At 38.6% G+C, this 72089-nt stretch overlaps 1 protein-coding gene across 2 annotated transcripts; it reads right to left on the reverse strand.

Annotated features, from left to right (window-relative positions):
* Positions 1 to 29154: 29154 nt before the first annotated feature.
* On the reverse strand, positions 29155 to 34394 carry LOC145104000 (helicase-like transcription factor CHR28). Of its 2 annotated transcripts, XM_079041284.1 has the most exons (9): positions 34223 to 34394; positions 33949 to 34043; positions 33718 to 33872; positions 33491 to 33634; positions 33061 to 33419; positions 32878 to 32949; positions 32685 to 32759; positions 30730 to 32601; positions 29155 to 29878 (listed from the first exon to the last, which is right to left on the reverse strand). In XM_079041284.1, exons 3-9 carry the CDS (start codon positions 33800 to 33802, stop codon positions 29768 to 29770), a joined length of 2718 nt encoding a protein of 905 aa, XP_078897410.1. In that variant the 5' UTR covers positions 33803 to 33872; positions 33949 to 34043; positions 34223 to 34394; the 3' UTR covers positions 29155 to 29767. The 2 variants fall into 2 exon arrangements, with proteins under 2 accessions (XP_078897410.1, XP_078897409.1); XM_079041283.1 differs by lacking the exon at positions 33949 to 34043.
* Positions 34395 to 72089: the final 37695 nt, after the last annotated feature.

The following is a 72089-nucleotide window of genomic DNA, read 5'->3' on the forward strand; positions in this document are numbered from 1 at the left end:
TCAAGACTAACAACCAAGCCAGTATATATATGTGATTATATTTACAGCTACATGGTTGGTTTGATTGGATTTGCATTTTGCACACAAAATACAAAATGCCATTTTGCAGTTATGGCCAAAAACCAGCAACCATTTTGTTATAACTGTTAGTATAGGGTCTTCGTTTTCCTCTTAAGAATGGTTCCTGTAATGAAAAAATTAGCAGCAAACGATGTGGCTGAGGCTCGAGTTGGACTCGATTCCCTTAAACAGATTCGCCGTCTGTTCCCAGGGTACAACAACCTTAGCAGTATTGTGTACTGCCGGATATGACGACTTGCCTGAAAGAATCGCCGGAAGCAGGAGTACAGAGAAGGAGGAAGAAGAAGAGTATTTTCATCCGTGTGTTTGAATGAGACGGCCAAGGTCTTCTTTTATAGTTGAATCTTGAAACGGAAACAAATGCCTAATTGATTGAGCGTTTAATGGCAATAAATGTCATTAATTACGCAATTAATGCATCTGTTACAAAATTCAAAAATAGGGACCAAAACTGTCAAGTTTAGCAAAAACGAGGGTAGCGCACGCCCGAGTTTTCGGAGCTGCATTCGTGTCCGCAGGTCGCGCCCATGCACGAGTTCGGTGTTTTTGGTCTACGGAACCAAGATTTGCACCCCCCCTGCGCGCGGGTAGGAATTGTAGCATAACCATAGACACAAGCTTGTAAGCCTTCCATGCAATGAAGCTTATAAACCTTGTTGAGTTTGGTCTCTCTACCAATGTGGGACTCATTCCCACATTCCTCTCTTTTGCTAAACTTATTCTCAAATACCCATCTTTGAGTATCGATATCTCATTCACTTATACTCTATTTTGGACATATAATATATCGTTTCGAAGTCCTCATGGAGGAGAACACAAACCCACTTAAAGTTCGTTATATATACAACATATGTATATATTTATATATGTCCAAAGTTAGTAAAAATATAAATATTTATACTAAATTTCCAACAATCCCCCACATGAATGGAGATCGATCTCTACACATCCAATTTCCAAACGAAATTTTCAACAGTTGAATCCTGCATAGGATAGGTAGGTATTACCCTTTGAACCCTCCCTTAAGAAGTTACACTTAATCTCCTAGCAGTTAGTAGATCTCGATGTCTTTGAACTAAGCTGCCATTTATGTAGACGACAATGTAAATCTCATAGGATTCTCCCTGATAAGGTCATATCCTCATAGACGTGTTCGTTTTGGTCATAAACACTAGCCTGGTTCTGCAAGAGCTTTAGGAATTGTGCCCCTATAATTCCCCTCAAAGCGACCCCACTTCTCTCTCACATAGGTGATTCCAATAATCATTAAAAACCATATGTTTAGCCTAATTTTATCACTACATATAGGAATGGACTAGGAAGTCATGTTAACTCCCCGCAGTGACATGCCTCACTCATACAGTTAGGTTATCCTTTTGAACCCAGATCTTGGGATCTCCAGTCTTCTGGGTAAGGTTTCCTTCGTATGAATTTATTCATTCATGGGCTTTAGTCCCATTCCTCTTGACGACTTATAAACTACATCTCTACTTAAGCCTTTTGTAAGCGGATCCGCAATGTTATCCTTTGACTTCACCCAGTCAACCGTGATAACCCCCGTAGAGATTAGTTGTCGTATCGTTTTATGTCTACGTCTAATGTGCCTTGATTTCCCATTATACATTGTACTTTGAGCTCTACCAATTGCTGATTGGTTATCACAATGTATACATATGGCCGTTACCGGCTTAGGCCATTCAGGAATGTCCTCTACGAATTGACGTAGCCACTCCGCCTCTTCAGCACAAATATCTAAGGCGATAAATTCAGATTCCATCGTGGATCTAGATATAACTGTTTGCTTGGATGATTTCCATGCTACAGCAGCACCTCCAAGTGTAAACACATATCCACTTGTAGATCTGGAATCTTTTATGTCAGATATCCAATTTGCATCTGTGTATCCTTCGATAACTGCTGGATGTCTGCCATAATGCAGTCCATATTCTCGCGTGTATCTCACATACCTCAGCAACCTAGTAATACTCTTCCAGTGTTCAGAACTGGGTTTACTAGTGTATCTACTTAGTCTGCTCACAGCATATGCTAAGTCAGGTCTGGTACAACTCATTAGATACATCAGACTGCCAATAATTCTTGAATATTCCACTTGATTAACACTATCACCTCTATTTTTACGTAGATGTTGACTAGTGTCAATTGGAGTTCTAGCTATGCTAGTGTCTCCCTTAGCAAATTTTTCAAGAATTTTATCCACATAATGTGTTTGACTTAAAATCAAACCACTTTGGGTTCTTGTGATCTTCACTCCAAGAATCACATCTACTAAACCCATATCTTTCATGTCGAACCTGGATTTCAACATATCCTTCGTGGATCTTATTATCTTGTCATCACTACCAATGATAAGCATATCATCGACATACAAACACAAGATGACATAACCATGAGTGGTGTTTTTCACATAGATACACTTATCACACTCATTGATTCTAAAGCCACTTTCCATCATGACTTGATCAAACTTTTGATGCCATTGTTTAGGAGCTTATTTTAATCCATATAGAGACTTAGCAAGTTTACAAACCTTGTTCTCTTGTCCCGAGGCAATGAAGCCCTCAGGTTGCTCCATATAAATTTCTTCTTCCAACTCCCCATTTAGGAAAGCCGTTTTTACATCCATTTGATGAACTTGCAAGTTTCTGATAGCTGCAATGGCAAGAACTAATCTAATGGATGTTATCCGCGTTACCGGCGAATAGGTATCAAAGTAGTCTAGACCTTCCTTTTGTCTATAACCTTTGATTACTAGTCTTGCCTTGTATTTATCAATACTGCCATCAGGTTTCATCTTTCTCTTAAAAATCCAACGGTAACCTAGTGGCTTGCTACCTGGAGGTAGATCCACTAGTTCCCATGTGTGATTTTGTAAGATAGATTCTACCTCATTTTTGATGGCTTCTTTCCATTGAGGTCCCTCAGAAGAAGTTACCGCCTCTTGGTAGGTTTTAGGTTCACTTTCCACCACATAGCTGAAGAAATCATCACCAAATGATTTTTCAACTCTAGCCCTCTTACTTCTTCTGGGTTCTATCTCTTCCTCCTCAGATTGAGCTTGTTCTTCCTCTCGAACAGCTTCGTTGTTTGGTAAAGATGGGATTTCAACTTCCTTGTTCAAACAGGGAAACACATCTTCAAAGAATGAAGCATTCCTTGATTCCATTATGGTATTCTTGTGTATTTCAGGATTCTTAGAATCATGCACAAGAAACCGATAAGCACTACTACTTTTTGCATACCCAATGAATACACAATCCACTGTTTTAGGCCCTAACTTTTGTACCTTAGGTGGTGGCACTACAACTTAAGCTAGGCACCCCCACACTCGTAAGTACTTATACGATGGCTTTCTTCCCATCCAAAGTTCATACGGTGTTTCATTCTTTTCTTTGTGAGGTATCTTATTTAAAAGATAGTTAGCCGACAAAATAGCTTCCCCCCACATTGACTGGTTTACACCCGAACTAATTATCATGGCATTGACCATTTCTTTCAAGGTACGGTTCTTTCTTTCAGCAATCCCATTGGATTGAGGTGAATAGGGTGATGTGAATTCATGACGAATTCCATTTTTAGCACAAAAATCAGCATATGGAGAAACATATTCCCCACCCCTATCACTTCTAACCACTTTAATTCTCTTGTTGAGTTGATTCTCAACTTCATTTTTGTACAAGACAAACTTGTCTATTGCTTCATCTTTACTCTTAAGTAAATATATGTAGCAATATTTCATGCTATCATCGATGAATGTAATGAAGTATTTGTTCCCACCTTGAGTAGGAATTGACTTTAGATCACACACATCAGTGTGAATTAAATCAAGAGGTTCGGTGTTTCTTTTGATTGTTTGGAAAGACAATCTAGTTTGTTTGGCTTCAACACATGTGGGGCATTTGTGATTTGAGTCAATATTAAGTTTTGGTATGTATTCTAGTTTAATTAATCGCTTAATTGAATTGTAATTTACATGTCCTAAGCGACCATGCCAAACATTTGAACACTCAAGCAAATAAGCAGAACTAGAACTTTCATTATTCATTTTGTTTGTCACCATTACATTCAATTTGAACATGCCATTCAAGGCATATCCTTTTCCCACAAACATACCATTCTTGGACAAAACAAACTTGTCCGACTCAAACACTAGCTTAAAACCAAATTGGTTCAACAAACCACCCGACACTAGATTCTTACGAAGTTCAGGAACATACAATACATCCTAAGCTTAGAATGACATCACCAACACCTTTGATATCCGCGGTAGCTGCATTTCCCATGTAGAGCTTTTCACCATCTTCAACTTCTTTGTAGGTGTTGAAAACACTCTTGTCATGACACACATGACGAGTGGCTCCCGTGTCAATCCACCACTCCTTTGAATTTGTATTCATGAGATTCACTTCAGAAACCATAGCCGTGAGATCAGTTATCATGGCCACCAACTCCATGTTATCATTCACCATGTTTGCTTGACGGTTTTCCCTCTTAGGTTGAGGGCACTCCGAAGCCTTGTGACCCGGTTGGCCACAGTTGTAGCACTTGAACTTCTTCTTGAAAGTTCCTGCCTTGGGGCCTAGGTTTTTGCCCTTTGCTTTCCCTTTGTGAGGTCCCTTGCCTTTGCTTTTGGAAGTTTGACCAGCTTCCACCATATGAACCTTAGAAGATTCACCTTCACTGCCTTTCTTCAAGGCCATTCTATTGTCTTCTTCAATGCGAAGACGCACCACCAGTTCCTCCACAGACATCTCCTTTCGCTTATGCTTAAGGTAATTTTTGAAGTCTATCCAACCAGGAGGGAGCTTTTCAACCATTGATGCAACTTGGAATAATTCATTAAGATCCATCCCTTCTGCATTGTTATCATGTATGATGACCTGAAGGTCTTGGACTTGACTCATAACAGATTTCGAGTCAACCATTTTGTATTCCAAGAACTTAGCAACAACATGCTTCTTAGTTCCAGCATCTTCTGTCTTATACTTCCTTTCCAAAGATTCCCATAGTTCTTTAGCAGTTGCAACTTTACAATAAACATTGTAAAGTGCATCAGCCAGGCCATTCAACACATAGTTGCGGCACAGAAATTCTGAATGCTTCCATGCATCCACTGCATTCACAGATTGAGCATCAGCCTGCCCCTCAGCAATTACAGGAGCAGTTTCTGTTAGGAATCGAGCCAGGTTCAAGGTGGTCAAGTAGAACAACATCTTCTGTTGCCACCTCTTGAAGTTCAGACCAGAAAATTTTTCAGGTCTCTCAGCATGATTAGCCATGATGTTTGGAACTGGTGTATTTGGGTTCACAGGAGGGTTAGCACCAGCAGCAGGAGTTCCAGTAGCAACGGGAGTTGCAGACATTCTGAAATAATCGTAACCACAGTTAAATAGATTACAGGAAAAAGTCGATACAAAATCGATTCAGAATAAAAGAAAAGGAAAAAACGAAATGGTTAGAACAAAGAATAATCTGTTTAAGACTGTTAGTATAGGGTCTTCGTTTTCCTCTTAAGAATGGTTCCTGTAATGAAAAGATTAGCAGCAAACGATGTGGCTGAGGCTCGAGTTGGACTCGATTCCCTTAAACAGATTCGCCGTCTGTTCCCAGGGTACAACAACCTTAGCAGTATTGTGTACTGCCGGATATGACGACTTGCCTGAAAGAATCGCCGGAAGCAGGAGTACAGAGAAGGAGGAAGAAGAAGAGTATTTTCATCCGTGTGTTTGAATGAGACGGCCAAGGTCTTCTTTTATAGTTGAATCTTGAAACGGAAACAAATGCCTAATTGATTGAGCGTTTAATGGCAATAAATGTCATTAATTACGCAATTAATGCATCTGTTACAAAATTCAAAAATAGGGACCAAAACTGTCAAGTTTAGCAAAAACGAGGGTAGCGCACGCCCGAGTTTTCGGAGCTGCATTCGTGTCCGCAGGTCGCGCCCATGCACGAGTTCGGTGTTTTTGGTCTACGGAACCAAGATTTGCACCCCCCCTGCGCGCGGGTAGGAATTGTAGCATAACCATAGACACAAGCTTGTAAGCCTTCCATGCAATGAAGCTTATAAACCTTGTTGAGTTTGGTCTCTCTACCAATGTGGGACTCATTCCCACATTCCTCTCTTTTGCTAAACTTATTCTCAAATACCCATCTTTGAGTATCGATATCTCATTCACTTATACTCTATTTTGGACATATAATATATCGTTTCGAAGTCCTCATGGAGGAGAACACAAACCCACTTAAAGTTCGTTATATATACAACATATGTATATATTTATATATGTCCAAAGTTAGTAAAAATATAAATATTTATACTAAATTTCCAACAATAACAAAAGCCAAAAGAGACAGATGATTTAGAAAGTTAGTCAATGAGTGCCCCCATAAACAGATATATGAGATCTTGTGCAGTTAAATGAGACATTGAGATTCCACTTCGATCTTCACCAAAAATTGAAGCATGCAATTTCGTCTTTCCTTCCTGTATATATAAACCATCACAAACTCACTCAAATCACGTCCACAACCATTAAGTACATGTGCATGTTTCTTCAGTTCAAACTAAATAATATTTTTTCCATTTATCTCCTCTCATGAATAAGAATAACAACTTCTCTTGGGATCCAAACTTTCATTATTTGTTGACTGTCTATCTAGTTCTGGGCATCAAGTATTTTGGGGGTATGAAAAATACTAGAACAATTATTTATACTATGGTAGCAGAAACTTAATGGATCAATCGCTTTAAAGAAAGAAAATAAATGGACCAATCATATTAATACCTGGAGTGCAAGAATCTTGTCCTCAACCGTCTCCTTGATTGTCATTCTCAACACACGAGTGTGTCCCATTCTACGAGCTCGGTAAATAGCTTCATTTTCAGTAGCTGGATTCCACCAAACATCTAAAACAATAATGTTGGGTGCATTTTGTGCACCTTTTTGCACGTCTTTTCGTCCCTTTTATGCATTCATTGGGTGTAGTTTACTTCATTTTATATGTATTTTATTATAAGTAATGTTAGTTTCTAGAACAACCTTAGTTGCACATTTTTATGATCTTTCCAGGTGATCCGGAGGTGGAAACGCGCTTTGGGAGGTGCCGGGAAGCACGGGTGAAGATGGCGGGATGATTGGATGCAAAACAAAGAAATTGTAAAAATCAAGTTTGCATTTGGAAGCAGATGCGGGCACGAGTTGTGTTGGATTTGCACTCAAAAAGTGGGCAGAGGTCGTGTTTGACCAAAAAGGAGTCTTTGACCATGCTGAACACGACTCATGTTGATTTAGCATGTTTTGACACGGGCCGTGTTGGTCTAGTTTTGCATTTTTTGAGCAACTTACTTTGGAAGAAGACCCGAGGATAGCATGCCAATTTCCACTCGATACGACCCGTGTTGATTTACTCTATTTTGACACGGGCCGTGTTCGACCCAAAAACTGCATTTTGATGGGTTTTTATTTTTTAACTTATCTCGGGATTTGGGAGACATAGCACACGGACGCTTCATATCAGAGCACATTTTGGTAAGGAGATTTTGAAGGTTTTTGCAAGGTTTCGATTGTAATCATTTGGAAACATTTGTCGTTAGATTTGTAAGTCTCGTTTGCGGATTATTTCATCTTTTCTAGACTTGTTGATTGTTCTAACCATGTGTGGCTAGAACCCTAGTTTCTCTAACTTCATGTTTTGACTTTTTAGTTGTGATTTCAATCATATGACTTGATGTTTGCTTTTAATTTCTATCTAGTGAATTTGATTTTCTTAATCGAATGTTTGATTCTAATTTTAATTCTTATTGGCCATTTGAATTAGGTTTGACACACCTAACAAATTGTACCCCCCTATCAGTGTTCTTTTGGAGTATATTGTACCCCTATCATTTGTAATTCGTATTGGCCATTTGAATTAGGTTTGACACACCTAACAAATTGTACCCCTATTATTGTTCTTTTCATGCACGGATGGTCAAAAATTGAAACTTCGATACATAATTGGTCCCTCAACTTAACTGTCCATCCAAAACATTCGTTAGTCTCACATGCCTTTAAAAGTTAGGGGCATTTTCGTCCTTTCAGTTATTTATTCCTTTTTAATTATTATATTTTAATTCTCACCCACACTCTACTTCTATGACTCTCTCTCTCTCTCTCTCTCTCTCTCTCTCTCTCTCGGAAATTTCGACATCCTCACCGGAACGCCGCCCTCCTTTCCAGAACACTATCGTTTTACGGAATGCCGGACAACCGCCCCCGTTGCTCTAACATCGTCGCCCTCGATTCGCCTTTTCCAGTAGCAGAACCTAACCCTCCCGTCGTTGTCGTCGTCGTCTTCTTCTCCGATAGTGCGACCCTTCAAAATCATCTTCTCCGTAGAATACCCTAACTTCATTTGGGAAAGCTCTGACAGTCGTGTCGGTAGTAGTAATAGAAGATATAGAAAGAGTGGCGGGAGGAAACCCTAGTGCCACAGTCCAGATCTATATCTCGATTCGTCTTCTCCGGCTATAGCCTTCTCGGTCCAGATATGTAGCCTGATATATCGTTCTGACGACGTTAGGGTGGAAGTGGCGTCGTTGACCGACGACGTTAGGGTGGAAGTGGCATCGTTGACCGGTAGTGATTGGCGTTAAAAACCCTAAACGTCGAAAGATGAAGGAAGGTTTCGGTGAAGGTGGGTTGGGTAGGTTACGACATCAGTGAATGTGGTTTGGGTAAGGGCGTCTCACGTGGTTTCTGGTGGTGGTTCCCAACGACAATGGTGGCGTCGGCTTTGGTTTCCGGCACTATCGGTGGTTTATGGTGACAGGGAGAGGACAGTGATGGTGGGGATTTTTATTTTTTATTTTTTAATTTTTAATTTTTAATTTTTAATTTTTAATAATTGAAGTGTTATGACAATTGAAAAATCTGAAAAATGTAAATTATAAGGGCATAAATGACTATGCCCTCACATGAGTAGCATGTGACAAACTTAACTAGATAAAGATAACGACAGTTAAGTCGAGGGAACAATTTTGCATCGAAGTCTCAAATTTGGACCATCCGTACATGAAAAAAAATTTGCGCAAAACTGTACTCTTTGGTAAACCGCATGGACCAATTTTGCAATTTACTCTAATATTTTAATACCTTTTCACATCCTTCGCTTCATATCCCAAGGCTTTACCAATTTCCATGAAACGTAACATTTCATTAATCTCACAAACACACACACACACCAAAAAAAAAAACTTGTTTTTCTTTATCAAGCTTGGGGTAAGTTTTAGTCTTATAAAAAAGAAGTGTTCCTTTTCTTTTAGTCTTACCTCTTGGACTTTAAACTTGGTCCACTCCCATCCTCCCCCTACATGGTTGCCTTTTATCCCTTCCTTCTTAATTCCAAAATTCAATTCTCATTATGTCGATCGTACATTAGGTTTGAATGAACCACCCATCAATACGAATATAATCAACAATCACCAATTACAGCTCTTAAACAATCATAGATAGTTTAGGATACATTTTCTCTGTCATGTTAGGTCATCCACGTCACTGAATGTCACTATCTTTTAATTGTGTCACATCAGTTTTGCAATTACATCTCATACCACTACAATAACAATACTCTTTCAAAAACGTCCCCACTTACACCTCAACAAATATTATATATATATATATATATATATATATATATATATATATATATATATATATATATATATATATATATATATATATATATATATATATATGTGACAACCCGAAAATTTTTGCTTTATAAGTCAAGCCAATCAACCTTAAGTCAGACTCACTCCTGCTATCTTCTAGCACTGTTTGGAGTCTGTTTGAGTGTTTTAAGCCCAATACATTCAAGGAATGAATGCTAGGAAGTATCTGCTAAAGCCACAGTACAAAGGGCAAGCCTTAAACTCATTCAAATGGAGTTTACGGCCAAGTTACCAAGATTTTACGGCCGTAAACTCAAGGTGGCCGTAAACTCAGCCCTATATATATAGGACTTAGCCATTTTCTTCACTTTTTCCTTCCTTGGCCGAAATCTCCTTCAAATGCTCTCAAGTATCATCGAGATTTCACTCCCGATCTTCATCAAAGGGCCTCCAAAGTGTGAGTACTCTTCCCCTTAACTAGTTGTATGCTATAAACACTTGATCTACACTTGAAATCAAGCCTTTCCCAAGAACATGAGGTGTTTACAGCCAAGACAATCTCCATTGGCCGTAAACCCTAGTGTGAAGTGCAAATGGACCTTAAACACTTCCTAAGGCTTGGATTTGAGGCTAGAACACTCCCTTGTGCTTTGTAAGACCTTGAAACATCACCAAACTCATCATCTATGTGAGTTTACGGCCCAAGAGTAAACACCCTTGGCCGTAAACTCCAATTATGGCCAAGTCTTGGACCTTAAACACTCCTAGACCTTTGCTAACCATTAGAACACATGAGCCTTTGAAACTCCTTACCTTTAAGACCCTAAATGAGACCATTTAGAGAGTTTACGGCCATAGGGTTTATGGTGTGGCCGTAAACACCTCAACACCCTCCAATAAGTTGGTCTTTCTCACCCTTGTGTAGAGCAAAAGTCCCTCAAGCTTCCATAGCCTTCAAACACACACTTATGCATGTTTGACCATGAGTTTACGACCGTAATCTCCCTTGGCCGTAAACACACGGCCGTGAACACCAAACCATGGCCATAAACATCCCTTTAGGTCAATCACATGTGATTCCACACTTCATTCCAAGTGTTTCCTAGTCCCGGAAGGTGTTTCCTTTCATATAGTTGCTTATAAACACTATATTCATGCCTTATATGTCATTTAGGACTTGTTGTGTCTCGGGACTTCACTCGTGGAACTTCTCATCCTTATGCGCATATTCGTTTGAATCACCCACATAAGGTGAGTTTATACCCCGTAATCAATCTTTTAAACTGTTTTAGATGCTTTTAAGGGGGGAATACAAGTTGAACACAATGATAATTGTGTAATTGTTTGTTATAAACATTTTCAAAAGATTACTTATGTCATTTATAAGTTGTCAAAACATTTCAAAAGCTCTTTTAAAGTTATGTTACTTTATAGTTTAACAAAACTCCGTTTTTAAAGTATTAGCATAACTTCGTAGAAAAATGAGTCTTTTCAACAACAGTACAAGTAAATTACTAGTAAACTATAAGGGGTATAGTTTAGGGGTTCAGTTCATACTAGATACTAGAGAATACTAAGATACTATAACGAGATGATACTAAGATACTATAACGAGATGATACTAAGATACTATAACAAGAGGATACTAAGATACTATAACGAACTTACTAAGATACTATAACATTAATGTGAGATACTACTTCGGGGCATAGTATAACTGCTATGGCTCGTTTTGTAACCAGAATCTCCTGGAGGGAGAGCGTGAATTTGCGTATAGATCTATACTGGATTGACTATCCTACACCTTGCTGCTCGCTACAGTGGGACTTGCAAGTCTACGGGTGCCAAATGTCATTTCTTCCGACGTCTTTCATCGTCGTGTTTTAGTCAGTTAGTATGATACAATAATATCACATTTTACCTTAATAAATCAAACATATTTTAAGGTAATCAGTACTGCAGAATGTCAGTTCGTAAGACAACTGAGTACTTATATTTTCCTAATACTTTCATTTTGTGACAGTTCCACTTGAAAGTTAATACAAACTATTTTCGAGTCAAGATAATTATAAACTAGGGAAAACTTACATCTTACAACCGACACACAGAACAGTCGAGTCTAGTACATTCATTAGAAGGGGGCCTATAATGCTAACTTTATGATTCCTTAGTGTATGCATTCAGGGATATATATTAATTGGATCCGATAGGTAGTAGGATGTGTGCCTTCCACTTCATTTCCTGTTCCTTGTTTGGTTGTGGGCTTAGAGCAGATACACCCAACCTACTATCTATCTGATCTTAGATATATATATGTTTTCGTATACACTAAATAATCATAAGGGGTACCAGGTATGGGCCAGGTCATAGGACACTAATTCAATGCACCGTTTTCTAGTACAAATCATACTTTTCGAATAAAGAACTTTTGGTATACAAAACTAGAAACTTAACCAGTAAAGGGTTTAATCCATTTTATTAAACCAGTCAAACTTAAAGGACCTTAGGTGGTTAATTCTATAATACCTTAGTTTATACACCAGTGTTATATATAATTAATATCCGATAGGTAGTTGGATGTGTGCTTTCCGCCTCATTCCCTGTTCCTTGTTTGGTTGTGGGCTTAGGGCAGATTCACACAGTTAACTATCTGTTCGATATTAGATTAGATATAACTAGTATAAACTAAGTGATCATAGAAGGAACTACTGTGGTTATCATTTTATAATAAGAAATAAGGGTTTTCTTAAAGGATCTTGTCATCAAATCTAAAGGAACTATTACAGTTAACTCCGTGAGTACCGAGTGAATACACAAGGGTTATATACAACGATGATCTAACAAACAATGGGATGTATGTCTTCCGCCTCATTTCCTGTTCCTTGTTTGGTTGTGGGCTTAGAGTAGATACACACAACCGATTGTTTGTTTACTCTGAGTTTTATATAACTTGTATTCATTTAATACTCACAGAAAGGACTGTAGAGTCATTTTTACTTATCTTTCAACAAAGCAGGAAATATAGGATTTCCTGGAGGAACAGGCAGACTTTTATAAACAGAACTTACTACAACTTTCTACAACTTTCTAGAACTTACTACAACTTTCTTACTACTCACTTACTACATCACTAAAATCTTATGAACTCACCAGCTTAAATGCTGATCTACGCTTTCAAAATAACTTGTATACTCAGGAGACCAGTAGACAGGTTCGCGCTCTGGGATTCAGAAGATGGAGCATTTCAGCTTCATGTCTTTTTGTTATTTGATGTGTATTCTATATTATGTGAATCATACTTTGTAAACACTTTCTTTCTAATGAAATGGTTGTTCATTACTTGCTTACTATGATGCATGACTTGTGATACTAAACATGACGTCCTCCGCCCCAGAAGGTTTCTTCGTTCCGGTTTTGGGGTGTGACAGATTGGTATCAGAGCATTGTTTATAGTGAACTAAGTATATCAACCGATAAAAGATATACAACTGTAAATACAATGGGGCCGAAGTGCTCTGGATAAGAATATATTTTAAATATATAATGATACCTTATAAAAGTATACATACTTGCTTATACATATATACATACTAGAACAAGTATCACAACAAGAACAGAACAGAAGAAGTTAGAGGTTGAACACTATGGTCAAACCTGGACAGTTATGTAATCATAGCTAGGATCAATATAGCCTGATCAACTATATTCATTCGAGATGTGACCGACATGTGTTTGGGAGTGATGTGGTGTTGCAACGGTCTTAAAACTTACCGAATACTAGTCAAGAGAATACTAGATCAAGTACATTAAGTTAGAATACTATAGGAGTATTCTATGATACTATAACGCGATAACAAGTTTAAAACATACCAAGTTCATTACATTAAAATACTATAGGAGTATTTTAGGCACTATACAAATAACTTACGTGATAACTTAAAAGACCCTTATGGATAGGTCTATAATCTTACAGTGTATACTCCCAAGGTTATATATAATTGAGATTTTATAGACTTAGAATTTGTGATCTACGCTTCACTACCTGTTCCTTGTTTGGTTGTGGTTTTGGAGTAGGATCACTTATTCGAATGTCTATTTAGTCTTAAATTATATACAAATTGTATACATTGTGCAATTATAGGAGGACTCTGTAAGGATCACCCCATAATGTTTCACCTAAATCTCATAGATTCTTTTAGTCACTTCCATTCTCGCACGACAAACCCAGATAGATGTAACCACTTCCTCATAGTAGACAACAGAAGAGTCAGGAGGAACGAGAGCAAGTTCATGAGAAGCTTTCAAATAAGGATCAACCGAAGTAACCCACAACGTCTTATGTGTCACACTAATAAATAATAATCTTGTTAACTTAATGAGCGAGTGGAAACACTGCTCACATTATATGTTAAGATTATTTTCTTACATGCAGCTGGTAACAGTTATTCAGGTAACAGATATTCATTCGAGGATAGCTATTCCAAATTCATAAAGTTTATTCGGTATAGACTCATTTATGAATTATTTTAGAACCCTGTGGAAGTCAGGACCCAATACACCCAGAACTAGGATAACCTTGTCTTTTCATCTTTCGGCTTGTGTCCATTGCTTTAGACTCATTCCATCTCATCTTTGTATTCTTTAAGCAAAAATGCCTCCTCAAAGATCAAACAGACGTGTTACTCCGATAACTCCAACTCCACCTCCGCAATTCAATCCTGCTGATCTTCAAGCAGCGATATCCTCCACAGTGCCAACTGCTCTAGCTCACTTCGGTGAAGGTGGTACCCTCGGATCTGGTAGTGGTACCCACCTAACCAACCCCGGAGCTACTCACGAACACCCTAGGGAGTGTTCGTATAAAGACTTCATGAGCTGCAAACCAAATTCCTTCGATGGGAATGGTGGAGTCATCGCTTTGATGCGATGGTTCGAGAAAACAGATTCGGTCTTCGAAATCTGTTCGTGCCCTGAAGGGAGCAAAGTGAAGTTTGCTGCCTGCACCTTCTTTGACAGAGCCCTGACATGGTGGAACAGCCATGTTAAGTCACTGAACCTATCAGTGGCTAACTCAATAGGTTGGGAGAACCTAAAAGAGTTAATGCGGGAAGAATATTGCCCGTTAGGCGAAATTCAAAAGCTGGAACAAGAACTGTGGGAGCTCACTATGGTCGGATCAGACATAGTGGCCTACACCGACCGGTTCAGTGACCTAGCAGCACTATGCCCCGGGATGGTTACCCCGGAGAGCAAGAAGATAGAAAGATACATCTGGGGTCTATCTGCCCCGATCCAAGGAGATGTATTGTCTTCTAACCCAACCACATTCGATAGTGCCAAACGCCTGGCTCAGCGACTCATCAACCATGGAGTCTGCCATGGTGTGGAAGTCCCCATTCCCGAGCCATCGAGGGAAGAGGATTGTGGCCAAAAGTCGGGGAACAAGAGGAAAAAGAAACGAACAACACAAGACACCCTGTAGGAGGAACAGACGAGTACTATGTACACCGCCACAACACCTGCTACTCCAGCACCTGCCAGTCGATATGCTGGAACCCTCCCGAAGTGTGGAATGTGCAACTATCACCACACATGAGTATGTCGGGAAATGCAGTGTCTGAACTACCACAGAAAGGGACACACAGTCCGTTTCTACAGGGCACCGGCACAACCGATCTCCCAAGTCCCCGGAGTTGAAGAAAACCAAGCCTGCTATGGCTGTGGTGAGGATGGAAACTACCAGGAGGACTGGCCGATAACAAAGAACTCAGGCACGGACGAACGCATTCTGATGATCACCGCAGGAGAATCGACCTCGGAGTCGCCATCGAGCAGCGGTACGTTTTCGACTTAGTTATTATTTTAAAAATTAATTTATATTTATATAAGATTAAAACTTGGGGATAACACTTAAAAGTAATTATAATAACTCACTTATTGGAAATAAGTCACAGCATTCAAAAGAACTAAGAGGTCCGTTCTGAGAAGCTATGATGGCTAGTATGTACGTTAAGGGTTGTGCATAGCTAAGATTTTGCAGACTTAGAGTGAGTGATTCCGCCTTAATTCCTGTTCCTTGTTTGGTTGTGGATTTGAGGCAGAGTTACTCAGTCGACCATCTTATTCATCTTAATTATTCATAACTTGTATATTCCAAGCGATCGTAGTGGTACCAAGGAGGATCTTAGTTTAAGCATCAATACTAGTTAACAATGCACTTTCGCGGTATGTACGCGCACATCGCGGTACACGAAGAAGTGTTAACATCAAGAGGAAAACAGATAGAGAGAACACTATAATGAGAAGCAATACATACTACACACTATACACTAGAGAACATACTACATACTAGACAAAGAGTACATTTTAGAACGCACTAGGGAAGTACATCATCGTATAACGAACGTTTCTTTCAAATCGGCCAAACTTTGTTCAGTAAAGAGTCCGTTGCTATCATTCGTCATGATTTGGCGTGTTCATCACCATACTAAGTTCATATGTTTCTATCGCCTCGACCGTCTAGTTTACGAAACCTTCGTCATTCGTAATGACAGTCCGACCTAAAACTCAGTTTTGTCTTTCGTATTCTAAACCCCGAAGTACTCGTGCGAAGAGTACTTTGTCCTCCGAAGCCTTGCCGTCATACGTCCACAAACCTTTCTGAAATACCACTCGTCCAGCAGACCAAGTTCAAGCACAGAGGCTAAAGGACGAATACAGCCCACCTGTCACTATTTAGGGTATACGCGAGGGTGGTATATAATTATTATTATGCAGATCTAGTATGTGTGTTTTCCGACCTATCTCCTGTTCCTTGTTTGGTTGTGGACATGGGGCAGAGTCGCACATTTGACCGTCTTACTAATCCTAATTATATACGACTTGTATACACAAAGTAATGATAGATAGACCGAATATGAATCCTATCATGAACAGTAGGGCAAAGTTGCCAGGTCTTCGAGTAGGTATTCTGCCAATCAGAGGAGCGCAAGCCCAGTAGTACTGCTAAGAAAGCTAATTTCGGGACGAAATTCCATCTAACGGGGGGATGATGTGACAACCCGAAAATTTTTGCTTTATAAGTCAAGCCAATCAACCTTAAGTCAGACTCACTCCTGCTATCTTCTAGCACTGTTTGGAGTCTGTTTGAGTGTTTTAAGCCCAATACATTCAAGGAATGAATGCTAGGAAGTATCTGCTAAAGCCACAGTACAAAGGGCAAGCCTTAAACTCATTCAAAAGGAGTTTACGGCCAAGTTACCAAGAGTTTACGGCCGTAAACTCAAGGTGGCCGTAAACTCACCCCTATATATATAGGACTTAGCCATTTTCTTCACTTTTTCCTTCCTTGGTCGAAATCTCCTTCAAATGCTCTCAAGTATCATCGAGATTTCACTCCCGATCTTCATCAAAGGGCCTCCAAAGTGTGAGTACTCTTCCCCTTAACTAGTTGAATGCTAGGAACACTTGATCTACACTTGAAATCAAGCCTTTCCCAAGAACATGAGGTGTTTACGGCCAAGACAATCTCCCTTGGCCGTAAACCCTAGTGTGAAGTGCAAATGGACCTTAAACACTTCCTAAGGCTTGGATTTGAGGCTAGAACACTCCCTTGTGCTTTGTAAGACCTTGAAACATCACCAAACTATCATCTATGTGAGTTTACGGCCCAAGAGTAAACACCCTTGGTCGTAAACTCCAATTATGGCCAAGTCTTGGAGCTTAAACACTCCTAGGCCTTTGCTAACCATTAGATTTTAGTCTAATATTTACCGTGACTAATTATTAGTCTTATTATTATTATTATTATTATTATTATATAAGCGTTTAAACAATACTTTCCAACCACTATGTACAGACAGGGGCCAGACATAAAACACTGGAGGGCAGGACCATTTTGGCATATAGCACTTCTGAAATCCAACAACCCTATGTGGCCCTTTAAACCAGATTCCCCGTACCGCGAGTAGTTAAAAATATATTATAACGACACTTATATAACTCATAATAATAGCTCAAATAATTATTACAGGATCCTAATAACGTTACTATGTTTAAATAAAAGCTATATTAAAAATTAGGTTGGCGTATCTTACCTACGAGGGGGTTTGGCTAGAAGTCGGGCTCTGCAGGGGTAGGACTTTCGAGCCGAAATCTCTTCTTCTCGGAGCCGTTGAGCGCTCCGGGGCTTTCTTCTAGCTCTAGGGGAGTTTTTGGGAGGTTTAGAGAGAGTGTAGAGAGAAGAAAGAATGGGAAATGTGTGAACAAAATGAGGGTGGGAGAGGTTCTATTTATCGGGTGAAATATGGATGAACTTGGTGCCACATGTCACCATCTGGTGGCAAGACTTGGGGAGAAAGCAATGACCAAGATTCTGCCACATCACCCATTTTCGCACAGCACACTTCCAACTTCTAAAAACCGTAACTTTCGCATACGAGCTCCGTTTTTGACGTTATTTATATCGGTGCATAGGTAAAAATAAGATCTACAACTTTCCTTTTGACTCCGTCGGCTAATTCTCGACCGATCCTAAATTTAACAGTAGAAGGTGACTACACTGTTAAATGTCTGCGTAAAATTCATAACTTCTACATACGGACTCCGTTTTCGTCTGTCTTTTTGTCGTTGAGTTCCTATTAATGAGATCTTCAATTCTCATTTAGTTCGCGTTGGCCAAAAACCGCTCGATCTAAAATTCGAGTTTCGGGTCGTGCACTGCTAGGCCAAATCTTAGAAAAATCATAACTTCCTCATACGAAGTTAGATTTGGGCGTTCTTTTTATGCACGTTCTCGGTTTAACGTATACTACAACTTTTGTTTAGATCAGAAAGGCCAAAAAGTCCTCTATCGTAAATTAACTATTTACGTCGATAGTGTCGTGTCGGTTTTATCGCGAAACTTCGACGGGCCATAACTTCTTCGTTATAACTCGGATTTCGACATTCATTATATGTACGGAACCCTTGTGACATATTATAAAACTTGGTTAAGATTACTCCTTCTAAATAATCTTCCATCAAAAACTCATTTTTGATGCTCATTGTCTCTAAATTGACTAGCCCGGATCTACGGACGTTACACATCATATCTGGCCTCCACCCCAGCCTCCATCACCTCCAAACCCTATTATAGAAACCCTAATCGGCCATAAGTTATCTTGAGCTAGTTCTTGCCATTTTTGAGTGTTTTTGTGCATTGTGAAGCTTGTGGAAGAAGTAGAAGTTTGAAGACTCAAAGGGGAAGGAGTAGATCCAGGAGCTACACTTCATTTACTGCATTTTCTGGTAATCAAGCTTCCAACTTGATCTTTCTTCTCTTAGATCTAGTTAACTCCATATTATGAAAGCTTTGGGTCAAGAACCTTGTTCCTTGGGGTTAGGACGTCCCAAGTGACTCATATCTCAGATCTAGGATCCAGGAAGGGTTCCATGGCATAAAGGTGCAAACTTTATGACCATGGAAGCCCCATGCAAGCATATGAGCAAGTTTATAGTCTTTTTAGCCCTAGAAGACCATGCATGGAAGGAAAGTTTGAAGCTTTATGTGTCCAACACATGCTAAGACCTTAGATTTGGGTTTATATGCGTGGATTTGAGATTATATGGCCTTTTGGACAAGATTCATGTATTATAAGAATTAGGGTTTTGTCTAAACCCTTTTAGAGGAACTATGAATGGGTAAAGTTGGAAACCTTACCCTTAGAAAGGCCTTTCCAGTGAACAAACGAACTAAGGAACATAGATCTGAATGGTAGGATCTTAATCCATTGAGATGACTCAATCAGACATGGGAACTCGCCAAGTCCAGGGAAGGACTCGACGAGTTGAAGCGGGTTGTCCCGATTCTCATGACAGCAAGAACTCGACGAGTCTGTTAAGGGACTCGATGAGTTGACTCGGTTGATTACGGGTTTAAGCATTCAGGAACTCGTCGAGTTGGGAGATAACTCGTTGAGTTGGGAGATAACTCGACGAGTTGGGTTGACTGGGAGTTGACCTTGACTTTGACTTTGACTTTAACCAGGGGTAAAATGGTCATTTTACCCTAAGAGAGGATTAGCAGATTCTGATTAAGTGTCATTATGGAATTGATAGCCGGAGAGTCGCCGGAGCAGCAGACCGGGATTCCTCGCTTGAGTTTTCAGCAGTCAGTCTTACGAGGTGAGTTTCCTTCAGTAGGAACGGGTCTACGGCACCAAGGCCGGCCCACATAAGTGATATGTAGTAGCTCAGAGTAGGCGGGGCCCGATGCTTATATGTAGTACTTAAGTATGGGCGGGGCCCGAAGCTTATAGTAGTTTAGAGTGGGCGGGGCCCGATGCTTGTAGTATTATTTGAGTATAGATATGTAGTTGATTGGTATATGTACTTGTTGTCTGTGTGATACTTGTATGCATGTTAGACAGCGGAGTGTGGGCGGGGCCCGAATCTCCTAGACAGCGGAGTGTGGGCGGGGCCCGAATCTCCTAGACAGCAGAGTGTGGGCAGGGCCCAAATCTCCTAGACAGCGGAGTGTGGGCGGGGCCCGAATCTCCTAGACAGCGGAGTGTGGGCGGGGCCCGAATCTCCTAGACAACGGAGTGTGGGCGGGGACCGAATCTCCTAGACAGCAGAATGTGAGCGGGGCCTGAATCTCCATGAGAGTGGGCGGGGCCCGTATCTCCTAGTTGCATGATATTTGTATGGTATGTGGTAGTTTGGGAACTCACTAAGCTTCGTGCTTACAGTTTTCAGTTTTGGTTTCAGGTATTTCCACTAGCAAGGGGAATGACTCGGGATGATCGCATGGTACACACCACAGTTTCAGCCTGGGATTGTTTTAGACTCTGATATTTTCATATGATTTGATATAGTATTTTGACACGATGTTTTAAGATACATGATTATGGTTTTCTTTATGATGATGGATGACGTATGGTTATTATAAATGATTTTTAAAACGAAATTTTTGGCCTATTTTTTTGGGGTGTTTCAAGTTGGTATCAAAGCCTTGGTTTAAGGGATTCAGGCACGCTCTCGGGTGTGTCTGAACTCAAACTAAGGAATTGGTATGAAATTTTTTAAAAGAAAATCATTTCTATAAAAGAACTTTGAGAAAAAGAAAAGAATTTTGAAAAGAGAAAAGAACCTTGAAAAAAAGAGAAAAGGGTGTGGTGCATGCAATTAGCCGAGCTCAAGTAAGTACTCTCAAATTACCCATACAAGTTTATTTATGTTATGATTATAAGCTTTATGAGAACAACATGCTAGTTTAGGACTAAGGATCTAGGAAGGATGCCTTATGTGCTTGTTATATGTATCTCAGTTTTATGAACTGCATGCTAGTACAGATTAGTCAGGGATAGCCTGAGAGAGATATACGTGATTATGTTTACTCAATGCTCGAATGTTATTTGCTTTGTGCTTTTAGGAGTTCTAGTTATCTTTTACTAACTAGTAAAGAAATATGCTAAGTTACATATTGCGAGGACTAAATAATTTCAGAAGGTTAGGTTTAGCCTTATTTCACAACTCTCGTCTGAGTCTAACCGTTGTAGGGTAGAACCTCTCATTCGAAGAATTATCTAGTCTTAGTGATATGTAATAGTATTTGCGACCTAGTTAGGGGGAAATAGCAGGGACTTCTTATGCAGCTGATGGCAGAGAGTGGGTTGGTGATCACCCTAGGGCAAGCCTAGGAAGAGTTTAGTATGAGATCAGTTGTAGTAGTAGAAGGGACTTGGTGGAGTCAAGGCAGTTCTTGAGGAAAGTACAGATAGATGTGGAAGGTAGTATGGGCCCGTACTACTAAAAGCAGAGGATCCGTACTCGAATCAAGGAAGGCTGATATGAATCCAGGAAACTTGTGGTACGTTAGATCCCTCGAGATTTGATGAGTATACTGACGTTTATTATGGTGTATTTTCAGTATGGTGGTTCTACGTCCTAGGCCGACGGGCACTTCAGGTGAGGGATCAGGATCGGGTTCTGGATTCGAGCAAATGGATGAGCAGACGAGAGAGTTTCTTTCGTCTGAGGTTACACGCAGCATCCTAGATGAGCAGACGAGAGAGTTTCTTTCCACCACCATCACAACATCTGATCTGATTTGCTTTCATTGCAATCAGAGGGGACACAAGAAGTCCCAGTTTCCGAGTCTAGCATCAGTAGGACAGGTGGTGGCACCCGCTCCTACCACTATGAGGATTACAAACGGCCGCCAGGGCCGGGCAGAGGCGCCAGCGGCGAAGAGCAGAGCCTTCCCGTTGACAGCAGAGGAGGCACGTGCAGCCCCTGATGTGGTTACGGGTATGTATCTTCTCCATTATATCTTTATTATTTCTGATTATTACTCATGTTTGTGTGTTTGTCTATAGGATCGTTCTTAGTGAACGACATATCAGCTATGGTACTGTTTGATTCGGGGGCGACCCGATCTTTTGTGTCGCTCGCACTTAACAAGCGATTTAGTAGAGCTCCAGGGGAGCTGGATTGCCCACTTGATGTAGAGATAGCCGATGATAGGACCGTCAGGGTTGCGAGGGTTCATAGAGGATGTACGCTAGAGTTATTCGATCAACAATTTTCAGTGGATCTAGTTCCTATTCCCCAACATGGGAATAAGGTCATAATGGGTATGGATTGGTTGAGCTCCAATGGGCAGTGATTGATTGTGAGCAGCAGCTAGTGAGGGTTCGTACTCCTAGCGGGGGAGAGCTAGTGATTCAGGGCAAGAGGCCACAGCACGGACCGATCTTATGTTCAGCAGCGATGGCGAGGCGTCACCTCCAGCAGGGTTGCGCAAGATACGTCGCCTATGTCATGGATACCCGGGATAAGGGTAAGGCAACCGTTGATGATGTATCGGTAGTGCGAGAGTACCCAGACGTATTCCTGAAGGATTTACCTGGGGTACCTCCGGAGATACAGGTTGAGTTTAGGATTGACCTAGTCCCTGGTGCGGCTCTGATAGCCAAGGCACCATATCGGTTGGCTCCTCCTGAGATGCAGGAGTTGTATACGCAGCTGCAAGAGCTGCTAGACAAGGGTTTTATTAGGCCGAGTAGTTCACCATGGGGATCCCCGATCCTGTTTGTGAAGAAGAAGGACGGGTCACATCGCATGTGTATCGATTACCGGGAGCTGAACAAGGTAACGGTGAATAACCGTTACCCACTTCCGAGGATAGACGATTTTTTTGATCAGCTGCAGGGAGCATCTTGGTTCTCCAAGATTGATTTACGGCCAGGATATCACCAGATGCGAGTCAGGGATAATGATATGCAAAAGACAGCTTTTAGGACTCGCTATGGTCATTATGAGTTTGTGGTGATGTCGTTTGGGCTCAACAATGCTCCAGTCGCGTTCATGGACCTCATGAACCGTGTATGCAAACCGATGCTGGATCGGTTTGTAATACTTTTCATTGATGACATCTTGGTTTACTCCAAGACTCAGGAGCAGCATGAGGAGCACCTGAGGGAGGTGTTAGAGACACTGAGGAGGGAGAGACTATATGCGAAGTTCTCCAAGTGTGAGTTCTGATTGCGCGAGGTGCAGTTCCTTGGGCATCTTGTCAAACAGAAGGGCATTCTGGTCGATCCGGCCAAGATAGAGGCCATGATGCAGTGGGAGATTCTGAGGTCTCCAACCGAGATTCGGAGTTTCTTGGGTCTGGCAGGGTATTACAAGAGATTTATTCAGGACTTCTCCAAGATAGCAGTTCCGTTGAACCGACTGACCAAGAAGTCGGTAGTTTTTCGTTGGGAACCTGAGCAGCAGGCAGCCTTTGAGACGCTCAGGCAGCGATTATGCGAGGCACCGATTCTCACTCTGCCAGAGGGTGTAGATGACTTCGTATTTTACTGTGATGCTTCGATCACAGGCATGGGAGCAGTGTTGATGCAGCAGGGTCATGCAATATCTTATGCCTCGAGACAGCTGAAGCCTCACGAGGCTAACTATCCGATGCACGATCTAGAGCTGGGGGCAGTGGTGTTCGCCCTCAAGATTTGGCGGCATTACCTTTATGGAGTCCGATGTACCATTTACACGGATCACAAGAGTTTGAGGTACCTCATGGATCAGCCAAATCTGAACATGAGGCAGCGTCGGTGGTTAGATGTGGTGAAGGACTATGATTGTGAGATCCTTTACCACCCGGGCAAAGCCAACGTAGTGGCCGATGCCCTGAGCTGCAAGGCAGTAGCGGCCCCGATCCGAGACATCTGTTTGAGGATGAAAGTGATTACTCCGTTACTGGAGCAGATTCGAGAGGCGCATGTTGAGGGCCTGAATGAAAAGCGTCAGAAGTGTGAGCGGATTGTAGGCCGGGTGGCCTCATTTGACTATGACAGCCGAGGGTTGTTGACCCTGCATGGGAGGGTCTGGGTTTCGTACTGGGGCGGAGTACGGAAGGTTCTGATGGATGAGGCCCATAAGTCGAGGTTCTCCATCCATCCCGGGGCAACGAAGATGTACATAGATCTTCGACTCAATTATTGGTGGCCCTGCATGAAGCATGATGTAGCTTGGTACATAGATAGATGCCTTACTTGCAGGAAGGTCAAGGCAGAGCACCAGAGACCGCACGGCAAGATGCAGCCGTTGGACATTCCTGTGTGGAAGTGGTAGGATATCATTATGGACTTCATCACTAAGCTTCCCAGGACTGCACATGGGGTTTATGCAATCTGGGTCATCGTGGATCGGTTGACCAAGAGCGCCCATTTCATACCGATCCAGGAGAGCATCTCGGCCGAGAAGTTAGCCGAGATTTATGTTCGAGAGGTAGTGGCACGTCATGGAGTGCCTGTCTCGGTGGTGTCAGACCGAGATGTCCGTTTTACTTCCAGATTTTGGAAGCGGTTTCACGAGGAGATGGGTACTCGTCTCCACTTCAACACCGCTTTCCACCCCTAGACAGACGGGCAGAGCGAGAGGACGATTCAGACTCTCGAGGACATGCTACGCGCATGCGTGTTAGATTTTGGTGGCAGTTGTGATACGTATCTTCCGTTAGCGGAATTTTCGTATAACAACAGTTACCATGCCAGCATAGACCGACCTCCCTTTGAGATGCTCTATGGGAGGAAGTGCAGGACCACAATTTTTTGGGGTGAGATCGGTCAGAGAGTTATGGGGAGTACGGAGGTGGTACTCAAAACCACAGAGCGGATCCAGCAAGTCCGAAGCAGGCTCCAGACTGCTCAGAGTCGGCAAAAAGGCTACGCCGACAAGCGGCGTTTAGACTTGGAGTTCCAGGTGGGCGATATGGTCCTCCTGAAGGTGTCGCCCTGGAAGGGTGTTATCAAGTTTCGGAAGCAGGGCAAGCCGGGCCCCAGGTTCATAGGTCTGTTTAGGGTGTTGGATCGGGTGGGTCGGGTTGCTTACCGGTTAGATCTTCCAGCAGAGCTCAGCCAGATCCACAACACTTTCCATGTTTCTGAGTTGCGGAAGTGCTTAGTGCATGATTCAGCAATGGTACCCCTTGAGGATATTCAGGTTGATGACAGCCTGAACTACATCGAGAGACAAGTGGCGATTCTAGATCGCAAGACGAAGGAGTTGAGGAACAAGAGGGTGGAGTTAGTGAAGGTGCAGCGGCAGCACCGCAAGGGTTCAGAGTGGACATGGGAGCCCGAGGAGGAGATGAGGGAGCACTACCCAGAGTTGTTTTCAGGCGCAGTAGACTTCGAGGACGAAGTCTAACACAAGTGGGGGAGAATTGTAACGCCCCGTTATTGGTACGTATTTAATCTATTTAAGTATTCATTTTGTAAGAGCTACTCGACGAGTGGTAGCCCTAACTCGTCGAGTAGATGCCAGCTTGATCACAGGGTTTAAGTGGTCTACTCGACGAGTCCGAGCTTGGACTCGGCGAGTAGGTCCATCAGGAGGAAACCCTAATTTTCAGGGTTTGCACCCTATTTAAGCATCATACATGTCCTCTACCCCAGCCTCCATCACCTCCAAACCCTATTATCGATACCCTAATCCGCCATAAGTGATCTTGAGCTAGTTCTTGCCATTTTTGAGTGTTTTTGTGCATTGTGAAGCTTGTGGAAGAAGTAGAAGTTTGAAGACTCAAAGAGGAAGGAGTAGATCCAGGAGCTACACTTCATTTACTGCATTTTCTGGTAATCAAGATTCCAACTTGATCTTTCTTCTCTTAGATCTAGTTAACTCCATATTATGAAAGCTTTGGGTCAAGAACCTTGTTCCTTGGGTTTGGACGTCCCAAGTTACTTATATCTCAGATCTAGGATCTAGGAAGGGTTCCATGGCATAAAGGTGCAAACTTTATGACCATGCAAGCATATGAGCAAGTTTATGGTCTTTTTAGCCCTAGAAGACCATGCATGGAAGGAAAGTTCGAAGCTTTATGTGTCCAACAGATGCTAAGACCTTAGATTTGGGTTTGTATGCGTGGATTTGAGATTATATGGCCTTTTGGACAAGATTCATGTATTATAAGAATTAGGGTTTTTTCTAAACCCTTTTAGAGGAGCTATGAATGGGTAAAGTTGGAAACTTTACCCTTAGAAAGGCCTTTCCAGTGGACAAACGAATTAAGGAACATAGATCTGAATGGTAGGAGCTTAATCCCTTGAGATGGCTCAATCAGACAGGGGAACTCGCCGAGTCCAAGGAAGGACTCGACGAGTTGAAGCGGGTTGTCACGATTCTTATGACAGCAAGAACTCGACGAGTCTGTTAAGGGACTCGACGAGTTGACTCAGTTGATTACGGGATTAAACATTCAGGAACTCGTCGAGTTGGGAGATAACTCGACAAGTTGGGTTGACTGGGAGTTGACCTTGACTTTACTTTGACTTTAACCATGGGTAAAATGGTCATTTTACCCTAAGAGATGATTAGCATATTCTGATTAAGTGTCATTATGGAATTGATAGCCGGAGAGTCGCCGGAGCAGCAGAAAGGGATTCCTCGCTCGAGTTTTCAGCATTCAGTCTTGCGAGGTGAGTTTCCTTCAGTAGGAACGAGTCTACAGCACCAGGGCCGGCCCGTATAAGTGATATGTAGTAGCTCAGAGTGGGCGGGGCCCGATGCTTTTATGTAGTAGTTAAGTGTGGGCGGGGCCCGAAGCTTATAGTAGTTTAGAGTGGGTGGGGCCTGATGCTTGTAGTATTATTTAAGTATAGATATGTGGTTGATTGGTAGATGTACTTGTTGTCTGTGTGATACTTGTATGCATGTTAGACAGCGGAGTGTGGGCGGGGCCCGAATCTCCTAGACAGCGGAGTGTGGGCGGGGCCCGTATCTCCTAGTTGCATGATATTTCTATGGTATGTGGTAGTTTGGGGAACTCACTAAGCTTCGTGCTTACAGTTTTCAGTTTTGGTTTCAGGTACTTCCACTAGCAAGGGGAAGGGCTCGGGATGATCGCATGACACACACCACAGTTTCAGCCTGGGATTGTTTTAGACTATGATATTTTCATATGATTTGATACAGTATTTTGACACGATGTTTTGAGATATATGATTATGGTTTTCTTTATGATGATGGATGACGTATGGTTATTATAAATGAATTTTAAAACGAAATTTTTGGCCTATACTTTTGGGGTGTTTCAATATATATATATATATATATATATATATATATATATATATATATATATATATATATATATATATATATATATATATATATTGGTTTCTGAAGAAAAAAATGAGAACCATATATTTAAGATAGTACTGAATTTTTTTAATAAGATGAATTTACCAATTTAGAAAAATAAATAAATAACCTAACAAAAGTTCTAACAGAAAAATGTTATTTACATAAAAATAATCACTCCTTCTTTTATATATATATATATATATATATATATATATATATATATATATATATATTGGTTCCTGAAGAAAAAAACGAGAACCATATATTTAAGATAGTACTGAATTTTTTTAATAAGATGAATTTACCAATTTAGAAAAATAAATAAATAAATAACCTAACAAAAGTTCTAACAGAAAAATGTTATTTACATAAAAATAATCACTCGTTCTTTTTTTTTTAAATATAGTTTTAATATGATTTTTTTATATTTAATCAGGACAATATAGGTACAATATTTCTAGTGTGATCATGCTTTAATTGGTTTGTCTTTCATTTTAAAATCAAAATAAGTCTTCATAAAATATTTAGAAAATCAAAGATATCACTTGTATTAAATTTTAAATATCCGTGAGCCATAGAGTTTGCCTTTGCAATCCTTGTAGACTGTGAAAGGATTCATCCTATGTGGCATTCAATTTGGTTGAAAGGGGTTTGCAGGCATTCAATTTGGTTTTGAAAGGGGTTTGCAAGACCCCGGTGTAGATGCTCTTATATTATAGTAAAACTTTATTGCATGTCTCACCTTCTTTCAAACAATCCAAAACAAAGGTAAATACTTTAGATTCTAGAACAATGTTTTCTAGACAAAATGGTCATTTTCCAAATTTAAGAAAATTTTGGTCATCTTTCATAAGAACCTCATTTCTAGTGGTCAATCCCTTACATTTTTTTTTTGCTCTAGTGGCAATATGGTGCACCACTTTATAAATTCCAAGGCTACAATTCAAACTACAGAAGACATTTTTTCAGGTGCCTTTACATAAAACTAGGATTTTACCCGTCACGCGTTGCGGCGGCAGTAATGTATTCGAGAAGTAGTAGAAAATAAGTTGCTATCTTTTGAACAGGAACTTAGGAAGACTTAAGTTAGCAAACCACAATAGTGAAGGGTCAAAGTCATGCCAAGAAGAGATAATCAAAATCGTATTATATGCAAAACGTATATGAATATTAGTAAGTGAACGTAAAAAAAAACGAATAATTTTTTAAATTAACGAAGTAAAGTTCTAAATTTACGTCGAAACATTGATCACCTCTAATTTATACCGACACATACGAAAGGTTAGAAAATCAGAAGAGTGGTAACCGTAGGTAAATCAGATTATATATATATATATATATATATATATATATATATATATATATATATATATATATATATATATATATATATTATGAGGGATAAAACAAAAGTTAAGAAAATAGAATGAGTAGAATTGATATTTCTTTAAAGTTGAAGTATAGGAGTGAATATAACATTTTTAAAAAGTAAAGGGTTGAAAATGTCATTTTATAAAGTATAAGGATGATAGCAAACTTAGTAGGAGGACTTAAATGGCAAAAAGTAAAAATGGTAGGTGATGGCCATTAAAGAAAAGAGAAGAGGCAATTATAAACAACCGGTGAAAATGAAAGGGATGAAATGAAATATAAAAGAAATGTAAGGGAAAAAAATCAAAAGTAAGAGCCACCCAATTTGGTTTTTTTTTAGAAGATATATAATTTTAATCAATGAATACAGACAATTATTAATAACCGAAAAAAAGAAAGAAACCAGACAAACTTTTGACATGGATAAAAAACAAGTATACAGGAGTATTTACAATTACAGGGCTGGCTACATTCTAAACAAAATGCCATTATGTTAGGGAGGAGAGAATCGTTCCCTCCCAACCCACCGAACCCACTGGCACATCACTTTTTCTCTTTTATTTTTCTTCATCTTTCCGAACCCACAACACACCGGAAATCCTATCTTTTTGAACCCACTCAATTAAAAATAATACAAAACAACTAAGGTACAAGTTTTAAAACACATGGTACAAGAGAAAATAAGAAAGAGAAAGTAGAGAGATGATGAAGTGGGTTAGTAAAATCAATCAACCCACTCGTTGAAGCGGGAGGGGGGTGGTACCGCCGATAACTCTATTGCTAATTAAGATTTTACATTTGATTGTTTTGTATTTTTTTTTAATTGAGTGGGTTGAGTGGGTTCAAAAAGATATGATTTCCGTTTGTTGTGGGTTCGGAAATATGAAGAAAAACAAAAGAGAAAAAGTGATGTGGCAGTGGGTTCGGAGGGAATGACTCCCTCCTCCCTTATGGCCAAAATAAACAGCCACTGACAGGAGGTAGATATTAGATAACTAGATAATTAGAAAGTTAATGAGAACCCATAAACAGATATTTAAGATCTTGTGCAGTTAGTCGAGGCCCTGAGCTTCCACTTTGATCCTCACCAAAAGCTGAAGAAATCATTTTCCTCTTTTCTTCCTGCATAAATAATTCACATCACCACCACACTCAGGTGCTTTTGTTGTATGATTCATTTATCATTCTGGTTTAAAGCAAGCTCAACTCAATACCAATTGTTCTAGACTTGAATAGGTCACCCTTCTTTCCAATTTTACACTTTTGGCCCAGATTTTAAATTTTATTAAGAATTTGGTCCGAACATGTTAACTAAATTCATCCCAAATTTTGGTTTAATTTACAAATTTATTTTTCTACAACTTTTGTAAAAAAAAAACTACAATCTTTTTTACGATTTGTTTTCTTAATTTTTTACAGATTTTGAAGAAAAAATAATTACAATATTTTTGCAACTTTTTATAGAAAAATTTACTACTTGTAATAAACTATATTATACATGTTAACTAAAAGTTTATAAGCCCTTTTTACAATTTTTAAAATCCAACATTTAAACTTGCTTTACATTTTTTATAACTTTTTTTACACTTTCATATGACTTATCTTTAACAAAAGTTTTCTTTTTTAAATGTTATAAAAAATCTATGAAATGTTCTTAAAATGTTGTAAAAAATATATAGAAAAAAAAAATCTTTACTTGTACACAAATAAATTTGTAAATTAAACTAAATTTGGGATGAATTCGTAATAAAACTTAATGTTCTGACCAAAAATCGTAACAAAACTTAAAATTTGAGCCAAAAGATCGGAAACGATGATGACCCATTCAACACTTCAACTTGTGATAGAAGGTAAACATACAGAAAACATGAGTTGGTTACTCTTTTGAAAAATAAAATGCGTTTGTTGGCAACTTGATAAGTTTCTTTCCCATATTCAGTGATAACCCTACTATAATATAAATTATAATATACCTGGAGTGCAAGAATCCTGTCCTCAACTGTATCCTTAATAGTCAATCTTGAAACAGTAACAGGACGAGTTTGACCAATTCTATGAGCTCGATCAATAGCTTGATCTTCAGTAGCCGGATTCCACCAAAGATCCAAAAGAATCACATGAGATGCTGCAACCATGTTTAGCCCAACATTCCCGGCTTTCAATGACATCAGCATCACAATCACCTCAGGATCAGTGTTGAACTCTTTAACTGCCATATCCCTTGACACTAGAGACATTGATCCATCAAGCCTCCTGTATTCTATACAATGCTGACTCAGCGATGCTTCCACCAAATCCAACATTCTTGTCCACTGAGAGAATACAATCGCTTTTATCGGCTGCTGCAAATCATTTGATAAACTGCAATGAGTCTGAATGATCTCCAGAGTCGCTTTGATCTTGGAAGAAGCATAATCATTCTCAAAAACCAAACAACTCTCATCATCAATTCTATTATCATCATCATCATCATCACCACCATCATCATGTACACAGCTCCTTAAGGTAGCTTTGCTAAACACAACATCATCACCAATCTGAGTTTTGCAATTAAATGAAGGGCACGTGTTGTCAAATTCATCCCCTGTTAAATACTCAGATATACACACATGGCAGAAAACATGTCCACATATAGTAACAACAGCATCCTCAGGTGGATCACTGCACAAAAGACAAATATTCAAAGTCTCCAAAAGCTTCAAAAGCTTAACTTGTGTGTCTTTTGGAAGATTCTTTGCTACTTTTGTAGAATCTTGACTGATTGATTCTGAACTAAATCCTTTCACAAGTAAAGGATGATCACAGGCTTGCCTAAGGCGCAAAAGCATCAGAAGGATATTTGCGTAATTTTGCCTCACAGTCCCAGCAGCTTGATATGCCTTGTATTGTGATCGTGATTCTGCTTCTAGTTTGAGGTAAAAAGCGCGTTCCTCTTTTGAGAAATCGACAGCTGTCAGTTTTATTGTTTTTGGAGGTAAGTTGATGATAGGTTTTCCATTAATCAAAGTGTCTTTTGTTCTTCGAAGCATTATTGTCTTTAACACAGCTTGAAGTTTCTTGTTACCTTGATTTGTGTTTTTGGACATTGGGGTCTTTATGAGGTTGCAAAAAGATTTGTAATTTGAATATGGTTCACATTTTAGGAATCTAAAATAACTGAAAAGTTCATCGATTGAGTTTTGTATAGGTGTGCCAGATAAGCACCATCTCTTTTTTGCCCTAAGTCCACAGCATGAATTAGATACCTGTGTACTGAAATTTTTTATTGTTTGAGCTTCATCTAATATCACCCTAAACCAATTCACTTTTGCAAGAGCCCCCTTACCTTTTTTACCCTTTTTTCCATTCTTCTTTCCTTTCTTACTAACATGAGACTGTTTCCTTTTCTTATTAGCAAATTCATCATCATCATCATCTTCATCAAAAGCTTTGGTTGGTACCTCTTTTGCAACAATGGAATATGTTGTGAGAACTACATCATATTTTGCTAGTTCATCAGGATCATGGGTTCTGTTTAAACCATGATAGATTAAAACTTCAAGTTTAGCTTCATCTGCAACTTTTTCATCCAATTCATGAGCCCATTGTCGCACCACACTTGCTGGACACACCACCAATGAACCTCCTTGAGGCTTCCGACTGTGAAATTCCTCTTCTGACCTTGAACTCTTAACCTTAGTTATTAACTTCTTTTCATCAGAGTCTTCATCCATGATGCCTTTATCATTGTCATCATCTAAATCCAAGGATTCAACTTCTGAACCACAAGGATCCTCTAACTTTGGTTTTGATGAAAATCTCTGCATTTGTATAAGTGCAATAACAGAAATAGTCTTGCCAAGTCCCTGTGAAATAATATATAAAAGCATATCAAAAAGTTATATGCATTAAATCAAATAAAAGGTTGATTATATAACAAGCTAGCAACCTGATCATCAGCTAAAATTCCACCAGAACAAGCCACACTGTTTTCCTTATCAAGCATCCACGCCAATGCAATTTTCTGAAAGAAAATTATCACAACACATGGAATAACCAAAATTAAACTTTTGCATATATGTATAGTGTATAGATACACATAAGTTAGAACTTAAAAGATAGTAATTAGGTGTATCCAAAACCTGATGCTTGAAAAGAGGGATAGATAAAAGACCATAAGGTAAAGTTGCTTCAATAGTTGGTTGATAAAGATCCTGATAAGAAAACAAATATACCATTTTAGTGCATGATATGCCATTCAAAAGGTACAATATAAAAAAAGGGAAGATAACAGAATAACAGACAGGTTAAGGTTAGTCTAATACCCGTAGTGCAACTTGATAAATCAGCCTCTCATCACCAACTGTTTCTTCAACAATCCCAGGGAGAGAATGACCAGACTGCCCTGCATAATGTGTTGTAGAAGGAATAGACACAGGTGGCTTCATTGATGGTGGTAATAGCCTACTGCCATGGTTGTTTTTCATTGCTAAATCAGTGTGGGCCCAACTGTAATTGTCTTGTGGGTGAAAGTCAAACTTTGTTTGACTTGATGATGCAGGAACAGGATAACTTTCATGTCTTTGAAGGCTTGTCCTGGAACTAGAAGAAGATGGATTCTGAAGGTATGATGGAAGCATTCTTTTGGCATCTTTCTGAGATAACTGATCATCAGAATCTGAACCTAATATAATAGTGATTTTCAGTAAGAATTATTATTTAAACTGATATAGATATTATAGGGAGCGCATTTACCATGATTTAGAAAAGCTTTCTTGTGATTGTCGTGTCTGACTGTATACCATCTTGAATTTTTATAAACTTTACTAGACTGAGGCTTTTGAGTATTCAAAGCAGATTCTTTTTTAGGAGGGGGCTTTTTAGTTGATCCACTGGAACCTGGAATTCAGAGAAATGTTTTGTTAATAACAGAAAGGTTTTGTGTGGCTTTGAGATTTCAATTTATAGGCGAATGTATTTACCTGTATTACTTGACACAGATGAAGAACCCCATGAAGGAAGAACCCTGGTATTGGCCTTCACTACCGGCTCATCTATGGATGCCATTGCAGACACCCGAGTATCTACTTTCCCTAACCAAGATCAATTCCAAAATGGTGCCAGATGGTGAACGAACCTGCAATTCAACACAAACGCTTCAGTGCCCAAATTTAGCAATCCCCAAAAAGAAATCAACAGATTCCCTCACAAACCCTCGTAATTTGACTGCTAATCAACCCACGAGGAAGATTAACAATGTGTGAATCCTTGCAATAAAGAAAGTAGTTTCACATGAACCATAAACCAACTACAATGATAGAACGTAAACATCAGTATGTCACCAAGAAAGCAGATAAACGTCGGGTCTACAAACAGGTTTGATGGATAACAGAAAACTCTATTTGTAAAATCATAAATATATACACATTTGTCAAGTTGTGTTACTACTGTACATATGAACAGAAAAGGAGAAATTGATCGCCGCACCTGATGATTCTCGCTTACTTCACGATGATAACTGATCTTTAGCAGTTGTTCGGCTTGAAGGTTCCACTCCGAAAAACCCTAAATCCCGTAATTCCAGAGGCGAACAACCCTTTATTTTCCCGGGTTTTGAAATGACTGTTGCTCAAAGTTTTGGCTTTCAAATCCGCACCGCCCTTTTCTCGTACATGAGAAGCTAAACGGTGCTCCTAAAGAAAATATACTTTTTTTTTTTTTTTTTTTTTTTTTTTTTTTTTTTTTTTCATAAAATAAAATATAATTTTAATTTATAATTTTTAATCATGAAAAATATTTCAAATATTCAATTTTTCGTTATAAAACTTCAAAATATTAGTCATAAATCACGACACAAAATGATAAATGGTAATTGGTAAAGGATAAAAGACATAAAGTGGTAAAAAGAATTTCATTTGCAAAAAAAAAAATCAAGGAAAAGTAGGATCGAATCTCGATCCTACGATCCTATCCCAAATACGATCCATTTACGATCCGAATCATTTTTTCATACCTAGGATCGTACGATCCTACGATCCTACGATCCTACGATCAGGATCGCGATTTTAACAACCATGTCTGAAAGTTGTTTTTTTTTTTTCAGATGTGACACTCTTATTCAATTTATCAAATATCATTTTGTGCTTATTTTGAATTAATTTTTTTCCACATGTTATTTTATGAATTTTTCTATTTTAATAAATTTCACATAATACTTTAATGTAATAATTACAATAAATGTAATAAAAAATGAATATCAATTTCATTAATGAACTTACTTTTTTATTTCAAAATTCTCAAATTAAAGTTCATTAGTTTATTTTCTTTATTTATTTAAATTTAAAAGATAAAAAAATCAATTTAAATAATTCATTATTTTTCTTATAAATCCAAAGTTCTTAAATATTTAAACATTTATATTTAATTTTTTTTAATTAATTCATGTAATACATGGGTCTTACACCTAGTAATAAATAAATTAAAGTAAATGACGAGCCAAAACATGAGTCGAACCGAGTATGTATTTGAGATTGATTCGAAAAATATTTGAAATTAATTTGGTTTATTTGAGTTCAATTATCTAGTAGACTAGTATAATCCAAGCTGAATCGAATCGAGCCTATAAAATTACTGGTGTATCTATTATAATTTATTGTAAATTTATTTTTTAGTCTTCTCTAATAAATGAAATTTTTTTTGCCACTTGTCACTCTTACATTCACTTGGACACATGTCATTTTTTGGTATTTTTTAATAAATGTTTTTTCCATTTGTCATTTTGTCATTTTTTTATCTTTTCTTAATTAACAAATCAAATTTACACATCAATTAATAATTGGCTTAATTAAAAATCATCATTTCATTATATATATACTTATAAAGGAATAATTTTTCCTTTCACCACATTCATTTGAAACTCCCATTTATTTTTCTTTCACCACATTCATTTGAAACTCCCATGACTTTTCAATTTCTTTCTAATAATGATTATAAGTTGGTTAATAAGGTTAATAAATAAAAAACCTAAAGTGTAATCATATATAAACTAAATTTCAATATTAAAAGAATATATTTTCTTCTACTTATAAAGTTATGTTTTTAACTTTTAACATATTGTACTTAATTTATTAGGTCTAATATGTTGTTGTAAGTAAACCATTATCATTTTAAAGCTACAACTTTTGAACAATTTGTATAAAATACTTAAATTGTTAATTTAAATATAACCTTACAGGATCAACTTCAATATAAATTTTAGTTCAACTTAAACAACCTAAAGAATAGTTTGTAAATAGTTAAAAGTGATAAATTGTAGTGTCTTTCTAATAATGATTATAAGTTGGTTAATAAGGTTAAATAAGTATCAAACCTAACGTGTAATCATAAATAAACTAAATTTCAATATTAAAATAATATTTTTACTTCTACTTATAAAGTTATGTCTTTAACTTTTAACATATTATACTTAATTTATTAGATTTAATATGTTGTTGTATGTAAACCATTATCAAATTAAAGCTACAGCTTTTGAACAGTTTGGACAAAATACTTAAATTGTTAATTTAAATATAACATTACAGGGTCAACTTTAATATAAATTTCAGTTCCACTTAAAAAACTCAAAAAATATTTTGTGAATAGTTAAAAGTGATAAATTGTAATGCTGAATGCAAAATTTAACTAAAATATTTCCTAAAGATATTTTATAATCATTAAAAGTTTTCAAATAAGTATCTTAAAATAACTTACAATAATGATAGTTAAAAATAACTCTACATAAATGATTTTATTGTTACCTTTAAAATAAAATAAAAAATAAAAATTATTTGATGTTTTAAATAATTACAATGATAGAAATCAAAACTTTAAGCAAATAAATTTTAAAAAAATAATTAACAATAACAACAACTATAAATAACATTAAACGATATATTATATTTAATTTTATTCATGAGTAACCCGCGGGTAGAGGTCATTCAAAATAATCAATATATTATATCAACTTAGTATACGAATTATTATATCAAATTTAACAACATTATTGTTATATTTAAAAAAAACATATATTTGTAAAGATTTTAGTTATATAGATGTTTCTGCGCAACGCGCGGGCATTCGCCTAGTTTCTAATAAATGAATGTTTTTTGCCACTTGTCACTCTTACATTCACTTGGGCACATATTATTTTTTGGTATTTTTGAATAAATGTTTTTTCCATTTGTCATTTTGTCATTTTTTTATCTTTTCTTAATTAACAAATTAAATTTACACATCAATTAATAATTGGCTTAATTAAAAATAGTCAATAAATTACAATATTAATACTTATATATTGTATTTAATATGTTTCCTTTTAAATTCAATTTTTAAATTTTAAATTTCAAATCTCAAATTTCAAATTTAAATAAATTTTTGTTTAAACCTTCATATATACATTTTTGTTTTACTAAACTCGTATAACATACTGATCTCACAGCTAGTTAACTAATCAAGTAGAGTTGAAACTAACTCGAAAGCTTTTACCGAGGTTAAGTATGGGCTTGAAAATTAAAGCAAATTGAGTTTCAAGCTTACCTCGGCGGCTCAATTATACCTATACTTATATTTAACTTAATTTATATTTAACCTGATGAAATGGATTACTATATTAAATAGTATAATATATTTGGTTGTGTTCCGTTATCATACTTGATGATCTGAAGAAGGGCATGTTTGGCAGGGGCCTTTTAGAAACGTTTGAGAGCTTCTAGCTTTTAGCTTTTGACAAAACGCTCCGGTTTAAACAAAAAGTTTTGTTTGGCAGTACGAGCGTTTAGCTTTTAGTTTAAACAAAACGTTCAAATTCTAAAAGCTACTTCATGTAGTGTTTAACAAAATGCTACTGAGCTTTTGAAATTAATTTCCATAATTACCCTTAAAAATATATTTATATATTTATTTATTTTTAATCAATTGTCCTTTTATGTAATTTTATATATTTCAAAAGCTTCCAGCTACTTTTGCCAAGCATTCATATAACAAATAAAAGCTACAGTTTCCTGCTACTAGCTATCCGCTACACGCTACCAGCTACCCGCTATCAGCTAACCACTACCCGCTTCCAGCTAACAGTTACTTTTTCCAAACACACATGAAATGAACTGAGTAGGAAGATGGGTAAGAATAATGTAATAGGATATTTAATTTTACATAGTAAAAACATCGATTATAACAAAGTGGATATGCATATAACATTAGCAAAGAGACCTTGTTTCATTACTATCATGGCAAATTATACTCAAGATTTTTCACATACACGGTGATGCTTTTGTTGTATCTTATGAGAATACATATGAGGGATGTGTAACGCCCGTAGATTCGGGCTAGTCAATTTAGAGACGATTAGCGTCAAAAATGAATTTTTAATAGAAGATTATTTAGAATGAATAATCTTAACCAAGTCATAGTATATGTTACAAGGGTTCCGTACATATAAAGAACGCCGAAATCCGAGTTATAACGAAGAAGTTATGGCTCGTCGAAGTTTTACGGCAAAACCGACACGACACCGGGAGACGTAAATAGTGAATTTACGATAGAAGCCTTTTTAGCCTTAGTGATCTAAACAAAAGTTGTAGTATACATTAAACCGAGAACATACAAAAAAAGAACGTCAAAATCTGACTTCGTATGAGGAAGTTATGATTTTTCTAAAATTTGGCATAGTAGTACACAACCCGAAATTCGAATTTTAGATCGATCGATTTTTGGCCAACGCAACCTAAATGAGAATTGAAGATCTCATTAATAGTAGCGCAACGGTAAAAAGACAGACGAAAACGGACGTCGGATGAAGAAGTTGTGAATTTTTAACAGACTTTTCCTGTCCCGGCCTGTTAAAAATAGAACTTTAAAAATAAAGTCAAATTAGCCGACGGAGTCTAAATGAAAGTTGTAGAGTACGTCTCCACCTACGCGTGGATATAAAGAGCATCCAAAACGGAGTTCGTATGAACAAATTATAAATTATAATAGCATATTTACGTATTAAAATAAAGTATAAATCATATATATATATATATATATATATATATATATATATATATATATATATATATATATATATACACAGATGTATATATCATTATAAAGGTATCGACGATGCGGTCATTATAAGACTAGTGTTGAGTGCTTTTGACATTAGTTTAGTACAAATATCGTTAAATCTATTTAAAATAGTATTATGAAGGGGTGTTTAGTCGTTTATATAACTATAAGGTCATTAAGTAATTATGGAGGGTAGTTTTTGTAAATTCAATTACTATAAATAAGAGCCTTGGGCTCTCATTTTCTTGCACCATTCTCTTGATTCAAGAGTCTTTCCCTTCTTATCCCCCCGAGCATTTCGGTCCCTCGTGATTTGACTTCTCTTTCTGTAGTTTTAGTATAGTAATGTGAACGTTGAAGCACTGCAAGAATCTTTCCTAGAAAGATTCAGCGACGAAGTTCTGCCCCTGCAGAGGCCGACTCCTAGTTAAAACCCCCTTGTAAGTAAGTTATGCTTACCCTATTTTAATATAGCTTATATTTAAAATTAGTATTGTTATTATGAACTTATAATAAATATTTGGGCTATTATTATGACTTATATAAGTGTCGTTATAATATCTTTTTAACTACTCACGGTACGAGGAATCTGGTTTAAATGGTCGCATAGGGTTGTTGGATTTCAGAAGTGCTATATGTCAAAATGGTCCTGCCCTCTGGTGTTTTATGTCTGGCCCCTGTATGTACATAGTGGTTGGAAAATATTGTTTAAACGCTTATATAATAATAATAAAAATGCGAAGACTAATAATTAGTCATGGTAAATATTAAACTAAAATCTAGTGGTAATAATACTAGGTTTCGTCGAAGGAAATTATATTGTTAAGAAGCGAAGCGCTGTCCGAGTTTGGAATCATCACTTTAACAAGTGAGTGCATAGTTACTTTCATCTTACACATAGATATGAAGTATTTTATATAAATTACGTGTTATGTGTGCATATTATTTGAATACTTGCTTTCTATGCTGGATGAACAATTTTATACATGTTTTAAATTATTTAAATTGTATATGTATTTTATATCTACGAATATGTTGGGTAAAATGTAACGCCCCGTTCCTGGTGTTGGATTAGTGTCTAAGCCCATAACTATTTTGGTATGTACTTGACCCGATGGTACATGGTCCTTTTGGGTTGCCTTCACCAAAGCAACTTGATAGGATCAACTATGGAGAGAAAGGATTAATTATGATTTATTAATATATTATGAGAATAATATATTAAAGGAGAAATCATATTGTTTAATTAATATTAGTCAAGAATTAATTGATAATTAATTTTGTGGCTAAAAGAGATTAATTAAACTTAAGGGACTGGAACTGTAATTATAAGATAATTGCATTTGGGCTATGGATCACCTCTGAATAATAGGTTGGACGAATTCTATGGGGAAACCCATTAGAAATCGCCCAAGGGATATTCTAAAAGGGTCAATGGGCTGCTTAGGGCTTAAGCAGTCTGATTAGGGTTTCCTAGTTGAAAATCCTAAAAGCCTACATGTATATATAGTACCCTTAAGCCCCAAAAACAGGGTGAAGAGTTCTACTAGGGTTTCTGGACGTTTTGGGCAGCCTCCTCTCTCCTTATTCTTCATCCTCTTGCTCTTGGTGTTTGTGAGCCATTAGAGGAGTGACACTTGTGACTCTACGCTTTTTTAAAGCCATTACAAGGAGGGTTTGAGATTGTTGTTGCTACATAACAATCAAGGTATGATCTAAACCCAAATTCATATGTTAATATTGATTATCACATGCTAGATCTAGGGTTTAAAGTCTTGGATGAATGCATGTACAATAGAGAAACCTAGATCCAAGCATTAGGGTTTGCATGAGCACATAGGATGTTCTTATGGCTAAAACCCATCAGTGGTATCAGAGCCTTGATTGGTTTCTATTGTATTGATGCCTAGCATATTCATTCTTGTTGCAAAATCGATTTTTTGGCTCCCTGACTGCTGAACTCGGCGAGTTCCAATGTGGACTCGGCGAGTTGGCTCCAACTCGGCGAGTCCATAGAGGAACTCAGCGAGTTCGAGCGTCAGAAGGAGGCAGTTTCGGGATTTCTTGCTGTTTTACTCATGGATACTTGCCTTAACTGTTTTGGGTCATTAAAATCCGATTTTAAACATATTTTGAGTATATCCTTGATTAAACAAAAGATAATTACCAATTGATTAGATAATAACTTCCTTATATGATTAAAGTTTGATTATTTGTATTAATTTGGTAACTTATCTTGCAAGAAATTGATTTTAGGTTAAATTTAGATAATCATTAAATTAATTGTTTAATTTAAATTATTTGCTATTTGATCCTTTGTGTTTTGGAAAGTTTCAAACTTGCCCTCAAGTCTTGGAATTTAAATTTTTGATTAAAAGGTTTTATTTTGAAATATTTAAATTCTAAACCCTAATGTTTTGAAATGTTTCAAAACTTGCCCTCAAGTTTTGGAATTTAAAAGTTGATTAAAAATTTAATTTAGAAATGTTAGATTCTGAAACCCTAGTATTATTTTTGAAAAGTTGAAATCACACCCTTATGGTTTTATTAAATTAATTAAGTGTATAATTAAAAGAGAGTTAATAAAATCCATAGTGATATGGTTTACATTTAATTAAAAGTATGTTTTATTAAATTAGACCACCTAGTATTTTAAAAGTGTAAAATACACCCTATACTATATATAACATTAAGAGTCTAGTATTATATATATGTATGAGTAAACAGTCAGTCTTACCGTTAGTAGGCCTCATTCACGAAGTTAGTCTATAAGGGGTGTTTAAGAAAATTGCCTATAAAATGGCGATTGAATGGGTATCCACTCTTACCCACCGCACTCTTGACTAGTGGAGGGTCGTTAGCCGAACGGGTAGGATAGGACAGATACCTTCCATTATAAGTATAATGAAGTACAAAAGTAACTAAATGCTTTTACAAAATTCCCAATCTTAGTTACTTTAGGCAAAAGTGAATTGATGCAATTCCATGAAATTACACTTTGTGCCCTTGCGAAGACGTTAGTGGAGCGTGTGTGGTTAACCGGCACACTAAATGGTTCTAAGCAAAGGTAGCAAAGGGTGACTCATTGTTTGTCATAGTTCGGTGGAGCGTGTGTGGTTAACCGGCACATCGAATAGGTGACTGTAACATTGGGGGCACCATGTAAGTTTGCATGGTTATTCACACCCTGTTTTGTGATCCTCGGCATCCCAGTCACAAATCGAGGGGCATATCGAGATTTAAACATGCCATTGAAATGTTCAATGAATCTCAAAAGATCTAGGAATTTTCAATAGATTTAAAACTTAAATTTTTTTCGTTTTTCATGGTGGAAATTAGTGAATCGTCATTCACTTACCTTCAAATGTTCTGCAATTTGGGTTACGGCATCCCTCTCCCAAGTTGTAGAGTATTGTGTTGGGTCCTAGCCTTAATATCTCATTTGGGTGATTTATTAAGGACTCAATCAATCAACTAACTTGAATTTTTCTCCCGTTTTGTAGATGTCAAAGTATGACAACTATGGTCTTCCCAAATCCCGTGGAACAAGCTTTTCACATGAAGATGATATTCCACGATTCGATCGAGGAACACGAGATCATGCTTCACTTCCTCCACCTCCTCCTATTGTTCTCCCTAACCTACAAGTTCAAAAGGTTGAAAAGTTCAAACTCACTCAAGCCCTTTTGGCAAGTAAACATAAAGAAGGAAAGTCAGTGTGTACACACGTCCTAGAGATGAAGTCGCACATTGATAGGTTAAGAATGTTGGGATCTGTTGTCTGTGAGGAGCTGGCTGTTGACTGGGTTCTTCAGTCACTTCCTGACTCATATAGTGAGTTCGTAAGAGAGTACTATATGATGAACCACGACGTAACCCTCATCGATCTCACCTATATGCTTATTGCTGCTGAATCAGCAATGATTTGGCGCACTGGAAAAGCAAAGTTGATTGGTGGATCTGCCTTCCAGACCTCTATGGATATAGGCAATGGCAACGAAAGGCATGCCATGATCGAAAATTTTGATCATAAGAGAAAGGCAAAGTCAGAAGTAGTTCCGTGTGTTGTTCCAAAAGAGTCAATTTGCTTTTATTGCCAAGAGAAGGGGCATTGGAGACGAAGCTGCCCTATTTACCTAAGAGATCTAAGAGATGGGAGAGTCAAAAACGTATGGCTCTACTTTAGGTAAAATCCATTAACTAACTCTTTTAAGTTCCTATTCTAGATTCTTAATACATAATGTGATAAGATTACATTTCGATGTTTTGTAGGATCGAAGAAAAGAGAGGAATCTTAAAGGAAGAAGTGAGCGGAATCTAATCGTGAAGAAATGGATTTCGATCGCATTACTTGAAGATTAGAATCTTAAGCTACTACTTGGAGTTAGAATAGATTGCTTAGGAATATTTAACAACATAGTTTTTCAGTTGAATTGCATTGTAAGGACAAATTTTTCCACAATAATATAAATTTTGATTTTATATCCTTGCAATGGCGTGTATGAAAAATTGATGTAAGTTTCTATTATTAGCAGTAATGGATTTGATTCTTAATTATGTTATTTGTGGAAAGGTCAAGAATTTACCAAATAGGGAAAGTTTCTCATCGCCCAAGTTTTAATTGGACAGAAACTTGGAATCATACAACTTGGTTGCATGATGAATGAGAAATTTCATATTTGGAAATTAGACTAATTCATTGACAAAGTGTCAAGTGAAGGACTAGGAGATCGAGTACACAAGGTTGTGTGTTGATCAAGTCCACCACAAGAGTAACAAAGATATTCGTCATGATTTACTAAGGATAAGTAAATATGATTATACTTATGAGATTAAGTGTAATTCTCAATTGATTGAAAGAGTTTCAATAAATAGCAGAACGAATAAGAAGAATCAAGTAGGCAGAAAGATAAAAGTTTCTCTATTCTAAGAAGAAGGGAGAGTACCTTTTTATGTTTTATGATAGGTCTTAATGATTAAGAACCATATCTCAATTGATCCTCTAAGTGAGTCTTAGTGCAATTGTATGTCTGAGAAGAGGAATCAAGAATTGAAGAAATGGTTAAATCAAGAAGTCAATCATACTTCGTCTTAGAGTTAAGATTATGAATTGAGTGACAAGTCTTAAGAAGGTTTATAACATTCATCAAATGTGAAATTTGAAAAGGTTTTCTTATTCTTGCACAATTGGAAAGTTGTGATGTCTTGGATAAGACAAAGACCAACTAGGACCAATTTAGTGAAGTGTTTTGTCTTGATAAAAGCTACACTAAATCTTGAATATTTGTTTGTCGAGAAATGTTTATTGACAAAAGAATTTATATGTCAAGGAGTCAGTGGGAGTCTTAATGGTCTTGAAAAGTTTCAAGAACTAATCAAGAATAAACCTTATCGATCATCACTAGCACACGACTTGAGGTTTACAACCTATCGTGTTGACATTATTTTGTTTCTGTGCCATTCCAATTGAGTTAATTATGCACGTGAGTTCTATGAGTTCTCATTTGAACGCATAAAAGGCAAGGACCTTGATCAATGAAAAGTACATTGATATGAAAGGGTGAGCTGCTTAACTACTTGGAAGACATGGTGGGCACTCGTGTTACCATAAGGCAAGAAATCAAGATTGAGAAAGTTCAGTCCATATGAGTTTGGATTTGTCGCAAACTTTGGTTTTGACAAATTCGCATGGATAGGAACACATACACCATTAAAATCTAAGTTTCATAAGATTCCCTCCTTCATGAAAATGACTGTGAGGAAATGCTTTCACTAAGAGAGATTTTAAGAAGATAGTGATTGTGAAATTGTATTCTCGAATTCGATTATGGTTACGACATCCCTTTCCATAATTCGATTGTGAGATTTGGCAATTAGTCTGGATTGTTTAGACACACATATGAGCTATCTAAGGCAAAGGTGTATAAGTTTAAGAAGCTTAGATAAAGGATTATCAAAGCATTAGGTATTAGAAATATGAACTTCAGAAATTCAATAAGTATTGTTTTCTGGAAGTTCAGTTGTTTTCTAAAACATGTCAAAGCTAGTGGGAGCATAAGTGTTATGCTTATATGATAATAATCATCATGATAGTGGGAGCATAAATATTAATTATAGAAAACAAGAGTTATACTTTGCAAAGTCGTAAGGATTGAATAATTGTTTTTCTATAATTAAGGGAGAGAATATTGTACTTCGTTTCAAAATCTAAAGCTTAGATTGAGAAATTTTAATAAATTTAGTCAAAGGATACATAGTGTGTTCTTAAATTTCGATTATGATTACGGTATCCCTCTTCATAGTTCGAATTGTAAGAACGAGACACATAAAATAATTATGACAGAAGATTGATAAAGTATCATATCTTTATGTAAGACATTATGCATCGTGTCCCATACGCTTAGGGTATAGGATTGATTGCTAGTGCTATTATATTTGACCATTCTAAAATTTTCCAAATGTCTAGCACATTTAGAGGGAAAAAGGACTAGAATCGGTTTTGACTAAAATAATTAAACAACTATCAAAGGACGATCCAAAGCTCGTTGAGGATTGATCGCTTGTGAGTAGTTGGAAGTATGGTATTGGATGACATTATTATGAATAGATAAGATTCTATTAAGAATGAATTGTCATATGGCAAATATGGAAATGTTTCCATATTGGGAGTTGGATATTGAGAATCTGTATCTAGACTAGAAACTTTTATGCAAGAAGGATGTTCAAAGGAATGTACTTTGAGTGAGAGACGTCATATCTATAGAATTGTTTCTGATAGAGATTGGCCAAGTCTTGATGATTTTGAGCTATAACTTTCCGAAAGAATCATTGCATAAAATGTTAGAATTTAGCATAAGTAACAAGAATTTCATATTCTTATACTTATGATAAGGATTGGGAGTTATGAAATGAGTATGATTGGAAATGTGTTCATTTGATCTATTTCACAAAGTTAGGACCGTAGGTAAACATTGTGTGCATGCTGAGAGCATGGGACAAGTGTAGTAATAATTCAAGTAAGAAGTTGATTACCCGAAACAACAAATAATGAGTAATCGATATGGTGATAAATAAAAGGTGTTTTATTTATACTCAAAGGTTTGGGACCATATAGGATTAGTATTATTCTTGTGTTTCACTTTGCATGTTTTGACTTCCTGAATAATTAAATTGGTTCAGAACAATCAAATTATTCGAACGGTCCACAGTCGTTCATATGTTGGAAGTAGGTATGAATGAAGACTGTCATGAATTGGTGTGTGGATTGTCTAAAGTGTATTAGACATAAGCAAATGTTTGCTGCAACGTTCATGAGTGCTTATGAATATGATTTGAGCATTGGAATAAACCCACGCTCACTTGGATCACTTCATGGATGTTATCACGAGTGATTGGTGAGACGATAACATCTTATATTCTTGAAACCGAGATATGTGAGTTGTATCTTGCGAGTCGGTTACACATTGATAATATGTAAACGCACCAGTAACTTGGTGTTATAAAACATATTGTTGTGTGTGATTTGGTGAGTGAGTACAAGCAAGCATTGAATCAAAGTTTATCCATTCCTTTTATCCAAAGTAGGATGAAAGCGATATCTGTTGGCCCCTCGATGATTTAGTGATGACACCTAAGCGCTTGGCCAAGCCGGGACTAATTTGATGTGTTCAATTGTAGTCTGTTGTCAGTCGTCATAAATCGGAAATCGGGAAACAACACATAGACAGAGAGAATGATTTAAATCCATGTCTCAGTCTATACGATATCTAGAATGGAGGAATATATGATCCCTTATCTAAAGGACGCGTTTCTGATAGGATCAGAGTTGACAGCGGTTTTTGAAAGCTACGATTGCAGATCAGGATCTGAAGTCATACGCGGAATAGTTATTAGACTTATCCAAGTGGGAGACTGTTGGATTAGTGTCTAAGCCCATAACTATTTTGGTATGTACTTGACCCGATGGTGCATGGTCCTTTTGGGTTGTCTTCACCAAAGCAACTTGATAGGATCAACTATGGAGAGAAAGGATTAATTATGATTTATTAATATATTATGAGAATAATATATTAAAGGAGAAATCATATTGTTTAATTAATATTAGTCAAGAATTAATTGATAATTAATTTTGTGGCTAAAAGAGATTAATTAAACTTAAGGGACTGGAACTGTAATTATAAGATAATTGCATTTGGGCTATGGATCACCTTGGAATAATAGGTTGGACGAATTCTATGGGGAAACCCATTAGAAATCGCCCAAGGGATATTCTAAAAGGGTGCATGGGCTGCTTAGGGCTTAAGCAGTCTGATTAGGGTTTCCTAGTTGAAAACCCTAAAAGCCTACATGTATATATAGTACCCTTAAGCCCCAAAAACAGGGTGAAGAGTTCTACTAGGGTTTCTGGACGTTTTGGGCAGCCTCCTCTCTCCTTATTCTTCATCCTCTTGCTCTTGGTGTTTGTGAGCCATTAGAGGAGTGACACTTGTGACTCTAAGCTTTTTTAAAGCCATTACAAGGAGGGTTTGAGATTGTTGTTGCTACATAACAATCAAGGTATGATCTAAACCCAAATTCATATGTTAATATTGATTATCACATGCTAGATCTAGGGTTTAAAGTCTTGGATGAATGCATGTACAATAGAGAAACCTAGATCCAAGCATTAGGGTTTGCATGAGCACATAGGATGTTCTTATGGCTAAAACCCATCACCTGGTACGCATTAATTTATTAAAAGTCTTTTGTAAAGAGCTACTCGACGAGTAGTAGTTCTAACTCGTCGAGTAGATGCCAGGTTGGACGCGGGTTTTAAGTGATCTACTCGGCGAGTCCACGCCTGGACTCGACGAGTAGGCCAGTCTGGATGAAACCCTAATCCTCAGGGTTTGTACCCTATTTAAACGTCCTTATAGCCCCCATCCCAGCCTCCAGCACCCTTAGAGCGTTTCCCCCTCAAAACCCTAGCCTCCATTGGTGAGTTTGAGTGATTCCTTCTTGATTTTGAGTGTTTTTGTGTATTCTTGGAAGTGTAGAAGAGAAGGAAGGAGTGAAGGTGCAAAGGAGAAGAAGTAGATCCAGAAGCTAGCTCCCATTTGCTACTTCATCTGGTAATAAAGCCTCTACCTTGTTCATTTTCCTAGTAGATCTTCATATATGCTTGTTTTGCCATTTTTGGGACATTTCAAGGTCCAAACTCAAGATTGGAGTTCCTTTAGGGTAGTGAGCTATAGATCTGGACATCATTGAGCCCCAGGAGCTCAAAGTAGCTACCTTTATGCAAAGCAAGACCTTGTTCCAAACCCTAGGTTCCCATTTCTAGCTTATTTTGGTGTTTTAGCTTCATACCTCTATGCATGTATGTAAAGTTGGCAACTTTACATGTTATATCGGCCCTAGAAGCTCAGATCTATGAATTGGATGCACTGGAATCGATTAAAATCAACTGTTTAGTGAGGACATGCATAGGACTCGACGAGTTGTTCTTGGACTCGGCGAGTCGGAACGCAAACTCCTGATTTCTCCGATTTTAGAGTTGTGAGTTGAATCAGCGAGTGGAAGAGGACTCAGTGAGTTAGAACAAGGATCTGGAAGTAGAGGGACTCGGAGAGTCTACGTCCCGACTCGGCGAGTCGAGTTGCGAGTAGAAAAGAGTGAGTCCGGGAACTCGGCGAGTTCATAATAGGACTCGGCGAGTTTATAATAGGACTCGGCGAGTAGAGTCAACCAGGAAGTTAACTTTGACCAGGAAGTTGACTTTGACCAGGGGTAAAATAGTCATTTTACCTTGAGATTAGTTATCAGTATTTGATTTAGTGTTTATGGGATTTGTAGCCGGGGAGTTCCGGAGCAGCAGTCAGACAGTCTCAGATTTAGCACCTCAGCAGCCAGCGTTACGAGGTGAGTTTCCTTCCAGTAGGAACGGTTCTACGGCCACAATGCCGACCCTTTTAGTTAGCAGTTGTTCTGGAATTCGGTCTGATGCAGTAGTTCAGTGTGCTTGATGTGTGTGTGATTTAAGCATGTCTTTGTGTTATGTGTTCCGGGCTTCGGTCCGATGCAGTATGCAGTATCTGTGTTTATGCTAGTAGTCATGATTATGATATGCTATGTTCAGTCAGTTCCAGACTTCGGTCCGATGCAGAGGGCAAGGCCCTAGTTAGTTCCGGACTTCGGTCCGATGCAGTTTCCGGACTTTGGTCCGATGCAGAGGGCAAGGCCCTGGTTAGTCCCGGACTTCGGTCCGATGCAGTTTCCGGACTTCGGTCCGATGCAGAGGGCAAGGCCTTGGTTAGTCCCGGACTTCAGTCCGATGCAGTTTCCGGACTTCGGTCCGATGCAGAGGGCAAGGCCCTGGTTAGTCCCGGACTTTGGTCCGATGCAGTTTCCGGACTTCGGTCTGATGCAGTGGGCAAGGCCCAGTAGTTGCTTTATATGTTATTATATGGTATGTGTAGTTTGGGGGAGCTCACTAAGCTTTGTGCTTACAGTTTCAGTGTTTGGTTTCAGGTACTTCCGCTAGTAAGGGGAAGATCTCGGGATGATGGCATGGCACACACCACAGCTTCAGTTTGTCCTGGGAGTTTTATTCGGATATTTTGATATGTTTTGACGTCAGTTGATTTGATAAACTTATTATGACATTTTGAGACGCATGATCCATGGATTTATCTTTTAATATTTGATATTATGGTTTAGTAAAGTTTTCAAACGAAAATTTTTGGGTTGTATTTTTGGGATGTTACAAGTTGGTATCAGAGCCTTGGTTTGAGGGATTCAGGCACACTTTCGGGTATGACTGGATTCAAACTAAGGAAATGGTAAAAGATTTTCAAAAGAAAAATGTTTTTGAAAGAAATTTTGAAAAAAATAAACTTAAAAAGAAAGAGTTTTGAGAAAAAGAAAAGGGTGTGGTGCATGCGATCAGCCGAGCTCAAGTAAGTACTCCCAAATTACCCATACAAGTTTATGTTATAATTATCAGTTCCAGTTTCAGTAGAACAACATACTAGAATAGGACTAAGGATCTAAGAGGACGCCTTATGTGCCTGTTGTATGTGTTTCAGCTTTATGAGAATTGCATGCTAATATTGAGTACACAGCAGTAGGATAGCATGTTTAGGTTATGCCTGATAGTATGAGCTTAGCATTGTATGCTAGTACAGTTTCTCGTTATGAGGATAGATTTGCTTGAGTAGTTTCCTGTGTCCGAATGTTGCTTGCTTCGTGCTTTGTAGGACTCGGAGTGATGGGAGTTAGCCATTAGGTGAATACGTCACGTCACATATGATCAGGGTTGAATAATCTCAGAGTGTTGGATTTGGCCCTATTGCGCAGCTCTTGTTTGAGTCTAACCGTTGTAGGGACGAGTCTTTTACTCGAAGGATTATCTGAGCCTCGTCACATGTGATGGTATTCAGGTGATGGCTAATTGGCATTACAAGGAGGCCTTCAGCAGCTGAGGATTGGATTGGGTGGAGTCAGAGATTTCCCTAGGGCAAGCCTAGGATGAGATTAGCAGAGATCAATAGCAGTAGAAGTGACTTGGTGGAGTTGAGGCAGTACTTGAGGAAAGTACGGATAGATGTGGAAGGTAGTATGGGCCCGTACTACTGAAAGAAGAGGATTCGTACTTGAATCAAGGAAGGCTGAGATGAGACCAGGAAACTTGTGGTAGTAGCGATCCCTCGAAATATATCAGTGTTTCTGACGTTTGTCATGATGTGTTTTCAGAATGGTGGTTTTACGCCCTAGGCCAGCAGTCGGCAGTTCAGGAGCCGGCGAGGGATCAGGATCAGGCTCGGGGGCCGAGCATCTAGATGAGCAGACCAAGGAGTTCCTCTCTTCGGAGGTTACTCGCACCATACTTGAGCAGACTCCTGTGATCTTCGGTTCGATCAAGGAGGGTATTTTAGAGCTGATGGACGAGAGGTTGAGCACCTTCCGTGCTGAGGTGGCGGCCATGATGGGGTCGCGAACACTCACCTTCAGGGAGTTCCGGGCTTGTGGAGCTCCAGACTACCATGGGGCGCGGGATCCCATTGCGAGTACCAGGTGGTTGGCGGATGTTGCCAATGCGTTCCGCACCAGTAGATGTCCCGAAAGGGACAAGGTCAGACTAGCATCCTGTCTTCTGAAGGACATGGCACGAGATTGGTGGGAGGAGATCGGGCATGTCATCGGGGATGACGCAACGCTTGATGCGATGACTTGGGCTGATTTTACTACCAGGTTCAGAGCCGAGTTTGCACCGGTTATTGAGGTGCACTAGTTAGCCAGGGAGTTTCAGGATCTCACCCATACTACAGAGACAGTGGCGGAGATTACCGCCAAGTTCAGGGAGAGGACTCTTCTCGTTCCTCAGTACGCAGCTGATGAGGAAATGAAGAAGGCCCATTATCATGAGATGTTGCGGAGTGATATCCGCCAGTTTGTGAGCCGGTCCAGCTTTAAAACGCTGGATGACATGATTGCGAGGGCTCGTGAGAGATAGATAGATTTGGAGATGGAGAATAAGAGGAAGCCAGAGGCGGCGTCTGGCACAGGGAGTTTGGGCAAAAAGCCCAAGGTAGCGGATCACAGATCCAGAGGACAGCAGAGCCACAGTAGGTGTGGCAAGTGTGGGAGATTGCACGATGGGGCGTGCAAGGCAGGGATCTCCGACTGCTACAAGTGCGGTCGGACCGGGCATATGAGTAGAGATTGTAAAGCTACTACCACTACTACCACAACATCTGATCTAATTTGCTTCCATTGCAATCAGAGGGGACATAAAAAGTGCCAGTGTCCGAGTTTAGCAGCAGCAGGGAAGGTGGCAACACCTGCCCCTGCTATTTTGAGGATTACAGACGGCCGTCAGGGTCGGGTTGAGGCGCCAGTGGCAAAGAGTAGAGCTTTTCAGATGACAGCAGAGGAGGCACGAGCGACTCCTGATGTGGTGACGAGTATGTATTTTCCTCTTATCTCTTTATTGATATTGATTGTTTCTCATGGTTATATGTTTTCGTATAGGGTCGTTCTTAGTGAACAGCATTTCAGCTACAGTATTGTTTAACTCGGGGGCTACCCGATCATTTGTTTCACTTACGCTTAGCAAGAGGTTTAGCAGAGCTCCGGGGGAGCTGGATTGCCCACTTGACGTTGAGATAGCTGATGACAGGACCGTCAGGGTCGCGAGAGTACATAGGGCGTGTTCGCTGCAGTTATTTGATGAGCAGTTTTCAGTGGACTTGGTTCACATTCCCTTGCGAGGGAATAAGGTTATAGTGGGTATGGATTGGCTGAGCCCTAATGGGGCAGTGATTGATTGTGAACTGCAGTTAATGAGGGTTCGCACTCCTAGTGGGGGAGAGTTAGTGATTCAGGGCGATAGGCCACAACACGGACCGATTCTGTGTTCAGCAGCGAGAGCGAGGCGCTACATTCAGCAGGGTTGCGCAGGGTACGTCGCCTATGTCATAGATGCCCGGGAGAAGGGTAAGGCGACAGTTGACGATGTACCAGTAGTACGAGAGTACCCGGACGTATTCCCAGAGGATTTGCCTGGAATACCTCCGGAGAGACAGGTCGAGTTTCGGATTGATCTGGTTCCTGGTGCGGCTCCGATAGCCAAGGCATCGTATCGGTTGGCTCCTCCAGAGATGCAGGAGTTATCTACACAGCTGCAGGAGCTACTAGGCAAGGGTTTCATCAGGCCGAGTAGTTCACCATGGGGAGCCCCGATCCTATTCGTAAGGAAGAATGATGGGTCGCACCGTATGTGCATAGATTACCGGGAGCTGAATAAGGTAACGGTGAAGAACCGTTACCCACTCCCGAGGATAGATGACTTGTTTGACCAGCTTCAGGGAGCATCTTGGTTCTCCAAGATTGATCTGCGGTCAGGATATCACCAGATGCGGGTCAGGGATGAGGATGTGCAGAAGACCGCTTTTAGGACCCGTTGTGGTCATTATGAGTTTGTTGTGATGTCGTTCGGGCTCACCAACGCTCCAGCCGCGTTCATGGATCTCATGAACCGCGTATGCAGACCGATGCTGGATCGGTCTGTGATAGTGTTCATTGATGACATCTTGGTTTATTCCAAGACTCAGGAGCAGCATGAGGAGCACCTGAGAGAGGTGCTAGAGACGCTGAGAAGGGAGATATTGTTCGCAAAATTCTCCAAGAGCGACTTCTGGTTGCGCGAGGTGCAGTTCCTTGGTCACCTCGTCAACCAGAGGGGTATACTAGTAGATCCGGCCAAGATAGAGGCCGTGATGCAGTGGGAGGTCCCGAGGTCTCCAACTGAGATTCGGAGTTTCCTAGGACTGGCAGGGTACTACAGGAGATTCATCTAGGATTTCTCCAAGATAGCAGTTCCGCTCACACGACTGACCAAGAAGTCGGTGGTGTTTCGCTGGGGGCCTGAGCAGCAGGCAGTATTTGAGACCCTCAGACAAAGATTGTGCGAGGCGCGAATTCTCACCCTGCCAGAGGGAGTAGAGGATTTTATAGTTTACTGTGATGTTGCGATCACAGGTATGGGAGCAATGTTGATGCAGCGAGGGCATGTGATAGCTTATGCCTCTAGACAGTTGAAGCCTCACGAGGCTAACTATCCGACGCACGATTTAGAGCTGGGAGCAGTGGTGTTCGCCCTCAAGATTTGGAGACATTACCTCTATGGGGTCCGCTGTATCATTTACACGGATCACAAGAGTTTGAGGTACCTCATGGATCAGCCGAATCTGAACATGAGGCAACGCCGATGGTTAGACGTGGTAAAGGATTATGACTGTGAGATCCTTTTGTTGGATATAGTGTCTAAGTCCATAACTTTATTTGGTATGTACTTGACCCGACCCGGCATGGTCCATTTGGGTTGCATGGCATTGCAATACTTGGATAGACTAGATGAGAGAATAAGGCACTTATGATTATTAATATATTATAAGTTCTAATATATTAATAATAGTATTATTTAATTAGTATTGATCAAGTATTAATCTAGTATTAATTTGGTGATCAAAGTGAGACTAATTAAATATATAGGGTTGATTATGACAATCATCAATTCTTTTATGGTGGATTAATGATCCATGGTTTATGGGTTTGGTTATAACCATATGGAGCTCCATGGATAGTCCATGGGAGTTACAAACCCATGGGTCATGAGAAATCAAGAGTCATGACAATTAAGGGAATTCATGTGTAAACCCTAATTGTGACAACACTATAAAAGGAACCCTATGGCTAGCAAAATCGTGACCTAGTTTTTCTAGTGAGGGCATAACCGATTTTCAAGTGTAAGAAGTATTCTCTCAAGTTATTCCAAGTCTTGTGGTGTTGTGTGAAGCATTTGAGGCACAACATTTGGGGTGCTAGGCTCACAAAGTCTTGAAGGAATCCAAGCAACAACAAGGTATGTATTTCTACTAGTTTTATGTTCTATGTAATCCCCATGCCATGCTAGTTAGGAAATAACCTTTGAAAAGAAATTTGCATGTATATAGAGAAAACATAGATTCAAGGTTTATTAGGGTTGCATGTACACTTAGGAAGTGTTAGAATGTTCAAAACCCATCAGTGGTATCAGAGCCTAGGATTTTTTCTGTATACTTGATGCAAAACTGCTTAAAAATCGAAAATTCTGCACTCTGACGACTGGACTCGCCGAGTCCATGGGGAGGACTCGCTGATTCCATGAACAAATTCATCCTACTCGACGAGTAGAATAATGCACTCGACGAGTAGGAGCGTGCTGGGCAGTTTTTTCGAGTTTTGTTGCTGGAAATGGATTAAGATCATTATCCCAATCTGTTTTGGACTTGTAAAATCTGTTTTTCAAAATGATAATGATTATGTTAACCCATTTTACATGACTTTTATCAATTTTCAAGTATTGTATATGTTTATATGATTTTCTTGAAATTGCTTGACATGAATTTGTGTTCATATGAGTTTAGAAGATCATAGGAATTATGTGTAACCTCCATGTGTGTTTAATTCATGATCTTAATGGCTATGATGGTGTCCATAACTTGTCCTCAAGTTATGGATAGCCAAAAGTCACTTCTTTTAATTATGATTAAAGAACTAAAGAGGTTTCATAAAATGAAGAGTCTTCATTTTTATGAACCATTAAAACTAATAAGTTACAAATTGAAGAGACTTGGAATAGTTTCAAATCTTGCCCTCAAGTTTTGGAATTTGAAAAGTCTTACACTTTAATACTTTAATTCCAAATTAAACCTTAGATTTTTAAAAAGTTTAAAAATCAACACTTATACTATTATTATAATTTTATTATATAGATATGTATAAGAATATGTCATTCTTACCGTTAGTAGGCCTCATTCACGAAGCCGGTCTATAAGGGGGGTATAAGGTTGTTGCCTATAAAATGGTGACTTAATGGGTGTCCACTCTCACCCACCGCTTCCTTGATCGGTGGAGGGTCGTTAGCCGAACGGGTAGGATACGACTTTAAATACTCGTTAAAAGTATAATGAATTATAAAGTAACTATACATTATAAATTCCCAATCTTAGTTACTTTAGGAAAATGTGAAATTGGTGCTAGCCCATAAAATTACACTTTGTACCTTACCAAGTCGTTAGTGGAGCGTGTGTGGTTAACCGGCACACTAACATGGACTAGTAAGAGTGGCAAAGGGTAACTTGACTTTATTATAGATCGGTGGAGCGTGTGTGGTTAACCGGCACATCAATTAGGTAATATTGTTGAGGGTACCAAGTCAATTTGTATGGTTATTCACACCTTGTTTGTGATCCTCGGCATCCCAGTCACAAACTTGAGAGGGCACAATCGAGATTCAAACATGCCATTGAAAAGTTCAATGTATCTCAAAAGATCTAGGAGTTTCAAAACCAATAAAACCTCATAATAAAATATTTCGTTCTTATGGTGGAAATTGGTAAATCGTCATTTACCTACCTTCAAATATTTTATAGTATGGATTACGGCATCCCTCTTCCAACTATAAATAGTTTGTTGGATCCTAGCCTTAATATTTCATTTGGGTGAATTATTAAGGATTCCTAATCTAATGAAACTTGTCTTTCTTTCCTTTCAGATGTCTTCCAACAATGTTTCTGGCTCAAACCCAACAGGCTCCTTTTCCCTTATGAACTTGTGTGGTAAGGTCATCTTTAATGGATCCAATTTCAATGAGTGGATCAGAAACATCAGGATGATTACCCGCTATGAGGACAAAGAATATGTCCTCGATAGGGAGCTTAAGGTTGTGAATGAAGCCACTGCTACTCCTGAAGAGTTTGCGGAGTTTGTTGCACATGAAAAGGATGCTACTAAAGTAGCATGCATCATGATGGCCACCATGACTCCTGAACTTCAAAAATCCTATGAAGATTTCTACCCCTATGAGATGCACCTAGATCTGATGGAAAGGTACCATCAGAGCGCGCGTCAGGAGAGGTATGAACCCATCACCGGTCACTTGCAGAAGATGCAAAGGTTCGTTGACCGGTTGGTGAAGCTAAATGTTGACTTTCCTGAGGAAATGGCGATTGACATCATTCTCCATTCCTTACCTCCAAGTTATGATCAGTTTCGTATGACTTATCATATGAACAAGGAGGAAGTCACACTTAGCAAACTTCAAGGACTCTTAAGGACAGCTGAAAATGGCCTTAAGGGTAAAGCGGTTGCTACTTCTACTCCTTCAACAGCCCCTGTTCTGGCTATTGGGCAGGGAAAGGGTAAGAAGAGGAAAAGCCCTTCGAAGGGTACCAAGGGTAAGACTCTTGATGGTTCCTCTTCAAGTGGGACAAAGAAAGGTCCCATTACTCCTTCTTCAAACCCAAAGGAAGCACAGTGCTTCTATTGCCAGGATAAGGGACACTTCAAGCGAAGCTGCCCTAAATATCTGCAAGATGTAAAGGATGGGAAGGTTAAACCCATCCATGCAGGTATTTACACAATATTGTCTAATAACTCATCTAATGCTAATTCTTGGGTGCTTGATACAGGTTGTGGTATTCACATTTGTACTGATTTGCAGGCACTAAGAAGAAGTGAGCAAGTGGAGCACGAGAAGATAAACTTAGTCGTGGGCAACATGAAAGCATCACCTGTTACCAAGATAGGAGTTTATTCTTTATTGCTTAATAATGGGTTAATGTTAGATTTGAATAAGTGTTGTTACTCTCCCGAAATGGCGAGAAATATTATTTCTTTTCATGGCTTGTACAAACAAGGTTTTTCATTTTCATTTGATAATAAAAATGGTGCTATTAATGTTTATTACAATGATGTATTTTGCTTTAAAGCATTACCTTGTGATGGTGTATATGAAGCCGTGAATGTTGTAGACAATCTAGGAAATAATGTGTTGTATATTGATTCTTCAGATAGCTTGGATAAAGCATCCTTGTGGCATTGTCGTCTTGGACATGTTAACAAGAAGCGCATAGGCCAACTCCAAAAGGCTGGAGTCTTGGAATCATTTGACCTCAAGTCAGATGATAGTTGCGAGTCTTGTTTACTTGGAAAAATGACAAAGTCACCCTTCACAGGTACTTGTGATAGGGGTGAAGGTTTGTTGGACCTTGTACACACGGATGTGTGTGGGCCCTTCAGAGTTGCTACAAGGGATGCTAATCGCTATTATGTGACTTTTACTGATGATTACAGTAGATATGGATGTATTTACTTAATCAAGCATAAGTCAAAAACCTTTGAAAAGTTCAAAGAGTTTAAGCAGGAAGTGGAGAATCAATTGGGCAGGAACATCAAGATGCTCCGATCCGATCGGGGGGGAGAGTATCTTAGCATTGAGTTCCTTGACTATCTTAAGGAATGTGGGATTGTCTCACAATTGACACCTCCCAGAACACCACAGTTGAATGGTGTAGCTGAGAGGTGCAATCGAACCTTGTTGGATATGGTTCGTTCCATGATGAGTCGAGCTTCGTTACCAATCTCTTTCTGGGGGTATGCCTTAGAGACTGCCGCCCATATCCTTAATCTAGTCCCTACTAAAAAGGTTGCCAAAACACCTCACGAGATGTGGACTGGGAAAGTTCCCAATTTGGACCACATCAAGATTTGGGGTTGTGAAGCTTTCGTGAGGCGTGAGACTCATGATAAGCTTGAACCTCGAAGTGAGAGGTGTATTTTCATCGGCTACCCACAGAGATCCTTTGGTTACCTCTTCTACAGACCCAGTGATAATGTGGTCTTTGTAGCAAGAAGATGAGTCTTTCGTGAGAGAGAATTCATAAGCCAAGGGGACAGTGGAAGGCAAATTGACCTTGAAGAGCTTCAAGAGTCAAGTGGTGAAGGAACCTCAAATGCTATCGACCAACCTCCTGTTGATCCGATAGACGAGTCTGTACCTCCAAGACGTTCCACTAGGGTGAGGAACACACCTGATTTTTATTATGGTTATCACATCACCACTGAAGGTGATACATTTATTAGTGATAGTACACTAATAGATTTGGATGAACCTAATATTTACAGGGAAGCCATGGCAGGCCCTGAGTCTGCTAAATGGAAGGAGGCTATGGACAGCGAGATTCAGTCCATGTATGACAATCAAGTTTGGAAATTGGTTGACAATGTACCAGGTCGTAAGACAGTTGGGTGCAAATGGATCTTCAAGAAGAAGACCGACATGGATGGGAAGGTACATACTTACAAAGCGCGACTGGTTGCGAAGGGCTTTACTCAAACTCCGGGAGTTGACTATGATGAGACCTTCTCACCAGTAGCTAAGATTAAGTCTATTAGAGTATTGTTAGCCATAGCTGCATTTCATGATTATGAAATATGGCAAATGGATGTCAAAACCGCTTTCCTTAATGGAAAGTTGGCTGAGGATGTTTACATGGCTCAACCAGAGGGTTTTGTCAATACAAGATACCCTAATAGAGTGTGTAAGCTTGATAAATCCATTTATGGATTGAAACAAGCATCTCGCAGATGGAATCTTTGCTTTGATGAGAAAGTCAAAGAGTTTGGCTTTTCTAGGAGTGAGGATGAGTCTTGTGTGTATGTCAGGGCTAGTGGGAGCATAGTTAGCTTCTTGGAGTTGTATGTGGATGACATACTTCTCATAGGAAACGACGTCCCAACCTTGCAGGAGGTTAAGTCCTGGCTTGGGAAGTGTTTCGCTATGAAGGACCTTGGGGAAGCTGCCTATATCCTAGGGATAAGGATATTGAGAGATAGGAGTAAGAGACTAATTGGACTTAGTCAAAGTACTTACTTGGATAAGGTGCTGAAGAGGTTCAGCATGCAAGAATCCAAGAAAGGGGAATTACCCATCCATAGTAATGCCAAGCTGAGTAAGACTCAGAGTCCGAGTACAGAGGCTGAGATAGCTGAGATGAGTCATATACCATATGCTTCCGCTGTGGGCTCGATCATGTATGCTATGACTTGTACTCGCCCTGATGTGGCCTTTGCTTTGAGCATGGTCAGTAGATATCAAGGGAACCCTGGCAAGGCACACTGGACAGCGGTAAAGAACATTCTCAAGTATCTGCGGAGGACTAAGGATTGGGTCCTTACCCTCGGAGGCAGTGATGACTTCAGAGTGGAAGGATATAGCGATGCTAGCTTCCAGACTGATAGGGATAATTTCCGCTCTCAGTCAGGCTGGGTCTTTATCCTAAATGGAGGGGCAATTACTTGGAAAAGTTCCAAGCAGGAGACAGTAGCTGATTCTACTTGTGAATCAGAGTACATAGCAGCAAGTGAAGCAGCTAAGGAGGCGATATGGCTAAAGAACTTCATCGGAGACCTTGGAGTTGTACCAGCTATAAAGGAGCCAATGGAAATTTTCTGTGACAGCGAAAGTGCGGTTGCTTTGGCTAAGGAACCGAGAGATCATGGGAGATCTAGGCACATTGACAGAAAATACCATTTAATCAGACATCGAATAGAAGAAGGACTCCTCGTGGCTAAGAGGGTATCATCAGATGAGAACCCGGCAGATCCCCTCACGAAGGGACTGAGCAGGGTTAAGCATTTACAGCATGCGAGGCACATTGGGCTGAAGGATGATATTAGTTTCAATAATTAGATTCCTGAAACTTGTAAAATGTAATTGACATTTGATGATAAATAAAAGTTGTTATTTATTTATGAGTAAGGTGTTACTATCTTGTGTTGATTGTTTACTATGTTTCAATTTTGCATGTTTTTACTTCCAGAATAATTATGTTATTATTCAAACCATCCACAGTCAGTTAAACTTTGGAAGTAAGTATTGATTTAAGACTGTCATGAATTTGGCTTGTATGATTTGTCTAAAAGTGCTTTGGACAATGCAATGGTTGCTACAACATTCATGAGTACTCATAAGGGTTGAGTATTGGATTCAACCCACGCTCACTTGCATCACTTCATGGAATTTATCTCGAGTGATCGTGAGACGGTAATATCATATAAATCTTCAAACCTAGAGATATGAGTTGTTGACTATGAGTTGGTTATTCATTGATTGCACGAAAACGCATTGGTAACTCGATGTCATAAAACGTGCCTTTGTGAATAATTCAACAATTAGTTAGTACAAGCATATCAGTCGAAGTTTATCTGTTCCTTCTAGAAATAGAAGCGATATCTGGGCCCCTCGATGATTTGGTTTTGACCTATGTACCGGGCCCGGTCAGAACCTAATTGATGTGTTCAATTTAGTTCTATGTCGAAACAAATCAGAGATCGAGAAACAAATGCTGGACAATAAGTAAGACCATGTTCCATGTGTTTGTCCGGCTGATATCATGAGAACAGAGGATTATATGATCACTTATCTTAAATGGCGTATCATCATCATCTCAGTTCTGAGAGACTTTGAAAGAGCTACGATTGCTAGTCGGATTTTGAAGTCATATTTGCAAATATAGTTATTAGACTTATCCAAGTGGGAGACTGTTGGATATAGTGTCTAAGTCCATAACTTTATTTGGTATGTACTTGACCCGACCCGGCATGGTCCATTTGGGTTGCATGGCATTGCAATACTTGGATAGACTAGATGAGAGAATAAGGCACTTATGATTATTAATATATTATAAGTTCTAATATATTAATAATAGTATTATTTAATTAGTATTGATCAAGTATTAATCTAGTATTAATTTGGTGATCAAAGTGAGACTAATTAAATATATAGGGTTGATTATGACAATCATCAATTCTTTTATGGTGGATTAATGATCCATGGTTTATGGGTTTGGTTATAACCATATGGAGCTCCATGGATAGTCCATGGGAGTTACAAACCCATGGGTCATGAGAAATCAAGAGTCATGACAATTAAGGGCATTCATGTGTAAACCCTAATTGTGACAACACTATAAAAGGAACCCTATGGCTAGCAAAATCGTGACCTAGTTTTTCTAGTGAGGGCATAACCGATTTTCAAGTGTAAGAAGTATTCTCTCAAGTTATTCCAAGTCTTGTGGTGTTGTGTGAAGCATTTGAGGCACAACATTTGGGGTGCTAGGCTCACAAAGTCTTGAAGGAATCCAAGCAACAACAAGGTATGTATTTCTACTAGTTTTATGTTCTATGTAATCCCTATGCCATGCTAGTTAGGAAATAACCTTTGAAAAGAAATTTGCATGTATATAGAGAAAACATAGATTCAAGGTTTATTAGGGTTGCATGTACACTTAGGAAGTGTTAGAATGTTCAAAACCCATCACCTTTATCATCCGGGCAAGGCCAACGTAGTGGCCGACGCCCTGAGCCGCAAGGCGGTAGCAACCCCAATCAGGGATGTAGTTCTGAGGATGACAGTGATTACTCCATTGTTGGAGCAGATCAGAGAGACACAGGTTGAGGGCCTGAAGGAGGAGAGGCAGAAGTGTGAGAGGATTGTGGGCCGAGTAGCTTCCTTTGACTATGACAGTCGAGGATTGTTGACCCTTCATGGGAGAGTATGGGTACCGTACTGGGGCGGAGTACAGCAGGTTTTGATGGACGAGGCTCACAAGTCTCGGTTTTCCATCCACCCAGGGGCGAAGAAGATGTACAGAGATCTTCGACCCGACTATTGGTGGCCCTGCATGAAGCGGGACGTAGCTTGGTACGTGGAGAGATGCCTGACCTGCAGGAAGGTCAAGGCGGAGCATCAGAAACCCCACGGAAAGATGCAGCCGTTAGACATTCCCATGTGGAAATGGGAGGATATTGATGGGTTTTGAGCATTCTAACACTCCTAAGTGTACATGCAACCCTAAATACCTTGGATCTATGTTTTCTCTATTATACATGCAAATATGATTATCCAAGGTATTATCCTAACTAGCATACCAAAACATTGATACTATGATACTAAAATAGATAGAATACATACCTTGTTGTTGTTGCTTGACTCCATGAAGCTTGAGAGCCTAGTGCCCCAAGTGTGACACCTCAAATGGTTCACACAACATCATGAACTCTTGGAATAACCATGAGAAGAAGACATACATGTTCAAATCGGCTAGCCCTCAAAATATGTATCACTAGTGCCAATTTCTTGAACTAAAGGGGTTCTTATATAGTGTGGCTATTAGGGTTACACCATGTAACTCATGACTTTACCCATTCCTTATGCTCCATGGGTTTTAACCTCCATGGAGTATCCATGGATCACCACATGGGTTAAACCCAACATAAAGGAATCTTGGATCATAAGCCCACATATATAGGAATGAATGATTTACACAATCAATCCCCATATATTTAATTAGTCTCTTTTTGATCACTAAATTAAATCCAAATTAATTCTTGATCAATACTAGTTAAACAACATGATTTCATATTAATATATTAGAACTTATAATATATTAATATGTCACAAAATGTCTTTTCCTCATAAACGGTCTATCCAAATGTTCCGATGCCATGCAACCCAAATGGACCATGCCGAGTCGGGTCAAGTACATACCAATTATAGTTATGGACTTAGACACTAATCCAACAGTCTCCCACTTGGATAAGTCTAAAACTATTATTGCGTATGACTTCAGGAACCAACTGGCAATCGTAGCTCTCAAAAGCCACTGTCGAACTCTGACCTTGTAGATGAACTCTGACCTTTGTCAATGACTTGTCCATTAGATAAGGGATCATATATTCCTCCATTCTAGATATCATATGGACTGAGACATGGATTATAATCATTCTCTCTGTCCATTTGTTGTTTCCCGATTTCCGATTTATGACGACTGACTAATTGAACAAATCAAATCAGTCCTGGCTCGGCCGAGCACTTCCATTTGTCATCATCAAATCATCGAGGGGCCCACAGATATCGCTTTTATCCCGAAGGTAAAAGGAATGGATAAACTTCGACTCATATGGCTTGTTCTACTACTTGTTGAATCATACACAAAGGCACGTTTTATAACACCGAGTTACCGAATGCGTTTTCGTGCAATCAATGTACAACCAACTCATAGTAGCAACTCATATCTCTAGGTTTGAAGAATATAAGATATTATCGTCTCATGATCACTCGTGATAAAATCCATGAAGTGATTCCAATGAGCGCGGGTTGAATCCAATACTCAGAACTTATGAGCACTCATGAGTGTTGTAGCCCCTTGTCCAACATCTTAGACCTCTACAAGCCAACCCATGACAGTCTTGATTCATATCTACTTCCAACATATGACCGACTGTGGATAGTTTGAATAACTTAGTCAATCAGGAAGAACGACCTAGTTATTCTGGAAGTCAAAACATGCAAAATGAAACACAATAATAATAGAATCTAATATGGTATCAAAACCTATGAACATAAATAAAACACCTTTTATTTATCACCATATGATTACACATTATTCATTGTATACTGTTTCAGCTATCAACTTTATTCTTGAATTTAAAACAATAGTTGTCCCATGCTCCAAGCATGTACACTATGTTTTCTAAACACTAGTCATGCCATACACCAAGTATGCATACTATGTTTGTCTATGCTCTTCACTTTGTGAATTAGATCAATTGAACATAACTCCAATGATCCTCTTTCACAGTCCCAAATCCTTACTGCAAATGCAAGAATTCCAAATTCATGCCATTTACTGAAATCTGTTAGATTCTAAACTTATATGCATTGATCCTCCTGTAATGATTATGCACAGAGTCAGAAAGACTTGACAACAACCATTACAGAGCATTCCAAGGAGATCAACTCCTTGGAAACATCCTTCTTGCATTAAGTTTCCTAATCTTACACAGATTGAATAATTTCCAACTTTGAAACATTTCCATATTCCATTTTGACTATCACTTCTGAACAAGAGTTGCCTCCTTACAGATTATGTCAATATGGTCCTTCCAGAATTAACACTATACTTCCAACTGTCCTTGAGCAACCAATCTTTGGTAAACCTTAGATTGTCCTCGACAATTGCTTAATCCTTTTAGTCATATCCAGTTCTAGACCTTTTCCCTTCTTAATGCCCCAGGCATTTGGAAAATTTTAGAATGGATAAATATAGCACATGTAATCGATCCTATATCCGAAGCATATGGGACACGAGTCATGATGTCTCACATAAAGACTAAACCAGTCTTTTGCTATAACATTTCCATTTCTATTTGCCAAGTTCTCATAATTCAGATTATGAAAAGGGATGCCGTAATCATAATCGAATTTTAGAACGCAAATAATGGACCCATATATAGAATTTCCTTATGTTGAGTCATTCCAACATGAAATTCATATATATATCCTTGACTAAATACGACTTAAAACCTCAATCTAAGCTTTTAGAATTGAAATGAAGTATAATTTCCTCTCCCTTAATTATAGCAAAACAACTTTTTCAACCCCTGCAGCCTCACGAATTGAAACTTTTGTTTTCTATAATTAACATTGCTAACTTGCAATCTTTATCATAATTATCATGCTCCCACTAACATGATGATTATTAGCATAACACTCATGCTCCCACTAGCTTTGACATGTAATCAGAAATCAGCTGGACTTCTAGAAATCAATACTTTATTGACTTTCTTACCGAAGTTCAGATTTCTGATACTAGATTGCTTTGATAAAACTTTATCAATATCATACACCTTATCTTAGATAGCTCACAGGTGTGTCTAAACAATTTTAAGAACTATGAAAAGGGATGCCGTAATCATAGTCTCGATTGTTTAGACCTTTACCACTTCTCACAAGTCCATGTTAGTGTGCTGGTTAACCACACACGCTCCACTAACGACTTTGAGAATGCAAATATCATAATTGCTATCTAGCTAAAATTTACTTAGTGAAAGTGTTTCCTCACCATCATTTTCATGAATCGGAGAGAAACCTTATGACACTTAGATTTTATGGTGTATGAGTTCCTATCCATATGAATTTTGTCAAAACCATAATCACAAGACAAGGTTACTGACAAATCCACACTTATATGGATTAAACTTGTGCAATCTTAAATTCTTGCCATTTGGCAGCTCAAGGGCCTGCCATTGCTTCCAAGTAGCTGTGCAACCAATTGAGAACTCTCAGAATTCCTATGCAAAGCCAACTTGAATAGGCACAGACATGTCGACACGATAGGTTATAAACCTCAAGTCGTGTGCTAGTGAAGAACTTCAGGTTTTATTCTTGATTAGTTCTTGAGACTTTCAAGACCTTTAAGACTCCCACTGTCCTCTTGACATATAAGACTTTCTTGTCAGATATTCAAGAGATAGTGTGGATTCTAATCAAGACAAACACTTCACACAATTGGCCTTAGTTGGTCTTTGTTTTATCCAAAACATCACAACTTACCAATTTCAAATGTACAAGAGTAGAAAACTTTTACTCTTACATTTGACAAGTGTTTTAAACCTTCTTTAAGACATGTCACTCAAGTTACAATCTTAGAGTCTAACTCTAAGAATTGTTTTTGGAACGAAGTATAAATCATCTTCTTGATTTAACCACTTCAACAATTCATAGCTCCTCTTCTTAGCTACCAGAATGCACTTAGAGGATGAATTGTGATAAGGTCTCTTAATCATTAAGATGATTATATAACATGATACTAAAGTACTCTCCCATCTTTTCAGATTTGAGAAACTTTTATCTTTCTGCCTAAGTTGATTCTTCTTATTCGCTCTGCCATACATTGAAACCTTTTCCAATGTCTCAGAATTACACTTAAGCTTGTAAGTATAACCATATTTACTGAATTTTAGTAAATAATGACGAATAGTCTTAACGATTATTTGTGGTGGGCTTGATCAGTGCACAAGAATGTGTACTCGATCCTTTACTTGACTCACACATCCATGTGAACAAGTAGTTAGTCTTAATTTTTCCAATGCTTGAAAGTTCTTATTCATCATGCTATACAACTTGCATGATTCCAAGTTTCTATCCAACTGAAACTTAGGTGATGAGAATCTTTCCTTATTTGATAAATTTAGACACTACCACAAATGAAAGAATCAAATTCATATTTCCACTCTTGCTCTTAATGGAATCTTATAAGCAACAAAAGTTTTCACAAATGCCATTGTAAGGATATTTTAAAATAAATAAAATCAAAAAAAAATTTTCTTTTATTTTAAAACTTTGCGGAAAAACTATCCTTACAATGCAAAAGCACATGAAAACTTTGTTGTTATTTATTCCTAAGCAATATATCATAACTCTTAAGAAGTAGCTCAAGAATCCGATCTTCAAACTATGCGATAGAAATCCATCTATGCCATCAGATTCAGCATATTCTTTCTTTAAGTTTCTTCACTTTTTCTTTGATTCTTAAAACATCAACATGTGACCCAGTCACATCATGTATCAAGAATCTCAGAATAGAAACTTAGCAGAGTTAGATAGTGGACTTTACCCGAAGTAGAGTCAAACTTATTGACTTTAATATCCTTAGGTAAATTTGGCAGCTTCGCAACCAATGCCCCTTTCTTTGGCAATAGACCCTTGATAATGGGACTATCTCAGACTTAGCCGTTCTCTTTACCATTTGGTCAACCGAGTTGACTATGGCCGATCCCTTTCCATTGGGAAGAGAGACCTTTATTGGATATCCAATGTCATCATTGTCAATGTCCATAAAGTTTTAGGAAGTTGATCTTAGCAAATAGATAAGATCATTAAGGGTCTTGTCATAGTCTGTTTCATAGGAGTCCCAAAGGAACTCACTATGTGACTTAGAAAATAGTTGAGTCACCAACTTTCTCAAGACTTTGACACCCAACTCTCCCGGCTTGTCAATATTTGACTACATCTCCAAGATGTGATCACATATAGACCTTTGCTTGAGTGACCTTAAACTTTTCAGGAACTTGTGGGTTAGGGAGAATAATTGGAGGAGGTGAAAGAAGTATGATTTCCATGGGACATCATCTTCATTTAGGAAAGCTTGTTTCAAGAGATTTGGGAAGATCATCTTTTGGGAGATATTCAAGAGAGTTGATTTAAAGTCCTTAATATAACACCCAATATGAAATATTAAGGCTAGGACCCAACAACCTATTTATAACTGGAAGAGGGATGCCGTAATCCAAGTTATAAAATAGTTGAAGGTATGTAAATGACGATTTACCAATTTCCACCATGAAAAACGAAATATAATTAAGTTTTAATTGGATTTGAAACTCCTAGATCTTTTGAGATACATTGAACTTTCAATGGCATGTTTGAATCTCGATTGTACCCTCTCAAGTTTGTGACTGGGATGCCGAGGATCACAAACAAGGTGTGAATAACCATGCAAATTGACTTGGTACCCTTAACTTTATCACCTAATCGATGTGCCGGTTAACCACACACGCTCCACCGATCTATAATAGAGTCAAGTTACCCTTTGCCACTCTTACTAGTCCTTATTAGTGTGCCGGTTAACCACACACGCTCCACTAATGACTTGGTAAGGTACAAAGTGTAATTTCATGGGTTAGCACCTTTTCACATTTTCCTAAGTAACTAAGATTGGGAATGTACAAGTGTTTAGTTACTTAGTATTTATCATTAATACTTTTAATGAAGGGAGAATTATAGTCCTTTCCTACCCGTTCGGCTAACGACCCTCCACCAGTCAAGGAAGCGGTGGGTGAGAGTGGACACCCATTAAACTGCCATTTTATAGGCAGTAACCTTATACCCCCCTTATAGACCGGCTTCGTGAATGAGGCCTACTAACGGTAAGATTGACTTTATCTTATACATATCTATATAATTAAAATTATAATAATAGTATAAGGGTTTGAATTTTAACTTTTAAAATTCTAAGGGCTAACTTGGAATTAAAGTATTCATAAGAGAAAACTTTTCAAATTCCAAAACTTGAGGGCAAGTTTTGAAACTATTCAAAACTAATTAATTCCATAACTTATGTGTTTAAAGTAGTTTTAATTAAAAAAAACTATTCAAGTTCCATAACTTGAGGACAAGTTATGGAAGACTTTAAACTAATAAAAGAATGTAACTTTTCTTTATTTTGTAATTTATGGAATTAATTAAGGTTACACATTTTATTACTCAATGAAGTGACTCTTGAACCTCCATAACTTGAGGACAAGACTCTTCATTTTTGTAACCATTACCAACTTTTATGAGTTTTATGAAACTTAAATGTGACTTTTCATATAACTTGAGGACAAGTTACAAAAACACATTTTAGAATCAACTCTTAGATTAAAATGGATTGAAAACACATAATCAATTAACTTTTCTATTAATCTAAGCAACTCATAAGAACAAGATAATTTAATCAAACTTTTTCATGTAATTAGCCTAATCACTAAAATAATACAAAACATGAATCTATTGACAATTATCTTTGAAATTGGATTAGTATGAACATTACCACATCAAAAACAGGATTATAGGTTCAAAAACAGCTTATGGTAATGTTCCTAGTCCATTTCTAGCCAAAAAACTCGAAGATATGCTGTCAGGGGCTCCTACTCGTCGAGTGTATCAACCTACTCGCCGAGTAGGATGATTTTCTTCATGGACTCGGCGAGTTCATCAGTGGACTCGGCGAGTCCAGTGCCCAGAATGCCCGAAATTCGACTTTTTCAGCATTTTTCAGCAATTTGCATCAACTATAATTGAAAACAAGCCTAGGCTCTGATACCACTGATGGGTTTTGAGCATTCTAACACTCCTAAGTGTACATGCAACCCTAAATACCTTGGATCTATGTTTTCTCTATTATACATACAAATATGATTATCCAAGGTATTATCATAACTAGCATACCAAAACATTGATACTAGGATACTAAAATAGATAGAATACATACCTTGTTGTTGTTGCTTGACTCCATGAAGCTTGAGAGCCTAGTGCCCCAAGTGTGACACCTCAAATGGTTCACACAACATCATGAACTCTTGGAATAACCATGAGAAGAAGACATACATGTTCAAATCGGCTAGCCCTCAAAATATGTATCACTAGTGCCAATTTCTTGAACTAAAGGGGTTCTTATATAGTGTGGCTATTAGGGTTACACCATGTAACTCATGACTTTACCCATTCCTTATGCTCCATGGGTTTTAACCTCCATGGAGTATCCATGGATCACCACATGGGTTAAACCCAACATAAAGGAATCTTGGATCATAAGCCCACATATATAAGAATGAATGATTTACACAATCAATCCCCATATATTTAATTAGTCTCTTTTTGATCACTAAATTAAGTCCAAATTAATTCTTGATCAATACTAATTAAACAACATGATTTCATATTAATATATTAGAACTTATAATATATTAATATGTCACAAAATGTCTTTTCCTCATAAACGGTCTATCCAAATGTTCCGATGCCATGCAACCCAAATGGACCATGCCGAGTCGGGTCAAGTACATACCAATTATAGTTATGGACTTAGACACTAATCCAACAGATATCACTATGGATTTCATCACTAAGCTTCCCAGGACCGCACGTGGAGTTGATTCGATTTGGGTCATAGTGGATCGGCTGACCAAGAGCACGCATTTCATACCGATTCAGGAGAGCATATCGGCCGATAAGCTAGCCGATATTTATGTGCGCGAGGTATTGGCATGGCATGGAGTGCCTGTATCAGTAGTATCAGATCGAGACGTCCGGTTCACTTCCAGGTTTTGGAAACGGTTTCATGACGAGATGGGGACTCGTCTTCACTTCAGCACCGTTTTCCACCCTTAGACGGACGGGCAGAGCGAGAGGACGATTCAGACTCTCGAGGACATGCTGCGGGCATGTGTTCTAGATTTTGGTGGCAGTTGGGATATGTATCTTCCATTAGCGGAATTTTCGTATAACAACAGTTACCACGCCCGTATTGACCGCCCTCCTTTCGAGATGCTTTACGGGAGGAAGTGTAGGACCCCGATTTGTTGGGGCGAGGTCGGTCAGAGGGTCATCGGGAGCACTGAGGTGGTGCTCAAGACCACAGAGTTGATCCAACAGGTCCGTAGCAGACTGCAGACTGCGCAGAGTCGACAGAAGAGTTACGCCGACAGGAGGCGTTCGGACTTGGAGTTTCAGGTGGGCGATATGGTCCTCCTGAAAGTGTCACCCTGGAAGGGTGTTATCAGATTTCGAAAGAGGGGCAAGCTGGGCCCCAGATTCATTGGTCCGTTTAGGGTTTTGGCCCGGGTGGGTCGGTTGCTTATCGGTTAGATCTTCCAGCAGAGCTCAGCCAGATCCACAACACGTTCCATGTTTCTCAGTTGCGGAAGTGCTTAGTGGATGATTCAGTAGTAGATATAAAGAGCGTCCAAAACGGAGTTCGTGTGAACAAATTATAAATTATAATAGCATATTTACGTATTAAAATAAAGTATAAATCATATATACGTATACATATATATACAGATGTATATATCATTAGAAAGGTATCGACGATGCGGTCATTATAAGACTAGTGTTGAGTACTTTTGACATTAGTTTAGTACAAATATCGTTAAATCTATTTAAAATAGTATGATGAAGGGGTGTTTAGTCGTTTATATAACTATAAGGTCATTAAATAATTATGGAGGATAGTTTTTGTAAAATCAATTACTATAAATAAGAGCCTTGGGCTCTCATTTTCTTGCACCATTCTCTTGATTCAAGAGTCTTTCCCTTCTTATCCCCCGAGCATTTCGGTCCCTCGTGATTCGACTTCTCTTTCTGTAGTTTTAGTATAGTAAGGTGAGCGTTGAAGCACTGCAAGAATCTTTCCTAGAAAGATTCAGCGACGAAGTTCTGCCCCTGCAGAGGCCGACTCCTAGCTAAAACCTCATTCTAAGTAAGTTATGCTTACCCTATTTTAATATAGCTTATATTTAAAATTAGTATTGTTATTATGAACTTATAATAAATATTTGGGCTATTATTATGACTTATATAAGTGTCGTTATAATATCTTTTTAACTACTCGCGGTACGAGGAATCTGGTTTAAAGGGCCGCATAGGGTTGTTGGATTTCAGAAGTGCTATATGCCAAAATGGTCCTGCCCTCTGGTGTTTTATGTCTGGCCCCTGTATGTACATAGTGGTTGGAAAATATTGTTTAAACGCTTATATAATAATAATAATAATGCTAAGACTAATAATTAGTCACGGTAAATATTAGACTAAAATCTAGTGGTAATAATACTTGGTTTCGTCGAAAGAAATTATATTGTTAAGAAGCGAAGCGCTGTCCGAGTTTGGAATCATCACTTTAACAAGTGAGTGCATAGTTACTTTCATCTTACACATAGATATGAAGTATTTTATATAAATTACGTGTTATGTGTGCATATTATTTGAATACTTGCTTTCTATGCTGGATGAACGATTTTATACATGTTTTAAATTATTTAAACTGTATATGTATTTTATATCTACGAATATGTTGGGTAAAATGTAACGCCCCGTTCCTGGTACGTATTAATTTATTAAAAGTCTTTTGTAAAGAGCTACTCGACGAGTAGTAGTCCTAACTCGTCGAGTAGATGCCAGGTTGGACGCGGGTTTTAAGTGATCTACTCGGCGAGTCCGCGCCTGGACTCGATGAGTAGGCCAGTCTGGATGAAACCCTAATCCTTAGGGTTTGTACCCTATTTAAACGTCCTTATAGCCCCCATCCCAGCCTTCAACACCCTTAGAGCGTTTCCCCCTCAAAACCCTAGCCTCCATTGGTGAGTTTGAGTGATTCCTTCTTGATTTTGAGTGTTTTGGTGTATTCTTGGAAGTGTAGAAGAGAAGGAAGGAGTGAAGATGCAAAGGAGAAGAAGTAGATCCAGAAGCTAGCTCCCATTTGCTACTTCATCTGGTAATAAAGCCTCTACCTTGTTCATT

This window comes from Lactuca virosa, chromosome 4 (genome assembly GCF_052849685.1).
Source record: "Lactuca virosa cultivar CGN04683 chromosome 4, Lactuca_virosa_CGN04683_v6, whole genome shotgun sequence".
Taxonomy (NCBI): Eukaryota; Viridiplantae; Streptophyta; class Magnoliopsida; order Asterales; family Asteraceae; genus Lactuca; species Lactuca virosa.

Coding starts and splice junctions, on each gene's coding strand:
- LOC145104000 (XM_079041283.1), bottom strand. CDS start 33,802: ATGGCATCCATAGATGAGCCGGTAGTGAAGGCCAATACCAGGGTTCTT. Junction 32,950..33,060: donor TTTATCAAGTTGCACTACGG/GTATTAGACTAA, acceptor TTTTCTTATCAG/GATCTTTATCAACCAACTAT. Junction 32,760..32,877: donor TCCCTCTTTTCAAGCATCAG/GTTTTGGATACA, acceptor ATTTTCTTTCAG/AAAATTGCATTGGCGTGGAT.